This window comes from Callithrix jacchus, chromosome X, assembly GCF_049354715.1.
Source record: "Callithrix jacchus isolate 240 chromosome X, calJac240_pri, whole genome shotgun sequence".
NCBI classification, from domain to species: domain Eukaryota; kingdom Metazoa; phylum Chordata; class Mammalia; order Primates; family Cebidae; genus Callithrix; species Callithrix jacchus.
In genome coordinates this window covers 100,703,506-100,769,202 of record NC_133524.1, presented here as the reverse complement: position 1 = coordinate 100,769,202, position 65,697 = coordinate 100,703,506, and the positions used below count along the sequence as shown (strand labels likewise).

The 65,697-nt window shown below is 42.9% G+C and overlaps 3 protein-coding genes across 13 annotated transcripts; 1 reads left to right on the top strand and 2 right to left on the bottom strand.

Moving 5' to 3' along the window:
- Positions 1-15,078: 15,078 nt before the first annotated feature.
- Positions 15,079-17,647, top strand: LOC144576475 (histone H2B type F-M-like). Of its 4 annotated transcripts, none has more exons than XR_013531521.1 (4): positions 15,079-15,520; positions 15,943-16,001; positions 16,203-16,375; positions 17,228-17,635. XR_013531521.1 is itself a non-coding variant. In XM_078362825.1 (4 exons), exons 1-4 carry the CDS (start codon positions 15,111-15,113, stop codon positions 17,233-17,235), a joined length of 594 nt encoding a protein of 197 aa, XP_078218951.1. In that variant the 5' UTR covers positions 15,079-15,110; the 3' UTR covers positions 17,236-17,647. The 4 variants fall into 4 exon arrangements, 3 of the variants coding, with proteins under 3 accessions (XP_078218951.1, XP_078218952.1, XP_078218953.1); XM_078362825.1 differs by having other exon boundaries at positions 15,845-16,001; positions 16,203-16,221; positions 17,228-17,647; XM_078362826.1 differs by having other exon boundaries at positions 16,203-16,221; positions 17,228-17,603.
- Positions 17,648-38,713: 21,066 nt separating this feature from the next.
- LOC144581095 (histone H2B type W-T-like) lies at positions 38,714-51,401 on the bottom strand. Of its 4 annotated transcripts, none has more exons than XR_013531634.1 (6): positions 50,127-51,401; positions 46,549-48,403; positions 40,703-45,836; positions 40,248-40,306; positions 39,321-39,368; positions 38,714-39,035 (listed from the first exon to the last, which is right to left on the bottom strand). XR_013531634.1 is itself a non-coding variant. In XM_078363338.1 (4 exons), exons 2-3 carry the CDS (start codon positions 41,197-41,199, stop codon positions 40,270-40,272), a joined length of 534 nt encoding a protein of 177 aa, XP_078219464.1. In that variant the 5' UTR covers positions 41,200-48,403; positions 50,127-51,401; the 3' UTR covers positions 38,714-39,035; positions 40,248-40,269. The 4 variants fall into 4 exon arrangements, 1 of the variants encoding a protein (XP_078219464.1); XR_013531633.1 differs by having other exon boundaries at positions 40,703-47,603; positions 48,235-48,403; XR_013531632.1 differs by having other exon boundaries at positions 40,703-48,403.
- On the bottom strand, positions 50,957-54,388 carry LOC100399201 (thymosin beta-15A). 5 transcript variants are annotated; one of them, XM_078363344.1, is made up of 4 exons: positions 54,155-54,388; positions 52,651-52,746; positions 52,307-52,411; positions 50,957-51,401 (listed from the first exon to the last, which is right to left on the bottom strand). In XM_078363344.1, the coding sequence occupies exons 3-4, from the start codon at positions 52,404-52,406 to the stop codon at positions 51,364-51,366; spliced, it is 138 nt and encodes a 45-aa protein (XP_078219470.1). In that variant the 5' UTR covers positions 52,407-52,411; positions 52,651-52,746; positions 54,155-54,388; the 3' UTR covers positions 50,957-51,363. The 5 variants fall into 5 exon arrangements, with proteins under 5 accessions (XP_078219470.1, XP_054106772.1, XP_078219471.1 ...); XM_054250797.2 differs by having other exon boundaries at positions 54,219-54,388; XM_078363345.1 differs by lacking the exon at positions 54,155-54,388 and adding an exon at positions 53,799-53,962.
- Between the last annotated feature and the right edge of the window lie 11,309 nt (positions 54,389-65,697).

The window sequence follows — 65,697 nt, the reverse complement described above, 5'->3', positions numbered from 1 at the left end:
AACGTCCTCACATAGAAAACACATTCATTTCATCACAACCTCCCCGAAGGCTTAACTGAGTCCAAAACCAGTTATCCAACATCTCACCTGAAAATCTTCTCCATCAGGAATGAGTGAGTCTTCAGGTCTGACTCATGCTGAGGTAGGAATTCTCTCCACCGCTGCACCTGTGAAGCTAGACAAGTTCTCTGCTTCTGAAACACAGTTGTGGGACTGGCACCGGAGAGGGCTTATCATACCGAAAGCAGGAACTCAGCAAAAGTCCTTGACCTCGTGGGCCCGAGGCAAGCTTGAAACATAGTGGGGCAAACTCCGTCAGATTCCGTGGAAAGAAAAGATTCTACTAGGGCTCAACGCTCTGTCCTTGAGGCCCAATGGGGTAACAGCTTCACACCCTAAGTCCTGGGCAGCCAAGTGAAGGCTCTCACCCCAGCCTGGGCTGCTGCCGCCCATCCCTCTGAAACCGAGGAGGTGGGACAAATGCCTGGAACTCAGGAGGTGACATCCGCTTCTGGGACCGAGAGGGATGGCCCAGCCCCCAGGTACTGTGCCCCTGGTTCTTGGGGGGAGGTGGCGGCCGTGCCAACCTTTGACCCAACTTTGGAGTCCTTCCTCGTCTTCTCGAATGTGAAGAAATGGCCACAGCTGGGTACCTCAGTCAGCCCCTTTCTTGCCTGTACAATCCAGGAACTCTAACAGCTTCTTTCCATTTCAGCCATCTTTGTCCCATCCAGTTCATTCTCACAACACTTTTTTTCTGGTATAAAATTCTCAAAAACTTTTTGGCTTCTCGGGGAATTCACATGAGTCCATGCCATCAGACAAGATCTTCCTTGAATACCCATATGTCAGTTCCTAACTTCTGCAGAGATGGTTTATTGGATCCATGAGTTACATGCCCCACTTCTCTAGCTAATGGGTTTCCAGGCGCACCCTTGGACCTGTTTCCAGAGTGAACTATCTTCTTTCTTTGTACCTTCTGAATCATCAAACGCTGGCTTCCTTCTCCTCAGTGCTTCCTTGGCTAATTTGCCTTTCTTCTTCTCCATTTACTATATGGATCCAGTAGAAACCTTATTAAACCCTAAATGGTTTTCTCAATTTGCCACTGTAGTGGCTACGGGTCCCCCCGGACCTCTTAAGTTTCACTGAAAAATCAGCTTGCAAAAGGCACATCCATAGGACATAAGGCATACCAACTTATTTAACTTGTATCCCCGGGAGCCTGTAGTGTGAATAGCCAAAGACACATGGGAAATCATCTATTTTTATGCATGGGCTCCAAGAAGTATGGACAGCTGAGTATAAACATATTGGAACAAATGGCTGTAATCTAATGCTAACAGACTGAGTGCGGGAAACCCGGCCAGGCCCGTCCGTCTAGACTCTGCTTGGCTTCTCTGAGCACACAGTCCTTCCTCCTGGTTATGGGTCATGACCCTCTCTGCAATGGGGTTTCTTGCGATTTAGCCTATCGAAAAAGATGGGTTAGATTATTTCTTCATAGTCGGGTTGTACATGAAAAGGTGGAAATATATTACAATATCATTTCTAGGTTCTGTGACTATCTTTAGAGAAAGGGGCTTCCGATTCCTAGGACCCACCTTCGGGAAGAGGGATTCTGATCTCTATGATTAGCCCCTGGGGCAGATTGGGACTGAGAGACAGGAGACCATGGAACGTCAGAGAAAATGTTTTATATCTGAGACTACTTCTGAGGCCTTCATCTTGAGGTATTGCGCTCTGAGCCCCAACACTAGAAGTCAGCTGCATGTGCAATTTCATTACTTACGATTTCTACTGTCCTCGAAAACACTAAGAACACATTAAAGCCCAAATCTTTGCCACTGTAAAACCAGGATCCCCTTTCCTCGTGTGCTTCCCATAACATCTTCCTAGACTCCGTCTGAAAACTCACCACAAACACCTTTGGCACTCACAGTTCTAGCAACATATAGGTGGTCATGATACATGTATTCTTTAAGTCAGATAGCCTTTCTCGACGGCAAAGAATTCTTTCTTAACCTTCGTTTGACTTGCATTTTGCGTTCATATTTCCCCCAGCTGTCTCCTAAAGACACTCTAGGCTTCTTGTGTCATGCGCGTCAGAACGCTTCCAGTCTCTATGCATTACCTAGTTCCAAGGCCTCTTCCAGTCCTTTGGGTGTTCCTTACGGCATCATCCCACTGCTTGGCAGCAGAATCTCTAGTAGTTTGCTAGGGCTATTCTGACAAATACCACAGGCCTGGTGGCTTAAACCGCAGAAATTTATTGTTCACAGTTCTGCAGGCTGGAAGTCCAAATCAAGCCGTCAGCTGGGTTGGTTACTTCTGAGGAGAAAGAGGGAAGGATCTCTTCCAGGGATCTTTCCTTGGCTTGAGGACGACCCACTTCTCCCAATGTCACTTCACATTTCCTCCCTCGTACACATGTCTCTGTGTCTGAAGTTCCTGTGGATAGCCACAATGCACGCTAGACGTTTTGGTTAGAGCCCACCGTAATGAATGTAATTTAACTTGAGTACCCCAGTAAAGAACCCGTCTTCAAGTAGGAGAGAGATGAGGGGTCAGGAGTCTAACAGATGTATTGGTTACAGAGGGATTTAGGGTGCATACCACTCCTTGTAAGAACCTCATGCCTGATCATCTGTCATTGTCTCCCATCACCCCCACACGGGACCGTCTAGTTGCAGGAAAGCAAGCTCAGGGCTCCCACAGATTCTACATTACGGTGAGTTGTAAAATGATTTCATGACATATTACAATAGAATAAAAATAGAAATAAAGTGCACGACAAGTGTAATGCACTTGAGTCATCCCAAAACCATACTCCCAGTGCTGTTCCATGAAAATCTTGTCTTCCATGAAACAGGTCTGTGGTGCCACAAAGGTTGGGGACCGCTGGTCTAACTAGCGTGAGCTGGCAAACTGCAACCCCAGGAAGGAATCATTTGTTATCTTAGCCTATGTCTGGGAACAGGGGGCATCTTTGGGACTACTCCTTCTCTGAAGAGGGTAGTTGCTGTTGAACATCACTACGCTATTGAGAATTCTAATTGCCGATGGCCAAAAGATTGATTGATCCTTGAAATTAGCCTCCCACATTTGATTAAAACGATTTTAGAGTTTTCTTATTCTAAGCGTTCGATATAAAGGTTAAATGTATGAAAAGACACAGGATGGTGCCACGGCTAACCTTAAAACTTTGCTTGACAAAAGTGAAGAGCAAAAAATATGACGAAAACAAAGATAAACTCCTGTGTCTGCTCAAACTGCCCCTGTAGGAATAACAGCAAAGGTCACTCGACCTCGCGGCCTTAGACTTCACATTCTGTGCTTTCACCTCGACGTTATGGGTTGCGTTCCTGGTCAGGAAACCATCCCCTCCCGGTTGGATATTTGTGTGACTTTCGGGGAGTACCTATTTCTTATTGACCCATTTCGCTTCCTTGGATTTTTATTTCCTATCTTCTTGCACCTGTGATGGAGGCGCATGAGGCCCTTTAGCCATTGTGTATACATAGCTGACAATGTAAGACCCTCGAAAATTTCATGGGACAAACATGTGAGTTGTATCTCGTTAATGGCTAGCAAAACTTTCCTTTCTCTTTGAGCTGTGTCTGGGGTTTGCAGCATTTCTGGACCTTGCGAAACATACTTTTCAACTTTTTGCGGACACCTCGTGCAACCTTGGTTGAGTCATATTCTTGGTTAAACTTGACTGAAAAGTACCTCTACTTTACAGAAAACAAGACAAAGAAGAAAAGGACAAAACCAGGAAATATCAGCTGTTTGTCTTGGTTAAAATCTCATACGAAGAAATTTCCAAGGATTTTTCAAGAGCTCGATAGTCAAAAGTCAACTCAGTTTATACGAATACTTAGGATACACACACAGACGCGCGCATGCGCGGGCGCGCACACACACACACACACACACACACACACATACATTTATATATTGATACTTAGAGAGAGAGAAAGAGAGAGACATTTAATGGCTCTGTTCTCTGTAAACAGTCCTCAGACCACTGAATTCCTCTCTTCTTGAACCTCTGGTAAGCATATGTGCTCCCTTAGTCTATCTCTCCATTTACTTCTCTCTGTCCTTCCTTTCCGTGGCAATCCCCAATGCCACGTGAGAGAACCTAAAACCATTTTTTCTTTTGCAACAGCCTGAGATCCCTTAAGGAAAATAGAAAAAGAAATTTTAGAGTGTGCTCTGTCTCTGCACAAGTGACTGCTAGATATAAACCATAACTTTTAAAAATTAACTGGAAAGTCCCAACTCTTTCGAACCTCAGCAATATACATACAGGAAAACAAACACACACCCATTGGGCCAAGAAGACAACTCGATGGAAATTATATTGCATTAACATTCACATTCATATTAACATCGATATCCCAGGAGGAGAAAGGAGGGGTCATCTCAGTTCTCTTATTGTCTCATCATCTTTTTCTTAATTATTGCAAGGGGCAAGAGACATGCCTCACTACCAGCTGAAGATTTATATCTCCAGATCACCACATTTGAAAGCAAGTGTGCAAAAAATCACAGAGCAGGCAAAAATCATTCTCTGCCCCTCTTCCATGTAATAGGGCAACACCAAGGAACGCACACACTGTTTCAGTCCCAGTCATCTTCCACGCTTGTGCCAATGGCTGTGGCTCATGGGCTGCAGGTTCCTCTCTGGTGAAATGAGTTGAAACTGGGGCTTGGCATTTTCCTTGGACGCTCCCATCATCCAATGATGCGTAATTGCCACTGATAAATGTTCATGTTTTAAAACACAGGAGGTTATGCACAAGAAAGGAATACAATTGGATAAATCTGAAGGAACCGGAACAGTAATTACAGAGCTCAAGGACCTGGGTAACGAGATACCTCCTGAAAATTCTACTTGGCCATTTCCTATACCGACTCTGGGTCCAGGTTTGTGTATTGAAAAGAATTCTGTGTATGAGATGTGTTCGAAAAACAGGATTGGGTAGGTAAGATGCTTAGATCAAGAATTTCATTTTATCAGTTGCCAACTCAAACATAATGGACGTGTGGACTATTCCACCAAATCATCTGGTGAAAATATTAAGGGACATTGCTGCAAAAATACCGTTGATCTGATTAATCCTTATAAAGGGAGACCTGGGACTCGAACCGATAGAAGTGACCATGTAGCAAAGTGATTACCTGCAAAATTATTAAATGTGATCATTTATTTCCCTTGGAGCAAACGGCACCCCAGATACAGATTGAATCTGAGTTGACAGTGTTTAGTTCTCGGGGAAAGAATACTTGAAAAACCGTTGGGACACCACAGGTCATGTGTCCCTTAAGTCGAAGGGGATGCATGTTATAAATGAGTATAAATTGCACACGTGATGCATCATTATAATATTCAGTCCTTGCTTGTTGTTTTAATTCTTCAATGCCTTCGTGGTCTTCATGGCATCCGTTTTATAAGTCACTGTGTTTCATTCGCCCCTATTTCCCACTGTATCGTATTAATGTTCCTGCTTGGCACCTCCCATCGTGCTCTTTTGATCACATTACAACTCGTTGAATGATATTCTTTGGAAATGTCCTTAACAAGGTTTCTGTTGGTGTCGACACTAAGAGTTTTCCATTTCTCTGCCATGTATCATTGTTTCCGGGTTAGATTCTGCAGGAAGCTGACACCGTGATGGAGTTTAGTGTGCAGGACACTTATCCAGGATCAACAGCTGAGGAAGGGACAAGAAGGAGCCAGGAGTGGGCAGAGGAAGAAGTTCGTGCTTACTTCAGGCCAAACCAAAGCCTCTTATGATACCCAGAGATGCTCTGAAGGTAAAATGGCCCTTCAGCGTTGTTCAGTATTGGGAATAGCTAGATCTTTATATCCCTTCCTGGATTTGTCCTTGCATGTGGTCCGCCTCGGGAAGGGGGTGACCTAGAGCAGGGCAGTTCCTGCGGTTCAGCTAGTGCCCTCAGGGACAAGTGGCTGTTACCTGGCACCTGCCTGCACTCCCAGCATCACAAACATCAAATCCATCCTCGACAGGAATTCTGGGTGGTTCACCTGCATGTCTATCACAGCCTCCTTATACTTTCGTGATACTATTTAGCTAGGAATTCCACTCTATGTTGACAGTATTTTCTCTCAGACTTTGCTTTTGGCTTCCATTCATTGATATGCAGAGGTCTGCTTACAAACCCTTTCTTTTCCCCCAGTAGGCAATGAATTTTTTTCCTCAGCTATTATGATGTCAAGGTTTTCACTTTTCTGTGGCTTTAGTATGATGTGCACAAGTGTGTTTCCTGAATCGGCAATTCATGTCTTTCCTCTATTGTGGAAAATCACCAGCCATTTCTTCTCTTTAAATGTGATTTTCCCCAAATTCACTCTTATTTCCATTTCTGTAATACCCGTAGGATGTTCATCACGCCTTCTTTGTCCACACCTTAAGCCCCCTTGTGCCGACAACCGGCTCAGTTGGGAGACCCCCCCCACCCAGGTGGGCTGAAGGTATTTGAGAGGCAGAAACCCAGATGGCACAACTAAGTGGATCTATACTGGGGAACAAACAGCCTGAGAGCCTGCGTGGCTGAGAGCTCTCCAGACTGAAGGCCCCGAGCAGAGACTCATCCACGCATTTAGTTGCCCTTTGGCAGGTGATTCGCATTAACACACAGGTGTTCTACATATACACATAACTCAGGAATATACCAGGTAGGCAGCTGTTACCCGCCTACCACTAATTACAAAATGATAGTAACTTCCACAAGGGAGCCATGGAGGCAGCATACACTTAATGTTTCTCAACACCCTTGCCTCTCTCTAATCGTTTGTTTCCTCGTTCTCTATATGCCGTACTGTGTGTCATTACTCTTACCTGTCTTGTCATTCACAAAATCTCTATTCCGCTATCTCTAATCTGCCCTTTAAAATGCTTTTATCTTTTCTTCCGGGGATGGCTATGTTTATTTCTTTTACATGACTTTATTTTATTTTTATTTTACTTTAGGATCTGGGATACATGTGCTGAACATGCTGGTTTGCTTCATAGGTACACATGTGCCACAGTGGCTTGCTGCACCTATCAAACCGTCATCTAGGTTTTAAGCCCCACACGCACTGTTTGTCCTAATGATCTCCCTCCCTTTGCCCCTCGCCCCCCGACAGGCCCTGCTGTGTGATGTTCCCCTCACTGTGTCCATGTGTTCTCATTGTGCAACTCTCACTTATGAGTGATAACATGCAGGCTTTGGGTTTCTGTTCCTGTGTTTGTGGAGAACGATGGCTTCCAGGTTCATACGTGTCCCTGCTGAGGCCACACGAACTCATTCTTTCTCATGACTGCGTAGTATTCCATGGTGTATATGCGCTACATTTTCTGTATCCAGTCTATCACTGATGGGCATTTGGGTTAGTTCCAAGTCTTTGCTATTGTAAATAGTGCTGCAATAAACATACGTGGGCATGTGTCTTTATAATAGAATAATTTATAATCCTTTGGGCATATACCCAGTAACGGGATGGCCGGGTCAAATGGTATTTCTGGTTCTAGATCCTTGAGGAATGGCCACACCCCCTTTTACCTTTGTTGAACTAATTTACACTCCCACCAACAGTGTACAAGCATTCCTATTTCTCCATAGCCTCACCAGCATATGTTGCTTCCCGACTTTTTACTGATCACCATTCTAACTGGCGTGAGATGGTATCTCATTGTGGTTGCGATTTGCAATTCTCTAATGACCAGTGATAGTGAGCTTTTTTTTCATATGTTTATTGGCCACATAAATGTCTTCCTTTGAGAAGTGTCTGCTCATTTTCGTTGCCCACTTTTTGATGGGGTTGTTTGATTTTTTTTCTTGTAAGTTTGTTTCAGTTCCTTGCAGATTCTGGATATCAGAGCTTTGTCAGAAGGATGGATTGCAAAAATTTTCTTTCATTCTGCATGTTGCCTGTTCACTCCGCTGCCATTTTCTTTCTTCTGAGCAGAAGCTTAAACGTGTGGAAGTATGTTTGATTCTTGCCTTGGCAACATTCTACCGGTTCGATCTTGGGCAAGTGACAGTCTTATGTGGTTCAGTTCCTTCGTCCATAAAAATGGAGATAATGACACTACTTCACAGAGATCTTGTGAAAGGTAATTGAAGTGTTCCCTGTAAAGCACTCAGAACAATGCCTGGCACAGTCACCATTCACACAGTGGTGACTCTTTTTATTGCTATAGATACCAATGCCTGGTTTAATTGACACCAACCAGTATGAGTGTCGGCTATGTGGGTGGTAATGAAAGAGACTGAAATACACTGGCAAGGTCAGAAGTGGGGTAAGTTCGCTCAGTCTTCTGCTTAACATGTGGACTCTACCAATGTTCAAGGGATTGTGATTTTCAGTAATATAATTGTAATTAGTCCTTGACTTTGCCATTGAACCGAATATGTTGTTGTCCCCAGTCATATCAAATGGTGAAGAAATATCTCTAAAGAGCCAGGGAAAAATACTGACATAACTGCATAGTCACTAATTAAAGGCCAAGGTATTGATTAATGGAATCAGAAAAAGGTCTGATATATACCTGGGTATTTCACATGCGGAAACAACACTCAGGTCTCTGCAGCAATGTTTTCGTGCAGAAAGCTTGTATTAAAGACTTCCAGAGATATAAAACCAATAGATTATTTATCCATCTATCTATCGAGAGAGATTTATTTTAGGAAACTGATTCGTGTGATTATGGAGGCTGGCAGGTCCCAAATCTGCAGGATGGGCTGGCAGCCTGGAGTCTCAGGTACCAGCTGACGTTACACTTTAAGTCTAAAGTCCATGAGGCAGAAGACCCATGGGAGAGCCAATGCTGCAGTCCCAGTGTGAAGGCTGTCTGCTGCAGAATTTACTCTTGCTTGGGAGAAGCCAGTCTTTTTGTTCTGTTCAGGCTATTATGGAGGGCAGTGTGTTTTGCTCAGTTCCATTGATTTAATGTTAATGTTACCCAAAAACACCTTCACAGAAACGTTCAGAATAAAATGTGACCACATATCTAGGTAGTGTAACCCAACCAAGTCAGGTTACCTAAATCTCTATCCTTGCTTATTTGGGATAGAAAGTATCTCCCCCTGATTGGAAAGACAAGACAAGACATAAAATTGGCCATCACAGAGCTAAATGTGGATCATCAGGTAATGACTGTAAATCCCTAAGCTGAAAATTTTCCCCACTCCCTGCTTCCCACCCTTTCTGTCACCAATTTGCAACAGGATAAACATATGCTCCCCAGCTTCCAGTGGACTTATGTCCAGTTAAGCCTATCATAAAGTCAAATAATTTTAAGTCGCACCATCCTGAGTCGGAGTCCGTCTGTATTGGACACAATTGTGCAACACGGAATGGCTTTGCATATGCTTCAGACAGCTACTGCAACATAGAATTGAGCACAGGAATCGTCGAATTTGCTAACTGCTGCTTGAAAAAGCTCCCGTGTTTGCATGAGAAAATCATGTTCCTTGTATACCTTTGCAGGAAGGCTAACGTGAAGCTTTTGCTTTTGCATCACTGAATTCATCACATTGCCTTCGAGGAAAGATCAAGCTATGAAAAGCCTTGCTGTGAAGGGAGGATCCCCTCAGACTGTCTACCCCTAGGTATCCATGCCTTGAAGGTGCCACCACTACAACATGAGAGAGGATGGCAGAGGACAATGTTCAAGTACTTGGGTTCTGGACTCAGACTGGTGTGGATTTGAATCCTTGCTTTCCCATTTATCAGCTGTGTTATCACGGGGCATGTTACTCAGTTACTCTGTGTGTTCTCTGCACAAAATTGAGGCTGAAATGTCTACACCATAAAGGGTTATTGGGAGGAGTCAATGTGATACACAGACCACGGAGGAATCACAGTTTGACATTCTCATGGGCTTAACACTGGGACTCAGTCAGCTTTGTAGAGAAAGAATTGTTTTAAAAGTGCAGTGCAGGAAAGGGGACTGTACCCAGGAGATCCAGAAGGGCTGGGTGGACTAGCCACACAAATTCAGCAATGGTCTCATAGGTTGCCAGGGGCCAGTGTCTTATCTCATTCAGGTTCATTCATTTATATGCTCATTCAACAAAGATATGAGCGCTACTACACTCACAATTTCCTGCATGATCTAGTTACCCTGGGAAGTGCAGAGTCGTACATTTAGACACGTTTTAGAGTGAAAACAATGCTATTTGGAATTACTCCGGGACAACAGGTGAAATCAGGACATACGGTCACTATGCTGGGGAAAATGTCTAGGATTAGGAGAAAGAGTAGTCAACATTTAAAGCTTTGTCTGTGCCTTCACTGACTTCCACACTCATTCTCTTTTATTCCAGAGTGACAGTCTATGATGAAAGAGGAAGTGCATTCCATTGGGTCAAGATTCAGGACCAATCACATTTTTGAGAAAGCATTGTACTGAAATAAATGTTTTTCTTGTCTCAACTTGCCATAGTTTGTTAATTTTGTCAGACGCATGTGCTTGAAAGTGAAAAAGCCCCACAACAATCACATTGACAGAGAGAGAGAAAGAGAGAAAGGGGGGGGGATCATTCCAGTTTTCTTAATTGGCCACTATCATTTTCTCTAACTTGTGAACAAACGTGAATCTAAAAGAGCCAGTCTTTCAAGAAGGATCCCAGTGGCTGAGCCTAAATTTAAAATACAGCCAAGCTGCCATCTGATGACTGGAGCTCACAGATGTGCTATGGGTTTCCAAAACCCACAGCATTATCTAACTTTGGAACTTTCAGAGCTCACCTGAACCAACCAACCAACCAACCAGAGCTCATCTGCCCCTGCCAATCAGGGCTCAGTTGTACTGACCGATCAGAGCTCAACTGAGTCAACCAATCAGACCTAAGTCTGAATCCTGTATTTGCATCAATGGACTGTACTGGGAACTTGGATGGGAAGTTTCTCTATTAAAGCCATATCGCCTTTCTGTTCTCTGGAATTGCACCTCTGCTTCCCACTGAAGTCTCTACCTCCCTGGTTTTTCAAACTCTTCACAGGAATAGTGTCTTACTTCCAGATTCCTTTTCAGAGAACCTTTCTTCACAGTATGATGCAAGAGGCAGGACACGTCCTTACAGCTTTGGATTCACAATCCTGAAATCACCACAACTACAATAAGGCAAAAAATCAAACAAAGAAATATAAAGTAGACAAAAAGCACAAACTAATTTTCTCCTCAATTTGCGAGCCTGAACAGCTAGGAGGGCACTTAATGGATCAGGTCAGGTCACCTGCTCCCATCTTGAGCCAATGGCTGAGGCCCAGGGCTGAAGATACATTCCTTGAGCCAGCAGAGAGTGGGGTTTGGGTGCTCTCATTGGATGCTTTCACCCTAAGTGATGCATACTCACAGGACATTAAGTTCCGCATTCAAAAAGATTGTAGAATGGGAAATATTAGAATTAGACAAATGTGAACGCGTTAGAGTACTTACTTCAGTTTCTAGGAAGCTTGAAAAAGGTGTGTTCAATGAATTTCTGATTTAGCAATTTCTGCGCTGTGGGTTTCTGTTATGTATTTAAATGAATTCTATAACAGATGCAATGATGAGAAAAGATTGTATGAGGTCTCCTTGTTCCATTAGTAAAGTTTGTCTCTGTTTGATGTTTTTAAATTGTTATTTATAGCAGTAAACATTTTTCCTTATTTCTGTGTGTGTGTAACTTGATTTAAGGCACACACACACACACACACACAAATAATTGTACCTTAATAATATTTAAGGTACAATTTTTGTAACCACATTTATAAATGAGCTTCCCAGATTCTTCTTTTTTAGTATTCATCCTGAAATTGGAATAAACATCATGTTATGTTTTCTTGAAATAAATTTTGTCTGCCGGGCACTTTAGCTCATATGCCCGTAATCCCCAGCACCTTGGGAGGCCTACGCAGGAGGATCGTGTGATTCTAGAGTTAGGAACCATCCTGGAGAAACAAAATGAAACCCGGTCTTTCCAAAAATAAAAAATTAAAAACTTAGCCGGATGTGGTGGCACGTGCCTTTAGTCCAGGCTACTCGGCAGGCTGAGGTGGGAGCATCACTTGAACCCGGGAGACACAGATTGCAAGTGAGCTGAGATCGTGCCACTGCACTCCAGCCTGGGTGACAGAGCAAGATTCTGTTAAAAAAAAATTTTTTTTCTCTGTAAACCGGGAACAATCTTATTAGGAATAAGTGACCTGATCTTAAAAGTCTGAGAGGAAGCAGCATTGGAATTTCGGGTGGTACCTTCCTGGTGATCTCCATGTCTTCAATTCTTCTTAATCATTAAATCCTCGTTTGGTTCACTTTCGGGGATTTATGTTTCACATTCATATATTTAAGATATGTTTCTGAATGTATTGTCATATATTCTTGAAGGGTATTTGTTTAACTTATTTCCGATTTCATAGATTGAATTTTTCTCCATAAGAAGGTTTCTTAGAGAACTGGGCTAGTGTTCTTTTTCACCCAACATCGCTTATTCACCAACAGTAACATTCAGAATCTTTTGGGGATCAAAATACTGTTCAGAAAAGAGATTTAAATTTCGTACACATTTAAGGATTGGAAATGCTTTTACAAGCATCTCCATTGTTGTTTGTGTTGTCTGCTTGGAGACTGTGGTTTGGCCATTGTTCGTTATGCACATTCACTGAAGGTGTTGATCGCAACTGAAGAGAGGAACCAGACCGTCAGGCCCTTTTATGCCCAGGAGCCCTCGGCAGCCATGTTAGGGAGTTCCTGCTCAAACCAGGCTGGCTTAGCCCAGGATAGCAGTACATTCTGAGATGCACCCGTCTCAGAACGGTCCACACGTGGCCACATTCATTCCTTTCACATAATGGACTTGGGCTCAGGAGGTCAAGGTCTTTTCAAGGAGGGTGAGCTGAACTAACCTTTGGGAGTTTTCAGTGACCCCTTTGGAAATGCTCACAGCGCGGCATGGTCAGCTGAGGAGGGCTGATGGGCCCTTTTGGCCATCTATCTGTGTAACTTTGAGGTAGGCCACATTGGCCACTTAGGCCAGCAGATACCCACTGTGATTGGTTGACATGATGCCAAGCAACGGGATCATCCAATCGCCTTCAAGGCAGTGAGGTTTGCTGACAGGCTCCCTGTGTAAGACTTCATTGAACCAGATATCGAGTTGGCCTGTGACATAGAACCACGCGGCCACTCCAAAGTGCCCCACCCCCAACCTTCCCAGGTGCCCAACTGTCATCGTCTGTTCTTGCCATCTAGCGCTGCTGCCTCTGCCATGGCTGAGCCTTCCTCTATGGTAACCTCTGAGGAAGACCAGGGCACCCAGGAACCCACAGAGGCCAGCTCCTCGACGGCCCAGAAGCAGGAGAAGCGAGGGCGCCAAGGGTCCCGCAGGTGCCACGCCAACCAAGGCAGGGACAGCTTTCAGGACAGCTTCGTTTTAAAACAAGAAAATCATGGTGACTTACTGATATGAATCCAGAGATTGTTGTGTACAAGTTTCTTCTGCCTTGTCCCAAACTAAGAGAAGGATTGCCTTGCTAAGAGTTCAAGTAGATATATAAAATTATCATTTGTAGAGGGGACTGTTCAGAAATAGTTTACTAGGCTTCTGTCATGAAGTTTACCACATAGGATGCTATCTAATAGCAAACATGAGGCTTTCTGTCCTTAATCGTGAACCGATTCATCAGGAGTAGAACAAGTAGTCTGTTAAAGATATTGCGGGAAATACACCTGCCAGCCTGACCTTTGAAATGATAGTTTACTCATGACCTTTATTTCTTCAGTTTCTCTTAATAAGCTTTTGTTGTTTAATCCTGCAACTGAATTTTACTTAAATTCTTTTAAGGCATGTCTTTGCATATATTATCAAAGGCTCTTGAAAGCTATCTTCTTTTTCTGAGACAGAGTCTCCCTCTGTCGCCAGGCATCTGGCTGTAGTGAAGTGGCGCGATCTTGGCTGACTGCAACCTCTGCACTCCGGGTTCAAGCGATTCTCCTGCCTCAGCCTCCCGCGTAGCTGGGACTACAGAGGTGTGCCACCAGGCCCAGCTAATTTTTCTTTTGTATTTTAGTAGAGGTGGGGTTTCCCTATGTTGGCCAGGATGGTCTCCATCTCTTGACCTCATGATCTGCCCACCTCTGCCTCCCAAAGTGCTGGGATTACAGGCGTGAGCCATGAAAGCTATCTTCCTAAATTGAACATAGTTTTTATTTTTGGAATCCATTTCTCTTCTTCAGGGAGTTCCGAAAAGATTTAAGGTGAAATTTTAAATCGAATATCTCTTAAACTTATTAGCCATTTCCAACTTCTGAGTTGTGATTTGTGGTTGCTGTTTCGTTTTCCTTTTTTTCTTTTTTCTTTTTTTTTTTTTTTTTTGGTTTAAACCTGGTCAATGTTGAGTGTCGTTATATGTTTTAAATAAAAGCACCTTTCCGTTTCTATTCTCGGCTTGGAGGCTGTGGTATGGCCATTCCTCGTTCTCCTGATTCACTGAAGATGGTGATCAGAACTGAAGACAGCAGCCAGACCGCCAGGTCCTCTTCTGCCCAGGAACCCTTGGCGGCCGTATCGGGGAGTTCCTGCTAAAGCCGGGGTGGCTTAGCCAGGGATAACAGTAGATTCTGAGATGGGTGAGAACCGGTCCACACGTGGATACAGTCGTTCCTCTGGCATCCGCATAATGGCCTTGGGCTCAGGAGGTCTGTCTCTCTTCAAGGAGCATGAGCTGAAATTGCTGAACTTTGGGAGTTTTCAGTGACACCCTTCAAAGTGCACAGGGAGTGTCGTGTATCAGCTGAGGAGGGCTGATGCGCTTTTGCCCTGTGAGGCATCTGTGTAAGTGCCTCTGACGTAGGCCACAGGGGGCGCCTAGGCTGGCAGACGACCACTGTGATTGGTTGACATGATGACAAGCAGTGGGATCATCCAATCACCTTAAAGGCAGTGAGGTTTGCTGACAGGCTCCCTGGGTAACACTTCATCCAACCAGATGTCGAGTTGGCCTGTGACGCAAACCCCCGCCAACTCCAAAGTGCCCCGCCCCCAACTTTCCCGGGTGCTCAACAGTCAACGTCTGTTCTTGTCATCTAACGGCCGCTGCCTCCGCCATGGCTGAGCCTTCCTCTAAGCCAACCTCTGAGGAAGACCAGAGCCCCCAGGAACCCAAAGAGGCCAGCTCCGCGACGGCCCAGAAGCAGGAGAAACGAGGGCGCCGAGGGTCCGGCAGGCACCATGCCGGTTGCGGCGGGGACAGTTTTCAGGACGGCTTCATCACCTATTTCCCCTCGGCGCTGAACCAGGTTCACCAGGGTCTCAGCCTTTCCCCGGAGGCCCTCAGTGTCATGGAGTGTATGATTCGTGACATACTGGACCGCATCGCCACTGAGGCTGGTCAACTGGCTCGCTACGCCAAGCGGGTGACCATCACCCCCTGGGACATCCAGATCGCCGTGCGACTGCTGCTCCCGGGGAAGACGGGCAAGTGTGCGGAGTTACAGGGCACGAATGCCGTCCTCAGGTACACCGGGGCAAGTGAGCTCCCTCAGCAGCACCCGAGCACCACGGAAACCCAAAGGCTCTGCTCAGAGCCACCGCAAGTGGCCCGAAAGACCAGTGGCCCGTTAAGGGGAGAACCCCACTGGAGGCTGGGGTGGGTGACACTGTTCTGACTTAGCAGGCATGTGTCGTGCGCTGTCCCGGGAGTTTTCGAGCACTTTTCCCTCAGTAATAAACAGGGTCAGCTCCAATATATCTGTAGTACAATTTGCTGCAAGGAAAAGCAGTGGGCTTTTCCGTGCCCGTGTTTCATTTCCTCAGTTTCCCAAATGGCCGTTTTTATTAGTTATATTTCTAGGTTATCTTTACGGTGGTATTATCAATGTGCTGATACTCGCCTTTTTCACTCTCATTCTCCTGCGACTGGACGGTGGAATTTTCCAGAACTTCATTATGTGCGTTATGGAAACAGAGAAAGTGAATACGCTGATAGAAGAAGCAAGGTAACCATCCTAAACCTTTTCAACATCTCTCCCATCAGGAATCCATGTAGATAAGCAAATGAGGCCCATTTACAGTGTACATATAGCCAAAGAACATTTTCAAGGGTCCATCCATTTCCCCACTTCCTTGAGTCTGAGATCGCTCATGCGATTCATTCTGCTTTGAGCCTGACAATAATCTTTTCATTTCTTTTTGAACAGAACCCTTCCTTACTTCCAGGTATGCATCAGCAGGATTTGGGAGTGTCCCCGCAAACAGCTCATGGTCTACTGGTACAGCGGCGAAGCAAAAGAGTGACCTGCAGTCTATGAGCAACAGTCATTGTCCCAATGTGGGGAGTGACCCAGGCTGAACCCACAGCAGCCTTCCTGTGGTATTCAGCCTGGTGGTTCAAGGGACAGGGGTGTGATTCTTTACCTGATGTTTTCGTTTTCAGTGTTTGTAATCACGATCATTTTAGGATATGAATCCAAAGCTAAAATTAGTATATGCTCCTTGCCCCTAGCATCAAGTTATGCAGAGCATTGTCAGCCATTAGGAGAAGTAAGATAATGCTTATTTCCTCAAGAGAGTTACATATTAATATTCATATTAATGTTAACATAGGCTGCCTTTAATTGTGCTTTCCTCTGGGTCTCAAGTGTTTACACTTTTAGCATTTTTTTCTATAAGTGTATTGCTGAAATTCAGAACAGCTGGTGACTTTCCCCTTGCTTTCCTTTTAAATCGATTTCTAGCCTCCCGTGTATGTGGACAGGAGAACATTCCCTGGGATTGCAACCCATAGGAATTTATTATGTGGTGCCTTGAAGCTCAATACATTGGCCATTTTTGTTAAGTGTTTCCCGTGCATTTGCAAGCATCTCATAAACAACCCTTCTCCTTCATATGTAGAAACCAGTAAAGGATGGCACTCTCAGTGAAACTGTGACACAAAAGCTGGATAAACGACAAAAATCAAAATTTTATTGAGCCCCTCAGAAGTGGGAAAGTACCACCCCAGAGGGACCTAACACGTAGCCGCGTGGATTATTCCACTTTGACAGACGGCCGCTTGGTCAAGAGGGAAATGGGGGCAGGGCAATATAGTAGCCACAGCTTCCCTGAGTAGTGCAGATGGGAAGCAGGGAAGCTTCACCCTGGGAGCTCCACTCGGGATCCATAGAGAAAGGATGTAGAACCAAGAAGTCCCCTCATCGGGATTTTTTCCTTGCTCTGTTTCCAGAATATTAGAAAAATGTTATGAAAATAGTTGAAGAGAAATACTTACTGCACAAGGAGACCAAGAGAAACCCCCACAAAATCAGCCACAACGAATCCCTCTGGATGGTGCCGTCAAATGGTCCTACATGTCCGGAATAACATTTCAAAAACCAAAGACGCTTTGCAGAAACCTGTTCCCTTTCAGAGACGGAGCTATCTATGTGCCTGCTCCAAAACACCACATCTCACTCCGTGGCTTAATTCTCTTTATGTGAATTGTTTTGCTGTAAATTGCCAATGTTTCTGTGAATTAAGACATACTAATAAATTTCCAAAGTTATCCTTGCGTATCTGTGTAATTAGGCAAGTCTTTCTGAGAAACCAAATCCACTGGGATATTTTACCCTGGACTATGTGTTTTCCACTTGTAAATTCAGACATCAAAGAGGAGCATTAATAAAATAGGGTTAGCAATGAAATCTGATTGGGCTCTGGGGAGTGAAGAGTGAGGGGGCAAGGGGACTGATGCTGGCAAAATATAGGAAGAAAGAGGAAAAGCGTGGTTTCCTGTGAAGCTCAGAAGAGGAAGCTCACACATTTGATATAGATTTCTGTGGCTGATTGAGGAGACAGGGAACTGAGCGAGCAATCGTAATGCAATGCTGTGGGTTACAGAAAGCAGAAACTAAGGGAAACAGCTTCACTGCATAAACCACAAATAAGAAGTATCAATGTAGGGACAATAGTATGAATGGGACAAGCATAGTGCAGTCAAACATTTTATCAGCACTCCCTATAACATAAAGTTCATTTCAAAACATAGGCAAGGACCCAAACACATTACAGAGGAAACTGCCACAAAACGTGCAAGGAACAATACCTCTTCTAGGCTCCCTGGTAATGGAATCTCACTTATTTAGATTTATCTGATTCTGCTTTTCCTCAGGCTAGAACATTTTGTTTTTGAAAATCTTCATGACTGGCCTCTACATATCATGGGGATCATGCCGTGTTGCCTGATGGAGCAGCACAAGCTCCACTCGGATCCCCGTCAGCCAGTGCGGCACCTGCAGCTCCACAGCACACAGTGTGATCAGGTGTCCCAGTCTTATCTAGTAAGGGTTAGTTGTCCAGGGATGCTCAGTTGGAGTTTAAGGGGAAACCTGTGATTAGATGAGTGTGGTTCTTTGGAAGTTCAATTGGTTGTATGCTTTTAATTCTGTTGATGCAGGTTTATTCTATCCGTTTTCTAGGGCCACTGCAAAAGTATTCCACAGACTGGCTTACTGAAACACTAATTTTATCTCAGAGTTCTGGATGCTAATTGCCACCTTTTTGTAAGGAGGACACAATTCTGCTGGGAAGGACCCACTATCGTAATTTCACTTTAACAAAGTGACCTGTGTACAGACGGTCTCCAAATAAGGTCATATTTTAAAGTGTAGGGGGCCAGGACTTCTACATAGGGAGACAAAACTCCATCCATATTAGCACACCTTGTTCGTCCACTTCCCTGCCTGAATTAATTTAATCATAACATTCCCAAAGTCTTAACCGACTCCGAAATCAACCCTTCGTCATGTCATCTGAAAGTCTTTTATATCTGGAATAGGTGACACTCCAGGTATGATTCATGCCGAGGCAGGAATTCTCTCCACCACTGCACCTGTGAAGCTGGACAAGTTATCAGCTTCTGAAATATAGCTGTGGAAATGGTACCAGATATGGCTTATCATACCAAAATCAGGAAATCAGAAACACTACTGGAGTTTGTGGGCCCTAAGCAAGTTTTAAAACTAATGGTGCAAATTCCATTAGATTGTATGGGCGGAAAACGTTCTACTTGGGGCTCAACGCTCTGTCCTTGAGGCCCAATGGGGTAACAGCTTCACACCCTAAGCCCTGGGCAGCGAGGTGGTGGCTGTCGCTGCAGCCTGGGCTCCTGCAGCCCATCCCTCTGAAACCGAGGATGTGAGACATATACCTGGGACCCGGGAAATGACCTCCGTTTCTGGGACCAAGAGCAAGATGGCCCAGTCCCCTAGTAAGGTGCCCCTGGTTCCTGGGGGCACTGATGGCCATGCCAACCTTCGAGCCTACGTTGGAGTCCTTCTTCCCTGTCTTAAGAATGAAGGAGTGGTCACAGCTGAGTAGCTCCATCAGTCCCTCTCTTATCTGTACAGTCCAGGAACTCTAACAGCCTCCTTTCCTTTTGGCCCATCTTTGCTCCATGCAGTGTAGTCTGATGACATTGTTTCTAGTAGAAAATTCTCAAACACTTGTTGGCTTCCCATTGAATTTACCTGGGTCCAGATCATCAGACAAGGAGTTGTCTAGAGATCTTTCTTGAATACCCGTATCTCCCACATCTTAATTCCTAGCTTCTGCAGAGATGGTTGATTGGATCCATGAAATACATGCCTCGCCTCTTTAGCTAATGGTTTTCCAGTCCCTCCCTTGCACCTGTTTCCAGAGCAGCGTATCTGTATACATTGAGCACCTTCTGAATCACCCAGTGCTGGCTTTCTTCTCCTCAGTGCTTCCTTGGCTAATTTGTCTCTTTTCTCTCCCCTTTGCTATAAGGATCTAGGAGACACCAGATTAAATCCTAAATACTTTTCTCAATTTACCCACGTTAGTGGCCAGGGATCCCCCTGGCCTCCTTAATTTCATGGAGAAATCAGCTTGCCAATGGCAGATCATTAGTACATGAAGCATGCCAACTTATTTAACATGTATTCCTGGGAGCCTTTAGTGTTAATATCCAAAGACACAAGGGAAATGATCTATTTTTATGCCTGGGCTCAAAAGAGTAGGGACACCTGTGTATCAATATCGTGGGACAAAAAGGCTATGATCTAATGCTAACAGACTGAGTGGGGGAAACACGGTAAGGCTTCTCCGTCTAGATTTTGCTTGGCTTATCTTAGCACCCAGTCCTTCCTCCTGGGTATGGGGCATGACCCTCTGTGTAATGGGGGTCTCATGTCTGATAGTCAAATGTGGTAGTTCAGACAGTTTCTTTACCACCAGGCTTTTACAGAGAAAGGATTGAGGGTGTGTATTCAGATTAATATTGTCAGCTTTTATGAACTGGCTTTGTGGGAAAGGCACTCTGGTTTCAAATGCTTGCCTTGGGGATGAGGGATTCTGCCTTTTATTGCCAACCTCAGGGGAGAATGGGACTGAGAGACAGGAGGGCAGGGGAAGGTTAGAGATAAAATTCCTGTTTATGAAACTTCCACGAGGAGTAGTTTCACAGTGCTGAAACTGGGTTGTTGAATTGTCTTACACAAGCTATTGAACCAGTCTCCCAGGACTGAGAATAGGCTGGTCCAGTCAAACAATTAACAGTTATGTCTCATTTCAGGCAATGAGTTTGTGGAGTGGCTTCTACCAGAGTTAGTCCTCTGTATGATTCATGCAATCTGATATTTAGTAGGAGACATTTCTATGGGAACAATGACAAACACAAGTTAATGGTTAGAACAGACTATAAACTCAGCTTTCCAGTCTAGAGGTCAGTCAGGGGAGATTTTTAGATGCTCTTCTTGAAACATCTTCAGATGAAGTGAGAGCAAAGAGTAACAATCAGAGAGATTCTTCTTGGGGTGGAGTTTGCATCAGGTGATCTAGTGAACTTTTTGACAAGTCTGTACTTCGACAAGCCTGAAGGCTATTCATATCTAACTTGCTATAGTCATTTTTCTCATAAGGTATATCAAGTTTTCTAGTTTCAGCTTGCTGGGCCTTGGGGAATAGCACTTTTAGTTTAAGGAATGTTACACTCAGTAAAAATGGGGAAAAGTTTGAATAATTAGTTTGGAGACTTGTAGTCAGAAAAGAATTCCGGACATTCCAAATGGTAGGGAAATTATCTTAACTGAAAAACAGTGAACATAGCCATAATCTAGTAACAGGTATATTATAGCTTTTTAAAATTTTTTGAAACATAAATGTATTCTCTCCTGTTTCCTATTTTTATTAAAGGTGAATCACAGTAGGAGCAAATTACTTGCAAAATAAGTTTCACTCTTATTATACTTGGCCTGATTATTTGCACAAAGTGTATCAAGAATAGCGATTGATTGTATAGGTTCTTTTCAGTGAGCTTTGCTGCAACTATGTTATTATAAGTAATTCTAATTTGGATATTTAGAAGCTTCTCAAGGTTAAAAAGTCAATCTGAGGATTTATTTGTATATGTAGATATCTGTATTAATTGTGTGAATTCCTCTCTTCTCAAGGTCCCCACATTACCTGAGGTTCCTGGGCCTATCAGACAGTAACTTTTTTTTTTTTTGAGACAGAGTCTTGCAAGATCACTGTTGCTAAAGTGCAATGGCATGATCTCAGCTCACTGCAACGTCCACCTCCTGGGTTCATGGGATTCTCCCAAGTAGCTGGGATTACCAGCACACGCCACCTCACCTGGCTATTTTTTCTATTTTTAGTAGAGACGAGGTTTCATTGTATTGGCCAGACTGGTCTTGAACTCCTGACCTTGTGATCCACCTGCCTCAGCTTCCCAAAGTGCTGGGATTACAGGCATGAGCCACCACACCCAGCCAACAGTGACATTCCTTACTTACCACAGATTAGAAATTGTGTAAAGCAACTACTAGCCAAAGTACCAGTCCAGTCTTTTTATCAACTCTATAAAGTCAAACTAATTTTTGCAAAGCAGTCTGGTCATATCTGAAAATATGCCTTTCTATCAAAGCCTTGGTAAAATCTGCAATGTTTCCAATTATGCCTGTTATGAAAGAGAACAAATTCTAACCAAACTTATGCAATAACTGTATTACCATGATGTAAGAATACCCTCAAATAGTTTCTCAATTTTGGAGGAATCTGGCAGAGAGAAATAGAAATGTTTCAGATTTGGGTCACAAAAGTATACTTTATCCAATGTTTTGTGAGCTATATGTAGCTAAAAAAAAAAAAGAGTATTTTTGACTCTGGAAAGGAAAACATAAAAGGAACCAGAAGTGTTTCAAAAAAAAAAAAAGGTCAAGGAAAAATCTTTAGTTCACTGTGACTTCAGTACCATGTAATTAACTGTTGTTCTGCTTGATAACTACTCTTTGTTTTTGCTGCTTATAAACTACTTTTTGAGAAAAATCAATGTAAAACAAGAATTTTCAGTTCATGACAAATGTGTTTGAGGATCCCTGGTGAAAGGCACAATTGACAAGGGGATTTGCTTATTTCTGTGGCATACAATTTAACATAATAATCATAATTATTATATATAACATATCCCAAGACAGGTTAGAATTTTAGGAATCTCATACAATTTTGGGACATATATTCATAACACTCTCATACAGATAGAACCCAAAGAAATTTAAGCATGATTTCATATTTGTCGGTGTTTCCTGTATGATGTTAAGAGATCAAATAAGCCTAATATGTCTCTCTCAGACTTTCAGGGCATACAATGTCAAAAAACCTGGTATGAAGTCCAAAGAGTGAATTCCCAATTTGCATGGATTTGGGGAAATTTTTCTAATATCAAAGGTTTGAAATGCTTTCTCACAATAGGAGCCCAGATCACTGTAAAATAACAGTCATTTATTTAGCCAAAGTGATGAATTAAAGATTTTAAAAAGCAAAAACCTTTACTCTTTGAAGGAGATGAGGCTCGGTTTCCCAATCAGCAGCACTGATAAGGAAAGTATGAGATCAACTGATTTCATTTTTCTCTCTCCCCCCTCCTCTGTATGTTTTGTGTTTATGCAAAAGGTAAACAAAAATATTTTACTGCCTATCCCCACATTTTACCTTTGTATGACTGTGTTCTTAACATCAAAGCTAATTTTCCTAAAATCTTTTGAATAAATGCATTCAATTTTAGTTCGTTTGACTACAGGTAAGATTTTTAATAAAGCTTTGTAAGTTTTTATTCTCTTTATTCACTTATTCATAGTTATTTAATTTTATTTTTTAATTTAAACAGTCCTTAAAAACTTTTCAACTGTCAATTCATCAAACCTATTCTCCATCCGTTTTTGTTCCTTGCTGGTGAGTAGTTTTGATCCCTTGGAGGAGGAGAGGTGTTCTGGTGTTTGGTGATTTCATCCATTTTTCACCGGTTTCTTCCCATCTTGGTGGATTTATCTACCTTTTGTCTATGAAGTTGGTGACTTTTGTATGGGATCTCTGAGTGGATGTCCTTTCTGTTGATGTTGAAGCTATTTCTTTCTGTTTTTTTTTAGTTTTCCTTCTAACAGTCAGGACTCTTTGCTGCAGGACTGCTTGAGGTCCACTCCAGACCCTGCTTACCTGGGAATCACCCACGGGGGCTGCAGAACAGTAAGGGTTGCTGCCTGTTTCTTCTTTTGGTGTCTTTGTCCCAGAAGGGTACCCACCAGATGTCAGCCAGAGCTCTCCTTTGAGGATCCTTTTTGGATATACCAGGGTGAGGGGGCCACTTGAGGAGGCAGTCTCTCTGTTATCAGAGCTCAAGTGCTGTGCTGGGAGCTTCCTTGTTCTCTTCAGAGCTGCTGGGCAAAGATGTTTAAGTCTGGTCCAGTGGAACTCACAACCTCCCCTTTTCCCAGATGCTCTGACCTGGGAAGGTGGGGCTTTATTTCTAAGTCCCTGACATGCTGCTGCCTTTTTTCAGAGATGCCCTGCCCAGCAAGGAGGGAGTCTAGTCACAGTCCGCCTACAGAGGCATTGCTGAGCTGCCACAGGCTCTGTCCAGCTGCTGTTTAATCGTCCTTGCCATTTTGTTACACAGGTAAGGTTAGAACTGCCTCGGTAACGGCGGACTTCCTTGGTAATGGTGGACTGCCTCCATAATGATGGACTGCCTCAGTAATGGTGTAAGCTCTTCCCACCACGGAGCTCAATCGTCCTGGGTCAAGCTCAAACTGATGCACTGGCTGTGAAACTCTCAAGCCAGTGGGTTTCAGAGTGCTGGTTTTGTGTAGGTGGGACCTGACAAGCCAGATCACCTGGATCCATGCCTTCAGCCACCTATTTTTCAGGGGAATGTGCGGCTCTGTCTTGCAGGTGTTCCAGGTGCCAATTAAAACAGTTTCCCAGATTTGTGTGGATCTTTGTGCTGGAAATCCTCAGCACTTGTCGGCCAGCAGGAATCTCTTGGTCCGTGGCCATAAAGACCACAGGAGAAGCAAAGTATCTGAACCAGAGTGAAAGAGTGGCTGGAAAGCCCCCAACAGCCTCCATTGGATGGGGGGTCTCTGGTCCGCTGCACTGCTGAGGTGAGACAGTGCCCCACCCTGCCTTGGCTCACCTTCCTTGGGCTACAGCTGCTGTCTGACCAGTCCCATTGAGATACACCTGGTACCTCAGTTGGAAACATGGCAATCACTCACCCTCTGTGTTGCTCTCACTGGGAACTGCACTCCAGACCTGTTCCTATTCGGCCATCTTGGTGGGGCTTAGCCTAAAAAAATATTATTTATATCTAGCAGTGTTTATAAATAATGTCCACTGTGGAGAGAGAACATACTCCAAAATTTCAATCCTTGGAAATGTATGATGAGTTGCTTTAAAGCCCCATATTCTTGTTATTAGTACTTTGGTTTTGTGTAGGTGGGACCTGACATATGGTCATATTCTTGTTATTAGTACTTTCGAAATAAGTGGTAAATTCCCCTTTGAAGTAGGATGCCAACACCTGATTAGGATGTGATTTCAGGAAAATGAACCCTGGATAATCTACAAAAACAAAAACCTGGAGCCGATAATAACGTGATAAGTCCCTCGCAGGAGAGACCAACCACAGAGGATTTCACCTGTAGCAAAACAGCTAGTGCTCAAGAGAAAGAATGTGGGCAGTGCAGGATGCTCAAGAGAGCTTACCTGAATAGTGCAGGTGGAAAGAAGGGGCCAATGGCTGATCAAGGAGGCCATGGAAAAGTCCTTTTTCCTTTTAGGTCCAATGTTGAGTGACACTGCTGGGCCAATGTACCTCCAGCGCTCTCCTTCTAATAGACAGGATTTAGGACAAATGACCTGCCTTTCAGGATTAGTTCTTATTTTTGAATTTTAGAAAAGTCTCTTAAAAGTATTTCAGAAAGAATGAAAAAGTTTGCTTCCAAAAGAGACTAAGAAAATCTATCACAAAAGTAACTGCAATAAATGTCCTTGTGTAGTGCTTTGAGACTGTATCATACATCCCTAACCCAATTGTAGAAGCTGAAGCCTCTGTTCAGAGCTGTGTGCCTTTGCAGAGAGAAAGAACTATGGAGCTGTTTGAAAAGCACTGCATTTCACCTGGACACTTTATTTCTATTATGCTCATGGGTGCTGCATGAACTTTTCAGAAGCTTTCCATCGGATGTAAATCCGTTCCACCTACAAATGTTAATTCTTGCATACTGTTCTTAATCACATAGTATCGTGAGTAGTCATTTTTGTAAACATTGAATGATCAGAACTTTCTTGTTTTGTTTTGAGTTTGTAAATTCAGAAAGTATACGGGAGCATTAGTGAAATAATGTTTAAAATGCACTCTAATCCAGTTGTGGAACGCTGACTGGTTGCATAAGGGTGACTGACATCGACAAATTATAGGCAAGGCAGAGGAGAAATGAGTCTTGATGTCAAAGACTGGAATGGGAAATAAGTACATCTGATTATTCATCTATGTGGCCAAAAGCAGGTAAAGGCCACTGAGTGAGCATCAGTGGTCTAATGGTGCATTTCGCTGAAAGAAAGAAATAAAGCAAATGGCATATGCATCATGTAAATAACAAATTATAAGTGTCATACCAAGAAAAATAGTAATAGGAGATCAGGTATACCCGTATTAAACTTTGTCAACGTGACCCATATCAAGGAATTCCCATTGAAATACATGACTGAGGATTTGAAGATATGATAGAAATACCTAGACTGATTTTTTAAAACATTAAAATTTCCCAGTAACCGAAGGTAGTATTGGAACTTATTTTGATTCATCTGATTCTACCATTTTCCAATTATAATCTTAAAAAAATAAAAATAAAACTTCATGACCTTCAACTGTACATCACTGAGAAGATGGGAGCATCCAATGAGAGTAGCTGAAATCCCACTCCATATTGGAATACTGGAAGGATGCAGCCGCTGAGCCACAGCCATTGTTTTTACATGTGCTAAGGGACCCAGCCAAAAAAAAGTGTCTTTCTGGGTGTCCTTCCTTGAAAACTGAGGAGGATGTTTGTGTGTACATTCTTGTCAGGAGTTGCTTTTTCCTGATTGTTTGGTCACAGTCTTGGTGGTTGAAAAGTATGAATTCTCACAGAACTGGAAAAAAACCACCATGAACTTCATAAGGAACCAAAAGAGAGCCCGCATAGCCAAGTCAAATCTAAGCAAAAAGAGCACAGTGGGGGGGCATCACACTACCGGATTTCAAACTATACTACAAGGCTACAGTAATCAAAACAGCATGGTACTGGTACCAAAACAGAGATATAGACCAATGGAACAAAACAGAGGCACCGGAGGCAACACAACATATCTACAACTATACAATCTTTGATAAACCTGAGAAAAACAAGCAATTTGGAAAGGATTCCCTGTTTAACAAATGGTGTTGGGAAAACTGGCTAGCCATGTGCAGAAAGCAGAAACTGGACCCCTTCCTGACACCTTACACTAAAATTAACTCCAGATGGATTAAAGACTTAAACATAAGACCTGGCACCATAAAAACCCTAGAAGGAAATCTAGGCAAAACTATCCAGGACATAGGAGTAGGCCAGGACTTCATGAACAAAACACCAAAAACATTGGCAACAAAAGCCAAAATAGACAAATGGGACCTAATGAAACTCCACAGCTTCTGCACGGCAAAAGAAACAGTCACTAGAGTGGATCGGCAACCAACAGAATGGGAAAAAATTTTTGCAGTTTACCCATCTGACAAAGGGTTGATATCCAGAATTTACAAAGAACTCAAACAGATTTACAGGAAAAAACAAACAAATAAACCCATTCAAACTTGGGCAAAGGATATGAACAGACACTTTACGAAAGAAGACATATATGAGGCCAACAATCATATGAAAAAATATTCATCGTCACTGGTCATCAGAGAGATGCAAATCAAAACCACATTGAGATACCATCTCACGCCAGTTAGAATGGCGATCATTAAAAAATCTGGAGACAACAGATGCTGGAGAGGATGTGGAGAAAAAGGAACACTTTTTACACTGTTGGTGGGAGTGTAAATTAGTTCAACTATTGTGGAAGACAGTGTGGCGATTCCTCAAGGCCTTAGAAATAGAAATTCCATTTGACCCAGCAATCACATTACTGGGTATATATCCAAAGGACTATAAATCATTCTACTATAAGGACACATGTACACGAATGCTCATTGCAGCACTGTTTACAATAGCAAAGACCTGGAATCAACCCAAATGCCCATTGATAAAAAATAGACTGGATTGGAAAAATGCGGCACATATACACCATGGAATATTATGCAGCAATCAGAAATGATGAGTTCGTGTCATTTGTAGGGACATGGATGAATCTGGAGAACATCATCCTCAGCAAACTGACACAAGAACAGAAAGTGAAGCACCGCGTATTCTCACTCATAGGCGGGTGATGAAAAATGAGAACACATGGACACAGAAAGGGGAGTACTAAACACTGGGGTCTATTGGGGGGAAAAGGGGAGGGCCAGTGGGAGGGGGAGGTGGGGAGGGATAGCCTGGGGAGAAATGCCAAATATGGGTGAAGGGGAGAAAGGAAGCAAAACACACTGCCATGTGTGTACCTATGCAACTGTCTTGCATGTTCTGCTCATGTACCCCAAAACCTAAAATGCAATAAAAAAAAGAAAAGTATGAATTCATACATATGAGTGGAAATGTCTCCAGCCTACTCCAGCAACAAGAGAACAATGGATTCAAATGGAAATCGAGAGATAAAAATGATTCTCCCTTTCCCATCCCCAATTTTGTCTTCAAGTGACTTGAATGTTCAGGAACTAAAATGCTTTTTTCACCTCCAAGCACAGGTGCCTGACACAATATAACCACCACATTGATGTGGCAGGATAAGAATCCCATCCCAGTGTAGTGACCTGTACAGTGAGATTGGTCCCCATTCTCGACCCATCACAGCCTTTCTCCTTAATTGTGGCCCTCTCTTGGATAAGTGGGGAACAAATACATGGCGGGGAGAATGAAGATTGAAAAAGTGGCATTTATTCATTCACCTTATTATGAAGGACTTCAGTGAAACATCTAGGGTCATAGGCCAAATGGGCTGCTACCTGACTAGGGTGTTAGTGGGGCAGAAAAGCCTCTTGAATCCTCTTCACCTGGGTCATCAATCCAGTCCCTGTCATGCAGCAGCTATTTGATGTGTGTGACAGCCCCGTCCTATACCTCCCATGTTTGCTGCTGCTTTCATGATTCTTCAGAAGTCCTGAAATATATCCATCATTTAACTAACTCTGTACCCAAGATCTACACAGAGGTGCTTGCGAGTGACATGTGCTTTGGGGGATTCACATTAGGCAAGGACTATCTGGTGGATCTGATGCTTGCTGAGGTATTTTGTCATGCACCAGAGGGAATTCTGTATTAAGGAGGAATAAGGTACATAATTACTATGGGACAAAAAGGCTATGATCTGATGCTAATAGACTGAGTGGGGGGAACCCGGCAAGGCCTGTCTCTCTAGACTCTGCTTGACCTCTCTGAGCACACAGTCCTTCCTCCTGGGTATGGGGCAGGACCCTCTCTGAAATGGGAGTCTCATGAGGGACAGTCAAATGAGGTGGGTCACATAATTACTTTACCACCAGTTTTTTACACAGAAAGACTTAGGGGGTGGTGAATCAGATTAATGCTTTTAGCTTTTATGAGATGGCTTTGTGGGATAAGGGGCTCTGGTTTCTATGGCTCTGGTTTCTATGACTTCCTTTGGGCAAGAGGGTTTCTGCTTTCTCTGACTATCCTCAGGGAAGAATGAGGCTGAGAGACAGGAGGGCAGGAGAAGGTCAGAGAGAAACTTGTGCTTCTGAGGCTACTTCTTCTGAGGCTTTCATTTTGGGCTATTGTATTCTGAGCTGCAACAAAATTCCTCAGTATAAAACTTCCCCAAGAAGTTTCACAGTGCAGAAATTGGGTTGTTGGATTGTCATATACAAGCCATTGATCCAGTCTCCCAGGACTGAGAATAGGCTGGTCCAGTCAAACAGTTAACAGTCGTTTCTCCTTTCTGATTGTGAGTTTGTGGAGGGGCTTCTGCCAGAGTTAGTCCTCTGTATGATTTGTGCAATCGATATTTAGTAGGAGGCATTTTCATGGGAGCAATGACAACCACGACTTAATGGTTAGAACAGACTAAAAACTTAGCTTTTGAGTTCAGGGACCATCAGTTGAGAAGATTTTAGATGCTGAGTTGGAAGCACGTTCGGATGAAATGAGAGCAGATAGAGACAATCAGATGGACTTTTCTTGGTGTGGACTCTGCATCAGGTGATCCAGTGAACTTTTTGATGAGTCTGTACCTCAACAAGCCTGAAGGCTGTTCATATCTAACTTGCTATAGTCATTTCTCTCAAAGTGTGTATCAGGATTTCTAGTTTCAGCTTGCATGGCCTTGGGGAAGAGCTCTTTTAATTTTAGTGATTTTTAACTTGTTGAAAATTGGAGAAAAGATTGAATCATTAGTTTGGAGACTTGTACCCAGAAAAGAATTCAGCATTCCTTCGACATAGTAGGGAAATAATAGGAACTGAAAAACCGTGAACATGGCCAGAATCTACTAACAGGTATTTTACAGTGTTTTGTGTTTTTTGAAACATAAATTTCTTCTCTCCAGTTTCCCATTTCTATTAAAGACAAATCACAGCAGGACCAATTTATATGCAAAGTTCATTTCACTCTTACTATACTTTGCCTGATTATTTGCATAAAGTTTAGCAAGACTAGTGATTGGTTGGTCAGACCCTTTTCAGTCAGCTTTGCTGGAACTACTTTTTATAAGGAATTTTAGATTGGCCTTTTAGAAGCCACTCAAGTTCAAAAAGGCAGTCTGAGGATTTCTCTGAATGGGTAGACATCTGTATGAATTGTGTGAATTCCTCTCTTCTCAAGGTCCCCAAATTACCTGAGGTTCCTGGGCCTGTCAGAAAGTGACATTCTTACCTTACCACAGGTTAGGAATCTTGTAAAGGAACTGCTAGCCAAAGCATCAGTCCAGCATTTTAAGGGACTTTTTATCAGCTCTATAAAGTCAACCTCAATTTTGCAAAGCAGTCTAGTCACATCTGAAAATATGCCTTTCTAGCAAAGCCTTGGTAAAATCAGCAGTGTTTCCAGTGTTACAAAAGAGAACAGATTCTTACTGAACTTACACAAATAACTGTATTGCCATGAGTTAACAATACCCGCAAATAGTTTCTCAATTTTGGAGAAATCAGGCAGGGAGATATAGACATGCTTCAGATTTGGCTCACAGAATTATACTTTACAAAATGTGTTGATTGTTATATATGGCCGAGAAACAAAACCAAACAAACAAAAAAGTTTTCCTAACCCTGGAAAGGAAAACAGAAAAGGAATTAGTGACATTTAAAACTACAGAAAAAAAAAAGTTCACAAAAATCTCTTTAGATCTCTCTTTGTTCAGTCCCATGTAATTAACTGTTGTTCTGCTGGATGTTGGATAGGCAATCCTCATACCCACATTGGTTTTCTAATTGTAGCCTCTGAAATTCTTTTTCCTAGTCTAATAGTATGATCTCTAAAGTTATCAGAAACCTCTATTTAAGAGTGCTTGCCAGAGTCCTTACCTTGAATTGTTTTAAGAAGAAAATATTGGACAGTCGCTGCTTGTAAACTAGTTTTTGAGAAAAGTCAAAGTAAAAGAAGAATTGTCAGTTTGTGACAAAAGTCTTAGAGTACCCATGGTGAAAGAGAATTGGTAGAGAGATTTTGTTATTTCTGTGGCATACAAATATTTAGCATAATAATCATAATTATTGTGGATAACATATCCCAAGAAGGATTAGAATCTTAGGAATATCATACAATTTCAGGATATAGATTCATAACATATTTATGCAGATATAACCCAAAGAAGTTTAAGCATGATGTCATATTTGTCAGTGTTTCCTGTATAAGGTTAACAGACTGAATAATGTTCATATGTCTCTCTTGGTCTTCCAAGGCCCATAATATCCAAATTGCTGGTATGAGGTCAAAAGAGTGAATTCTGAATTTGAATGCATTGGGGGACATTTTTCAGATATCAAGGTGTGAAACACTTGCTCACAATAGGAGCCCAGGTCACTGTAAAATGACAGTCATTTATTTAGCCAAAGTGATGAATTAAAGATTTTTAGAAGCAAAAAACCTTTAATCTTAGATGGAGGTGAGATTCAGATTCCCCAACAATCATCAGAATTGATAAGGACACCAGGAAGCCAACTCAATCTGACTTGTTCTCTCCCTCATTGCTCTCTTCTTCTGTAGTTTATGCAAAAGGTAAAATAAAATGTTTTACTAGCTATTATTAATATTATTTAGAAATCTTGTTAAAAAGAGAAAACCAAATTTTACCTTTACCTTTTGTGTATTCTTAACGTCAAAGCTAATTTTCCTAAGGTTCTGTAAATAAATCCATTTAATTTTAGTTTGTTTGCCCACAAGGTAAGATTTTTAATAAACCTTTTATAATCTTTTATAAATTTGTATTCTTTTTTCATTTTTTATACTTATTTTATTTTTTAATTTAAAATAATTCTTAAAACTAGGCAACATTACATTTCCTCATAAAATCTACGTTCCATGCCTTTTTATGACCGTTTATAAACTGCAAAACTCATCTTGCTTTTTAAATATACCTTATACATAACATTCTCTCTCTTATATCCAGAAATTTTAATTGTACATGTTAACTATAATGGTAACTTGCAGTAACCCTTATTATTTGTTGAATAACATAGAAGGTATGTTATTTTAAATGTGTATCGGATAAAGTGCCCAGGACAAAGGGCAATGCCTGGAGTCAGGTCTCCTCACGGACCTGTAGCAGTTTAAGTTTAAAGACATAAGTTCCAAGACAAGCCAGTATCAAAAGTATTACAGAAGTAATGGTTTTATGACCTGAAAACATCTAGTGGAGACAGTATCTGACCAGTAGACTCAGACGAACTGTCTAAATTAAGTTTCAAAGACATTTTTCTTTTGTTTTACCAATACTTTTACAAGTATTTGTATTTACCAAAGATTACTGAGGTCCTGTGAACTTGAAAAGTTTTTGGGCTAGTTATTTAATGTATGAGTACTCACTGATGTTTAACTTAATTTGATACCATGGGTAGCCAACATATAAACATCTCTACAGACATATACATATAATGAAGCATACCATATAACATTTACGTCTACATATGTATCTAGAAGCCAATATTAGCTCATTTTCAAACTGCTGATAAAGACATACCCAAGACTGGGCAATTTACCAAATAAAGAGGTTTAGTAAATTTACAGTCCCACGTAGTGGACGAGGCCTCACAATCACGTCAGAAGATGAAAGGCACATCTTACATGTTGGCAGAAAAGAGAAGAGAGCTTGTGCATGGAAACTGTCATTTTTAAAACCATCAGATCTCATAAGACTTACTCACTACCACAAGAAAAGCATGGGACAGAGCAGACACCATGATTCAATTACCTCCCACCAGGTCCTTCCCACGACATGTGGGAATTGTGGGAGTTACAAAGCAATCAGAGATTATGGTGGAGACACAGCCAAACCATATCAAAGCTAAACAGGTCGAGGGGTATAATGTAGGAGAGAGTACAGATTATGACTTGTGAAAAATCTGTCGACTTGCTGCTTTTGGGGTTCTGTAAACAAAACTTGATGTTTTTACCCAAAAAAAGACTGTGTGGAGCTTTTTCTGTTTTCCTTAAGCGTTCTCAGCCTGATGCAAAAGAAAAAATGGTTTTAGGATCTCTCACATGGCATTGGGGATTGCCACGGAAAGGAGGGACAGAGAAGTAAATGGAGAGATAGACTAAGGGAGCACATATGCTTACCAGAGGTTCAAGAAGAGAGGAATTCAGTGGTCTGAGAACTGTTTACAGAGAACAGAGCCATTAAATGTCTCTCTCTTTCTCTCTCTCTAAGTATCAATATATAAATGTATGTGTGTGTGTGTGTGTGTGCGCACGCACGCGCGCGTGTCTGTGTGTGTATCCTAAGTATTCGCATAAACTGAGTTGACTTTTGACTATCGAGCTCTTGAAAAATCCTTGGAAATTTCTTCGTATGAGATTTTAACCAAGACAAACAGCTGATATTTCCTGGTTTTGTCCTTTTCTTCTTTGTCTTGTTTTCTGTAAAGTAGAGGTACTTTTCAGTCAAGTTTAACCAAGAATATGACTCAACCAAGGTTGCACGAGGTGTCCGCAAAAAGTTGAAAAGTATGTTTCGCAAGGTCCAGAAATGCTGCAAACCCCAGACACAGCTCAAAGAGAAAGGAAAGTTTTGCTAGCCATTAACGAGATACAACTCACATGTTTGTCCCATGAAATTTTCGAGGGTCTTACATTGTCAGCTATGTATACACAATGGCTAAAGGGCCTCATGCGCCTCCATCACAGGTGCAAGAAGACAGGAAATAAAAATCCAAGGAAGCGAAATGGGTCAATAAGAAATAGGTACTCCCCGAAAGTCACACAAATATCCAACCGGGAGGGGATGGTTTCCTGACCAGGAACGCAACCCATAACGTCGAGGTGAAAGCACAGAATGTGAAGTCTAAGGCCGCGAGGTCGAGTGACCTTTGCTGTTATTCCTACAGGGGCAGTTTGAGCAGACACAGGAGTTTATCTTTGTTTTCGTCATATTTTTTGCTCTTCACTTTTGTCAAGCAAAGTTTTAAGGTTAGCCGTGGCACCATCCTGTGTCTTTTCATACATTTAACCTTTATATCGAACGCTTAGAATAAGAAAACTCTAAAATCGTTTTAATAAAATGTGGGAGGCTAATTTCAAGGATCAATCAATCTTTTGGCCATCGGCAATTAGAATTCTCAATAGCGTAGTGATGTTCAACAGCAACTACCCTCTTCAGAGAAGGAGTAGTCCCAAAGATGCCCCCTGTTCCCAGACATAGGCTAAGATAACAAATGATTCCTTCCTGGGGTTGCAGTTTGCCAGCTCACGCTAGTTAGACCAGCGGTCCCCAACCTTTGTGGCACCACAGACCTGTTTCATGGAAGACAAGATTTTCATGGAACAGCACTGGGAGTATGGTTTTGGGATGACTCAAGTGCATTACACTTGTCGTGCACTTTATTTCTATTTTTATTCTATTGTAATATGTCATGAAATCATTTTACAACTCACCGTAATGTAGAATCTGTGGGAGCCCTGAGCTTGCTTTCCTGCAACTAGACGGTCCCGTGTGGGGGTGATGGGAGACAATGACAGATGATCAGGCATGAGGTTCTTACAAGGAGTGGTATGCACCCTAAATCCCTCTGTAACCAATACATCTGTTAGACTCCTGACCCCTCATCTCTCTCCTACTTGAAGACGGGTTCTTTACTGGGGTACTCAAGTTAAATTACATTCATTACGGTGGGCTCTAACCAAAACGTCTAGCGTGCATTGTGGCTATCCACAGGAACTTCAGACACAGAGACATGTGTACGAGGGAGGAAATGTGAAGTGACATTGGGAGAAGTGGGTCGTCCTCAAGCCAAGGAAAGATCCCTGGAAGAGATCCTTCCCTCTTTCTCCTCAGAAGTAACCAACCCAGCTGACGGCTTGATTTGGACTTCCAGCCTGCAGAACTGTGAACAATAAATTTCTGCGGTTTAAGCCACCAGGCCTGTGGTATTTGTCAGAATAGCCCTAGCAAACTACTAGAGATTCTGCTGCCAAGCAGTGGGATGATGCCGTAAGGAACACCCAAAGGACTGGAAGAGGCCTTGGAACTAGGTAATGCATAGAGACTGGAAGCGTTCTGACGCGCATGACACAAGAAGCCTAGAGTGTCTTTAGGAGACAGCTGGGGGAAATATGAACGCAAAATGCAAGTCAAACGAAGGTTAAGAAAGAATTCTTTGCCGTCGAGAAAGGCTATCTGACTTAAAGAATACATGTATCATGACCACCTATATGTTGCTAGAACTGTGAGTGCCAAAGGTGTTTGTGGTGAGTTTTCAGACGGAGTCTAGGAAGATGTTATGGGAAGCACACGAGGAAAGGGGATCCTGGTTTTACAGTGGCAAAGATTTGGGCTTTAATGTGTTCTTAGTGTTTTCGAGGACAGTAGAAATCGTAAGTAATGAAATTGCACATGCAGCTGACTTCTAGTGTTGGGGCTCAGAGCGCAATACCTCAAGATGAAGGCCTCAGAAGTAGTCTCAGATATAAAACATTTTCTCTGACGTTCCATGGTCTCCTGTCTCTCAGTCCCAATCTGCCCCAGGGGCTAATCATAGAGATCAGAATCCCTCTTCCCGAAGGTGGGTCCTAGGAATCGGAAGCCCCTTTCTCTAAAGATAGTCACAGAACCTAGAAATGATATTGTAATATATTTCCACCTTTTCATGTACAACCCGACTATGAAGAAATAATCTAACCCATCTTTTTCGATAGGCTAAATCGCAAGAAACCCCATTGCAGAGAGGGTCATGACCCATAACCAGGAGGAAGGACTGTGTGCTCAGAGAAGCCAAGCAGAGTCTAGACGGACGGGCCTGGCCGGGTTTCCCGCACTCAGTCTGTTAGCATTAGATTACAGCCATTTGTTCCAATATGTTTATACTCAGCTGTCCATACTTCTTGGAGCCCATGCATAAAAATAGATGATTTCCCATGTGTCTTTGGCTATTCACACTACAGGCTCCCGGGGATACAAGTTAAATAAGTTGGTATGCCTTATGTCCTATGGATGTGCCTTTTGCAAGCTGATTTTTCAGTGAAACTTAAGAGGTCCGGGGGGACCCGTAGCCACTACAGTGGCAAATTGAGAAAACCATTTAGGGTTTAATAAGGTTTCTACTGGATCCATATAGTAAATGGAGAAGAAGAAAGGCAAATTAGCCAAGGAAGCACTGAGGAGAAGGAAGCCAGCGTTTGATGATTCAGAAGGTACAAAGAAAGAAGATAGTTCACTCTGGAAACAGGTCCAAGGGTGCGCCTGGAAACCCATTAGCTAGAGAAGTGGGGCATGTAACTCATGGATCCAATAAACCATCTCTGCAGAAGTTAGGAACTGACATATGGGTATTCAAGGAAGATCTTGTCTGATGGCATGGACTCATGTGAATTCCCCGAGAAGCCAAAAAGTTTTTGAGAATTTTATACCAGAAAAAAAGTGTTGTGAGAATGAACTGGATGGGACAAAGATGGCTGAAATGGAAAGAAGCTGTTAGAGTTCCTGGATTGTACAGGCAAGAAAGGGGCTGACTGAGGTACCCAGCTGTGGCCATTTCTTCACATTCGAGAAGACGAGGAAGGACTCCAAAGTTGGGTCAAAGGTTGGCACGGCCGCCACCTCCCCCCAAGAACCAGGGGCACAGTACCTGGGGGCTGGGCCATCCCTCTCGGTCCCAGAAGCGGATGTCACCTCCTGAGTTCCAGGCATTTGTCCCACCTCCTCGGTTTCAGAGGGATGGGCGGCAGCAGCCCAGGCTGGGGTGAGAGCCTTCACTTGGCTGCCCAGGACTTAGGGTGTGAAGCTGTTACCCCATTGGGCCTCAAGGACAGAGCGTTGAGCCCTAGTAGAATCTTTTCTTTCCACGGAATCTGACGGAGTTTGCCCCACTATGTTTCAAGCTTGCCTCGGGCCCACGAGGTCAAGGACTTTTGCTGAGTTCCTGCTTTCGGTATGATAAGCCCTCTCCGGTGCCAGTCCCACAACTGTGTTTCAGAAGCAGAGAACTTGTCTAGCTTCACAGGTGCAGCGGTGGAGAGAATTCCTACCTCAGCATGAGTCAGACCTGAAGACTCACTCATTCCTGATGGAGAAGATTTTCAGGTGAGATGTTGGATAACTGGTTTTGGACTCAGTTAAGCCTTCGGGGAGGTTGTGATGAAATGAATGTGTTTTCTATGTGAGGACGTTAATTTGTGCTGTGGAGGAGTGGACGCAGAAGAAGCACCATTACGGATGGAGTTTTGTCCCCGCAAACTTCACATGTAGACGTCCTGGCTCCCAGCGTTTTAGAATGTGACCTTATTTAAAGAGAGTCTCTACACAGGTCATCTGGCTAAAGTGAAGTTATGAGAGTAGACCTAACCAATGGGATTCGTCTCCTTACAAAAATGTGACAATTGGTATCCAGAACTGTGAGATAAAAAATAAATAGTGTTCCTCGGACACAGGGAGAGGAATATCACACACCGGTGCCTGTCGGGGGCTGGGGGGCTGGGGGGCTAGGGAAGGGAGAGCCTTAGGAGAAAGACCTAATGTAGAGGACGGGGTGATGGATGCAGCCACCACCATGGCACATGTATAACTATGTAAGAAATCTGCACATTCTGCACACGCACCCCAGAACTACAAGTATAACTTTAAGAAACAAGAAAATAAATAGCGTTTAAGTCAGCCAGTCTCTGGAATGTTTTTGCATCGGCCCTAGAAAACTAATAGAACATCTCCATCAACGGCATTAAAAGCATACATCCAATCGAAGAACCAACGACGCACAACCATCCAACCACAGGTTTCCCCTTCAACTCCAACTGAACATCCCTGGACAACTCACTCTTACTAGTTCAGACCAGGACACCTGATCACACCTTGGGCTGTGGCTCCTGGGCTGCAGGTGCCTCACTGGCTGAAAGGGATCCGAGTGGAGCTTCTGCTGCTCCATCAGACAACATTCCATCATCCCATGATGCGCAGAGGCCAGTCATGAAGGTTTTCAAAAACAAAAGATTCTAGCCTGAAGAAGAGCAGAATCAGAGAAATCTAAACAAGTGAGATTCCAATTCTAGGGAGCCTAGAATAGGAATTGATCCTTACACTTTTGTAGTTTTTTCTGTGCAGTGTTTGGGTCGCTGCTTCTCTTTTGAAATGAACTCCATGGTACAGGGAATGCTGACAGAAAGACTGATTGGACTCTATTGCTCTTATTCCTACTATTTTTCCTACATCGGTATTTCTCATTGGTTATTGAAGCAGTAAAGACATTTTCCTTACTTTGTGTTTTCAGTAAGCCACAGCAAGACATCAGGATTGCCCACTAGGTTCCCCTGCTTCTCAATCACCCACCGAAATGCTGTACCAAAGGCGTGAACCTCCTCTTCCCATCATCCCATCAAACTACCCTTTTGCTCTTTCTTCCTATAATTCGTCGGCATCAGTCCCCTTGAACTCCCACTCTCCACTCTCCACAGCCCGACCAGAGTTCATCGTGGGCCCTGTGTTACTAATGCTCCTCTTTGATTTCTGAATTTGCAGATACAAAACACACACTCCACGGTGAAATATCCCAGTGGATTGGTTTCTGAAAAAGACGTATCAAATTACTCAGTAGATATGCAAGGATAACTTTCGAAATTTATTTCTATGTCCTACTTGACAGAAAAGTTGGCACTTTAAAGCAAAACAAGGAGCATAATGAGAATTCATTGACTGAGTGGGGTGTGGTGTTTTGGATCAGGTACACAGCTCTGTCTCTGGAAAACAACAGGGATCTGCAAAGCATCTTTGGTTTTCAGATTGTTGTGTGGACAGGTAGGAACACTTGTCGGCCTCCTGCAGAGGGATTTCATTGCAGCAGATTTCGTGGTGGTGTTTCTTGGTCTCCTGGCGAGGTGAGCATTTTTCTTCAACTATTTTCATAACATGTTTCCAACAGTCTGGAAAAACAGAAAACAACCAATCCCGGTGAGAGGACTTCTTGATTCTACATCCTTTCTCTTTGGATCCCAAGTGGAGCTCTGGAGGTGACCTTCTACCCGTACCCGTCTGCACTTACTCAGGGAAGCTCTGGCTTCTATCCTGCTCTGCGCTCATTTCCATCTTGACCAAGCGGTCCTCCCCTCAAAGGTAGAATAATCTATGTGGCTGTGTGTTGGGTCCCCCTGGGGTGGTTATTTCCCACTTCTGAGGGGCCCAAGAAAATTTTGATTCTTGTGATTTACCAGCTTTTCTTTCATGGTTTGGCTGAGTGTACCATCCTTGACAGGTTTCTGCATATAAACGAGAAGGGTTGTTTATGAGATGTTTCAAACTTTGTGGGAATCATTTAACAGAAATGACCACAGACTGAGCTTCAAGGCACAAAATAATAAATTCCTATGGGTGGCAATCCCAGCGTAGGTTTTCTTGTCCACATGCTCGGACTGCTGGAAATCTATTTAAATGAAAAGCAAAGAGAAAGCCACCAGCTGCTCTGAAATTCTGCAATACACTTATAGAAGAAAATGCTAAATATACAAAGACCTGGGACCCAGAAGAAAGCACAATGAAAAGCAGCCTATACTAACATTAACATGAATAAGCAAATCTCTGGAGGAAATAAGTGTCATCTTACTCCTCCTAAAGGCTGACCAAGCTCTGCATAACTTGATGCCAGGGGCAAGGAACATAGAATACCCCTAGCTTTGGATTCATATCCTTAAATCACCGTGGTTACAAACACTGAAAACTAAAACGTCAGGTAAAGAATCACAGCACTGTCCCTTGAAACACCAGAGTGAATATCACAGGAAAGCGGTTGTGGATACAGCCTCAGTCACGCCCCACACATTGGGACACTGACTGTTGCTCACTGCCTGCACCACTGGATACTAGGGCATCAGCTGTTTGCGTGGACTCTCCCTAAGCCCACTGACACAAACCTGGAACTAACGGAGGTTTCTGTTTAAAAAGAAATGAAAAGATTATTGTCAGGGAAAAAAAAAAAAAAAAGAATGAACTGCAATAGCGATGTCAGAGTCAAGGCAGCGGGAAAATGAGTGGATTCTTGAAAGTTTTATTTAGCTATATGTACGGTGTAACTGGGCCTCATTTGCTTATTTACTTGGATTCGTGTTGGGAGAAATGTTGAAAACGTTTAGGAGGGTTACCTTGGTTCTTCTGTCAGCGTATTCACTTTTTCTGTTGCTGTAGGGCATATACTGAAGTTCTGAAATATTCCGCCATCCAGTCGCAGGAGAACGAGAGTGAAAAGGGTAAAGATCAGTACATTGATAACATCACCATAAAGATAACCTAGAAAGAAAACTAATAAAAACGACCATTTAGGAAACTGAGGAAATGAAGCAGGATCGAGGAAAAACCCACTACTTTTCCTTAGAGCGAATGGCACTACAGATATATTGGAGTTGACAGTGTCTAGTACCGAGGGAGAAATGCTTGAAAAATCGCAGGACGCCACATGGCACATGCTCTCCCCCGCGACCCGAAATCGAAAGAACGCCACCCACCCCAACCTCCGCTGGGGTCCCCCCCCCTTGGGGAGCCACTGGTCTTTCGGTGGTGCTCACGGGCTCCTGAGGTAGCTCACTTGCTCCTGGTGTACCTGAGAACAGCCTTCGTGCCCTCGGACTCGGCCAGCCTGCCCATGTCCCCCGGCAGCAGCAGGCGCACGGCGATCTGGATCTCCCAGGCGGTGATGGTCACGTGCTTGACGGAGTGGGCCAGGCAACCAGCCTCGGAGCCGATGCGGTCAAGTATGTCGTGAACCATAGAATCCATGACACTCACGGCCTCCCGGGAAAGGCTGAGGCCCTGGTGAACCTGCTTCAGCACCAGGCGGAAATAGGTGGCGAAGCTGTCCCCGCGGCAGTTGGCGTGGCACCTGCGGGGCCCTCGGCGCCCTCGCTTCCTCTGCTTGCTCTTCTTCTGGGCCGTTGTGGAGTTGGCCTCTTTGGGCTCCTGGGTGATCACTTGTTCCCCAGAGGAAGTTCTAGCCATGGCGGAGGCAGCGGCCATTAGATGGCAAGAAGAGGCAATGGCGGTTGTCGCCGGGGACAGACAATGGCGATTGTGAAGCGGGGACGCTTGGGTACGCAGCATGGCTCCACGTCACGGGCCAACTTGACATCTGATTGGATCAAGTGGATGAAGTCACACAGGGACCCTGTCAGCAAACCTCCCTGCATCGAAGGTGACTGGATGGTTCCGTTGCTTGGCATCTTGTCAACCAATCACAGCGTGCGTCTGCCGGCCTAGGCGCCCCCTGTGGCCTACGTCGGAGGCACTTACACAGATGCCTCACCGGGAAAAAGCGCATCAGCCCTCCTCAGCTGATACATGACACACCCTGCGCACTTTGAAGGGTGTCACTGAAAACTCCCAAAGCTCAGCAATTTCAGCTCATGCTCCATGAAGAGAGACAGACCTCCTGAGCCCAAGGCCATTATGCGGATGCCAGAGGAACGACCGTGTCCACGTGTGGACCGGTTCTCACCCATCTCAGAATCTACTGTTATCCCTGGCTAAGCCACCCCGGCTTTAGCAGGAACTCCCCGATACGGCTGCCAAGGGCTCCTGGGCAGAAAAGGACCTGGCGGTCTGGCTGCTGTCTTCAGTTCTGATCACCATCTTCAGTGAATCAGGAGAACGAGGAATGGCCATACCACAGCCTCCAAGCCGAGAATAGAAACGGAAAGGTGCTTTCATTTAAAACATATAACCACACTCAACATTGACCAGGTTTAAACCCCACCCCCCAAAAAAAAGAAGAAAATAAAAACAGGAAAACGAAACAGCAACCACAAATCACAACTCAGAAGCTGGAAATGGCTAATGAGTTTAAGAGATATTCGATATGAAATATCACCTTAAATCTCCTCGGAACTCCCTGAGGAAGAGAAATAGATTCCAAAAATGAAAACCACGTTCAATTTAGAAAGATAGCTTTCATGGCTCACGCCTGTAATCCCAGCACTTTGGGAGGCCGAGGCAGGCAGCTCACGAGGTCAAGAGATGGAGACCATCCTGGCCAACATAGGGAAACCCCACCTCTACTAAAATACAAAAGAAAAATTAGCTGGGCCTGGTGGCGCACCTCTGTAGTCCCAGCCACGCGGGAGGCTGAGGCAGGAGAATCGCTTGAACCCGGGGGGCAGAGGTTGTACTCAGCCAAGATCACGCCACTATACTCCAGCCTAGTGCCTGGCGATAGAGCGAGACTCTGTCTCAGAAAAGGAAGATAGCCTGTGATAATATATGCGAAGACATGCCTTAAATGAATTTAAGTAAAAGTCAGTTGCAGGAAAAAACAACAAAAGCTTATTAAGAAAAACTGAAGAAATAAAGGTCATGAATGAACTGTCATTTCAAAGGTCAGGCTGGCAGGTGTATCTTTAACAGACTACTTGTTCTACTCCTGATAAATCGGTTCACGATTTAGAAGGACAGAAAGCCTCATGTTTGCTATTAGATAACATCCTATGTGGTAAGCTCCAAGACAGAAGCCTAGTAAAGGATTTCTGAACAGTCCCCTCTACAAACGATAATTTTATAAATCTGCTTGAACTCTTAGCAAGCCAATCCTTCTCTTAGTTTGGTACAAGGCAGAAGAAACTTGTACACAACAATCTCTGAATTCATATCAGTAAATCACCGTGAGTTTTTTGTTTTAAAATGACGCTGTCCCGGAAGCTGTCCCCGCCGCGGTTGGCATGGCGCCTCCGGGACCCTCGGTGCCCTCACTTCTCCTGCCTCTGGGCCGTCGAGAGGCTGGCCTCTGTGGGTTCCTGGGTGCTCTGGTCTTCCTCAGAGGTTGGCTTAGAGGAAGGCTCAGCCATGGCGGAGGCAACGACAGCTAGATGGCAAGAACAGACGATGACAATTGGGCACCTGGGAAGGTTGGGGGCGGGGCATTTTGGAGTGGCCGCGTGGTTCTATGTCACAGGCCAACTCGACATCTGGTTCGAAGAAGTGTTTCCCAAAGAGCCTGTCAGCAAACCTCACTGCCTTGAGGGTGATTGGATGATCCCGTTGCTTGGCATCATGTCAACCAATCACAGTGGGTGTCTGCCGGCCTAAGTGGCCCCTGTGGCCTACCTCAAAGTTACACAGATAGATGGCCCACAGGGCACATCAGCCATCCTCAGCTGATCTATGCCGCGCTGTGAGCATTTCCAAAGGGGTCACTGAAAACTCCCAAAGGTTAGCAATTTCAGCTCACGCTCCTTGGAAAGAGCTTGACCTCCTGAGCCCAAGTCCATTATGCGGGAGGAATGACTGTGGCCACGTGTGGACCATTCTGAGACGGGTGCATCTCAGAATGTACTGCTATCCTGGGCTAAGCCAGCCTGGTTTGAGCAGGAACTCCCTAACATGGCTGCCGAGGGCTCCTGGGCATAAAAGGGCCTGACGGTCTGGCTCCTGTGTTCAGTTGCGATCAACACCTTCAGTGAATGTGGATAAGGAACAATGGCCAAAGCACAGTCTCCAAGCAGACAACACAAACAACAGTGGAGATGCTTGTAAAAGCATTTCCAATCCTTAAATGTGTATGAAATTTAAATCTCTTTTCTGAACAGTATTTTGATCCCCAAAAGACTCTGAATGTTACTGTTGGTGAATAAGCGATGTTGGGTGAAAAAAAAACACTAGCCCAGTTCTCTAAGAAACCTTCTTATGGAGAAAAATTCAATCTATGAAATCGGAAATAAGTTAAATACCCTTCAAGAATATATGATAATACATTCAGAAACATTTCTTAAATACATGAATGCAAAACATAAATCCCAGAAAGTGAACCAAACGAGGATTTAACGATTAAGAAGAATTGAAGACATGGAGATCACCAGGAAGGTACCATCCGAAATTCCAATGCTGCTTCCTCTCAGACTTTTAAGATCAGGTCACTTATTCCTAATAAGATTGTTCCCGGTTTACAGAGAAAAAAAAAATTTTTTTAACAGAATCTTGCTCTGTCACCCAGACTGGAGTGCAGTGGCATGATCTCAGCTCACTTGCAATCTGTGTCTCCCGGGTTCAAGTGATGCTCCCACCTCAGCCTGCCGAGTAGCCTGGAGTAGAGGCACGTGCCACCACGTCCGGCTAACGTTTTAATTTTTTATTTTTTGAAAGACCGGGTTTTCTTTAGTTTCTCCAGCAGGGTTCCAAACTCTAGAATCACACGATCCTCCTGCCTAGGCCTCCCAAGGTGCTGGGATTACGGGCATATGAGCTAAAGTGCCCGGCAGACAAAATTTATTTCAAGAAAATATAAAGTAACATGCTGTTGATTCCCATTTCAGGATGCATACTAAAAAAAGAAAAATCTGAGCAGCTCATTTATAAACGTGGTTACAAAAATTGTACCTTAAATACTGTTAATTAAATCACGATACACACACACACACATAAGGGAAAATGTTTACTGCAATAAATAACCATTTAAAAACACCAAACAGAGACAAACTTTACTAATGGAACAAGGAGACCTCATACACTCTTTTCTCATCATGGCGTCTGTTATAGAATTCATTTAAATACATAACAGAAACCCACAGCGCAGAAATTGCTAAATCAGAAATTCATTGAACACATCTTTTTCAAGCTTCCTAGAAACTGAAGTAAGTACTCTAACGCGTTCACATTTGTCTAATTCTAATATTTCCCATTCTACAATCTTTTTCAACGCAGAGCCTAATGTCCTGTGAGTATGCATCACTTAGGGTGAAAGCATCCAATGAGAGCACCCAAACCCCACTCTCTGCTGGCTCAAGGAATGTATCTTCAGCCCTGGGCCTCAGCCATTGGCTCAAGATGGGAGCAGGTGACCTGACCTGATCCATTAAGTGCCCTCCTAGCTGTTCAGGCTTGCAAATTGAGGAGAAAATTAGTTTGTGCTTTTTGTCTACTTTATATTTCTTTGTTTGATTTTTTGCCTTATTGTAATTGTGGTGATTTCAGGATGTGAATCCAAAGCTGTGAGTAAGCACGTGTCCTGCCTCTTGCATCATACTGTGAAGAAAGGTTCTCTGAAAAGGAATCTGGAGGTAAGACACTATTCCTGCGAAGGGTGTGAAAAACCAGGGAGGTAGAGGCTTCAGTGTGAAGCAAAGGTGCAATTCCAGAGAACAAAAAGACGATATGGCTTTCATAGAGAAACTTCCCATCCAAGTTCCCAGTACAGTCCATTTATGCAAATACAGGATTCAGACTTAGGTCTGATTGGTTGACTCAGTTGAGCTCTGATTGGCCAGTACAACTGAGCCCTCATTGGCAGGGGCAGATGAGCTCTGGTTGGTTGGTTGGTTGGTTGGTTGATTCAGGTGAGCTCTGAGAGTTCCAAAGTTAGATAGTGCTGTGGATTTTTGGGAGATTCATAGTACATCTGTGAGCTCCAGTCAGCACATGGCAGCTTGGCTGTATTTTAAATTTAGGCTCAGCCACTGGGATCCTTCTTGAAAGACTGGCTCTTTTAGATTCACGTTTGTTCACAAGTTAAGGAAAATGATAGTGACCAATTAAGAAAGCTAGGATGAATCTCTCCCTTTTTCTTTTTTCAATTTGATTGTTGTGGGGTTTTTTTTTCACTTTCAAGCACATGTATCTGACAAAATTAACCCACTATGGTAATTTGGGTCAATGAAAACACTTACTTCAGTACAAGGCTTTCTCCACACTGTGATTGGTCCTGATTCTTGACCCAATATAATGCTCTTCCTCTTTCATCATAGACTGTCACTCTGGAGTAAGGGGGAAGTGAGTGGGGGCACAAAGAAAAAGCTTTAAAAAGTGACTGTTTACTATTTCTCCTAATCCCAGCCATTTTCCCCAGCATAGTGACCATTTGTCCTGATTTCACCTGTTGTCCCTGAGTAATTCTTAATAGCATTGCTTTCATTCTGAAACATGTCCAAATTTAAGACTCTGTACCTCCCAGGGTAACTAGATCATGCAGGAAGTTGTGAGTGTCGTAGCGCTCAGGTATTTGTTGAATGAACATATAAATGAATAAACCTCTGTTAGATAAGACACTGGCCCCTGACAAACTATGAGATAATTGCTGAATTTGTGTGGCTAGTCCACACAGTCCTTCTGGATCTCTTGGGTACAGTCCCCTTTCCTGTACTGCACTTTAAAAAAAATTCTTTCTCTACAAAGCTGTCTGAGTCTCAGTGGAAAACCCACGAGAATGTTTGATTGTGTTTCCTCCATGGTCTGCTTGTCACATTGACTCCCCCCAGTAACCCTCTATAGTGTAGACATCTCAGCCTCAATTTTTTGCAGACAACACACAGGGTAACTAAGTAATGTGTCCAGTGATAACACAGCTGATAAATGGAAAAGCAAGGATTCAAATCCACACCAGTCTGAGTCCAGAACCCAAGTACTTGAACATTGTCCTCTGCCATCCTCTCTCATGTTGTAGTGGTGGCACCTTCAAGGCGTGGATACCTAGGGTAGACAGTCTGAGGGGATCCTCCCCTTCACAGCAAGGCTTTTCATAGCTTGATCTTTCCCCGAAGGCAATGTGATCAATTCAGAGGTATAAAGGCAAAAGCATCAAGTTAGCCTTCCTGCAAAGGTATACAAGGAACATGATTTTCTCATGCAAACACGGGAGCTTTTTCAAGCAGCAGTTAGCAAATTCGACGATTCCTGTGCTCAATTCTATGTTGCAATAGCTGTCTGAAGCATATGCAAAGCCATTCCGTGTTGTACAACTGTGTCCAATACAGACGGACTCCAACTCGGGATGGTTCGACTTAAAATTATTTGACTTTATGATAGGCTTAACTGGACTTAACTCCATTGTAAGTTGGGGAGCATATGTTTACCTTGTTGCAAACTGGTGAGAGAAACAGTGGGAAGCAGGAAGTGGCAAAACTTTTCAGGTTAGGGTTCTACAGTCATTACCTGATGATCCACATTTAGCTCTGTGGTGGCCAATTTTATGTCTTGTCTAGTCTTCCCAACCAGGGGGAGATTTTTTACCCAAATAAGCAAGGACAGAGATTTAGGTAACCTGACTTCATAGATTGATATAACCCGACTTGGTTGGGTTTGTGGTCAAATTTTATTCTGAATGTTTCTGTGAAGGTGTTTTTGGGTAACATTAACATTTAAATCAAGGGATCTGAGTAAGAGAGACTGCCCTCCATAACAGCCTGAACGGAACAAAAAGACCGACTTCCCCCAAGCAAGAGTAAATTCTGCAGCAGACAGCCTTCACACTTGAACTGCAACATCGTTTGTCCCACGGGTCTTCGACCTCATGGACTTTAGACTTAAAGTGTAACGTCAGCTTGTACCTGAGACTCCAGGCTGCCGGCCCATCCTGCAGACTTAGGACTTGCCGGCCTCCATAATCACATGAATCAGTTTCTTAAAATAAATCTCTCTCGACAGATAGATGGATGAACGTTCTCTTGGTTTTATTTCTCTGGAAATCCCTAATACAAGCTTTCTGCACCAAAACGCTGCTGCAGAGACCGGAGTGGTGTTTACATCTGTAAAATATCCAGTTATATCTCAGACATGTTCATGATACCATTAATCTATACCTTTGCCTTTAATTAGTGGCTACCCAGTAATGTCAGTATTTTTTCCTGGCTCTTTAGTGATGTCTCTTCACCATTTGATATGACTGTGGACAAAAACATATTCAGTTCAATGGCAAAGTCAAGGACTTAAGTACAATTTTGATTACTGAAAATCACAATCCCTTAAACATTGGTAGAGTCCACGTGGCACATATTAAGCGGAAGATTGAATGAACTTACCCCACTTCTGACCTTGCCAGTTTATTTCACTCCCTTTCATTACCACCTATATAGCTGACACTCATATTGGTTAATGTCAATTAAACCAGGGGTTGCTGTAGTAATAAAGAGTCACACGAGTGAACGGTGATTGTGCCAGGCATTGTTCTAAGTGCTTTACAGGGAACACTTCAACTACCTTTCAGAACATCTCTTGAGCAAGTGACACTTGCTCAAGTTCAAATAGGTAGAATATTATCAAGGTAATAATCAAACATATTTCTACACATTTAAGATGCCAAAGCCAAGATATTCTTATTAGGTATGAACATGCATTGATTAAACTCTAAGAATGTTTTTAAAACTCACTGGCCCGTACCGTTTCATGGGAATTTTAAGCCATGATACTGAATGAGACATTTTTATCCTTTGTAAAGATGAATCAGGCATGAAATTTTATTTGGCTGCTTTTCCTCTTTTCACTTTCAGCATGTTTTCTTTCCGACATTTCATCCTTTTCTGTTCTTAGTAATTAAGGTCGTATCTGCCTGTGTACACGGACAGAATAAAGGTGTAAAGCCGTTGACAAGTGATTTTCAAAGGATGTAGATGCATAAAGGAAGACAATCATTTAACTTTAGACTTTTACTTCCCCTATAAATGCAACTGCTACAACAAAGCCCTAGTACTGCCAGTTTTGTAGATAATAGATGAATTCAGGGACCTAAATCTCAATCTTTGCTCATTTGGAAAAAAAAGTCTAACCCTGATTGAAAAGACAAGGAAACTCAGTGACTAGAAGAGCACCCCAACATTAAGTAATTGAGAAGCATGGGGCAAAACTACTGCGGATGAGCAACTGCCGTTTTTCCCATCTCGTTTCTGTAGGAATATCAGTTAGTAATTACATGTCTTTCACCTCCTACCATGCACTTCTCATCTGCTCCAACTCAGTTTAACACTGACAGGGTGCATACCAAGTCTTTAATGAAACGGACAACTACCAGATGCAACCGACTATGAGTTATTGTTCAACCCCAGGTCACCCGACAACCTTCATGCTTTCCTTTGAGCTGCACTAGTTTGCAAATGAAGAAGTTGCTGAATCTATCATAGATGGATACCATCTTTATCAAATGTGCAAATGACAACACAGAAAGGGGAGCAAATGTGTTGGATGACAGGATCATTATCAGGATTCAGAGATCTGATAATGAGCAAATCTGAGCATATCTGCAACCAGGATGGTTTCCCATCTATGAAATTTGGGTCTGAAGGATCTTAGAAGAGTCAGCTGCAGAAGACTTGGAAGTATAGGGGCAGCACACAACAGCTGACTTCAAATTCTAGAGGATGGATTAACTACCCTCTCTAGGTCTCCAGCACACAATCCCAGGACTATTGGATAGAAATTACAGGGAGGCAGGTTTGGGCACAATGTAAGCAGCGTATCACTGCAAGGGGCTGAGCCACTCTGCTGGACAATAGCCTCAGGCAGGAGCTAAGGTATTGGTGACTAACATGGTTACCCTCAAGGCTCAAATCCTCTGGCTACACTAAGCCCTGTGACTGTGTCACCTCATTGGCAGTTGATCCAAGTTGACCCACCTACTGTTTTGCTTTTGAAAACTTTAAGCTATAGCAGAGAAAACAGCTCCCACTTCATGTAACCCAAGTGATTATTTAAGAATGTGAGCCCTTAGAAAGGGGGAGGTAAGATAATACTTGAGGTTGCAAATAGGTATAATCTATCTTTGTAGGAAGATATGTACATTAATAGATCACAATTCTGGATGCCTAATACTTCTATTTGGTGGGATTATAGGTGATTCATTTTTATACACGTGATTAAAGTAGGTTGGGCATGGTGGCTCATGCCTATCATCCCAGCACTTTGGGAGGCTGAGGCAGGCAGATTGCTTCAGCCCAGGAGTTCAAGACCAGCCTGGGCATAGCGAGACCTCACCTCTACTAATAATCAAAAAGATTAGCTGGGTGTGGTGGAAGGTGCCTGTTGTCCCAGGTACTAGGGAGGCTGAGGTGGGAGGATTGCTTGAGCCCAGGAGGTCAAGGCTGCAGTGAGCTGTGATTGCACCACTGCACTCCAACCTGGGCGACAGAGCAAAACCCTGTCCCATAAAAATAAAATAATAATTTTTAAAAAGGGATAAAAGTATTGTTTAAAGGGAGGAATTGAAATGCATGCATTTATACATATTCCTTATTGTATTAGCATAGACTAAGTGACTTAACAGAAATGTACTTGCTCACAATTCTAGATTCTAGAAATCTCAAGTTGACGTCCAGCAAGGTCAGGTTCTGGTGAGGGCTCCCTTCTTGGCACATAGACAGCCACCTTTCTGTGTCCTCACATGTTGGAGACTGGTCTGTCTCTTCTTATAAAGCCACAGTCCTGTTGGATTGAGACCTAACTGTTATCACTTCATAACCTAAATTACTTCTGAAACAACCTATCTCCAGATACAATCACACTAGGGATTAGGGCTTCAAAACATGAATCAGGTGGTCACAGGTGACAAAGTTCAGTTCATAGCATTTTTGCTCACCGTGAATAGCAGAAACGTTTACTTCATAAAACAGCAAATTCTGTTCAGTAGAAAAACTGTATCAGAAGTTCAGTGTTACAGGTCACTAGAAAATGTGATGTGCTTAATATGGTGCTTGTTAGCAAGTGCCTCCTGTCCCTTTCTCCATCCAACTTCAGTCTTGGATATTAACTCCCATTAAGCTGAAAAAGGTTCCAGAAGGCAAGAGAGCCCCCAGCTTGAACTCCAGCCCTTATTCAGCTTGAACAGATCACATGAGACCCTGTGTCTTCATTTCTTTGTTCTGAGATACGGAGGTTAGTCCACATGACCTTCTCTCCCAAGGTTCTGTAACTCTGTGGTTCCAACTCTAAAGAAAGAGCACCTAGCATCCCCAGGTCAGGACTCACTGGGCCTGGACAGAATTGATTATTTCCCCCCATGAATAATCTGCTAACAATTTTCCTTCAACCATTTTGTTTGGCTGAAAAGGTAGCCTTATGTACTTTTCATTCCTTAGAATACTACCGGGAATGAACTACAAGAGTCACAGGATAATGATCATATTTATTATTTTATTGCTACATCGGAGGTGAAAATAAACTGTAAGATGCTGCCAAAGGATGCAACTTCATGAAGACTATGAAACAACTGAGGCACCCATTGTAGAAGGTTAAAATTGGCTTATCCTGTATGAGGTGGAAGGACTACACATACAACTGTCATCAATGGCAAGATTATTGACGGCATCTGCCATTTGGAATTTACATACCAATGGGAAGTTTAGAAAGGAACTTAAGGAAACATTCACTACCCCAGACCTCTTAGCCAGGAAATATAGGTGAGAAGAAATCAGAAGATGCCTGGAATCTCTACAAACACATAGGTTTACCAAAAAAACAAGCCTAAAACCAAGACCGTCAGGAAATGTTGAAATCTGCTCTTGAGAGGAGATCCCCATTTTATGATGTTCGGACACAGTCTTTCTCCTGCTGGATAGCTAGGGGGGAAAAGAAACAAAAAATTACAAAAGTCTTTTCCTAAGTTCAGCTTCTTCCAAAAGAACTCTTTGTAAGTCACTGAAGGCTGCCATACATGCTTTAAATTTGGAATGCCAAGGCATTAACCACGAAACTCACAGTGTGGTGTGTGCATGCATGTATGTGCACACTAACCACCTGAACTACCAATTAGAAACTACATCAACTGTAAGATTTGTTTTTCCAAATGCTGTTGCCATTTTTTTTTTCAGATTATTCAAGACCGAGGAGTAATCGGAGAACTTTCTTCAGATTTATTTATCGCTATATAGTCGGGAAAGTGTACACTTTCAGATAATTTTAACTAATGTTGCAACTTTCAAACAAAACTGATATAACAAAAGGGGCCTCTCAGCTTTTGTGAATATGCTTAGAGTTTCTCCATCAGGCTGTAACTCCAAAGGGCAGAACCGATCTCTCGAATCTGAGAGATTTGAGTATACCCAGAAGTACATTTGTTATCTCACCTTATCTTGTCATCATATATAGAAGGCCAAAACTACAGATTCTACAGGGTTCTTTAAGGATGATATTATGGACTAAAATTTCTAAATGTAGAAAAATACCAAATACCCCAAAGTGGACAAAATCTAAATGTCTTTTAGTGCTACATCCAATATTGCAAGATTGGTTTTAATGTGGTTTTTAATCATTTTCAAACAAGAAACTAGTTTTTTATTGCCCCATCACTACTAGGCCCATCATGTGCAAACCAGAAGAAAACTATTTGATAGTTTTACCCATTGCATTAAATACCATGGTGCTCTAATTATTGCTTACTTTGTGGCAAAAATTTACTAGAAGATTTACCGAACCTGTTAACTTTCTCCAATGTTTATTTCTACTAGAAACCCCCATGACTTACTTTCCTTTGAGGGAAGAGTATTTTTTTCTTCAGTATTAGTTTTCTTCAGTTTGGACCTGTCAAACTTCTCCACTTCCGACAAGTCTGGTTTATCACTCATCTTGACTAGAAGATAGACCGAAAAGAAAAAAAAAAAAAATTGTTACTTTTATCTTTTTGAGACAGGGTCTCACTCTCTCGCCCCGACTGGCCTGTAGTGGCACAATACCGGCTCGCTGCAACCTCCGCCTCCTGGGTTCAAGCAATTCCTCTGCCTCAGCCTCCCAAGTAGCTGGGATTACAAACAAGCGTGCACCACCATGCCCAGCTAATTTTTGTATTTTTAGTAGAGACAGGGGTCTCACCATGTTGGCCAGGCTGGTCTCAAACTCCTGGCCTGACGTGATCAGCCCGTCTCGGCCTCCCAAAGTGCTGGGATTACAGGAGTGAGCCACTGCGCCCTGCCAGAAAAAAAGATTTTTAAGAAAACTCACCTGGCAGAACTATCTTTGGACTAAGGGGTCACAAGCAAAAATTTTCACGTTTCCTATCAATGTGTATTCTACCTGCTCATTTTCAACAGAACAAACAACAACAGATCTTAGAAAAGACATATTTTTGTTAGTATAATTTAAACTCCACAGCATTAGCCATTTCTGATAGGCAGTAAATGCCATTGGATCAGAACGCCCCAGAAACCAAGATGCTCTAGAAACGCAGAGCCAATAGGTCTTACTCTTAAAATCACAGCAAGGGTAAAATGGAGGTAATAGAAGCATAAGACCAGACAGGAATAGAAGGGAAAAAAAAGTCTGGCTTTAACCAGGTAATGATTTTGTAACAGGAGATAGCACTATTTGAGCATCTTCGCTTTCTATTACTTTGGGGTTTTGGCATTTTTCTTGGGACATGGAGAGCAGCACACAACAAAGTGGCATAAGTTGTACTAATTTATTTCTATTTTAAATCCCCAAAGAAGACAGTACATTAAGACACTACAACACACGTGTCATAGCTCCTTGTGGCACCGGTTTGTAAACGCTATCAAAAGGGACAGTTAACTAGGATCAGACCCAGGACTACAGCAAAATGGAATAAACCAAACATAAGTGGGTCTTCTTTCACCATCTTTTCTCTGCAGAGAGAGATGCAAGGAGATGAGGCTCAGAGGTGCGTGACTGTGGACCTGACCGAATGCCTGGTGCCCTGTGAGCGTCCGGAGTCTGTCCAGAAGAGACAATAGGATATCCCGGAAATCGCAAGGCAGAGCTCGGGTGCGCGAGCCCGGCCCCACCCTGGGGGAGTAAGACACTTCGTCTAGTGCCCGGGGTAGAATGGAGAGGCCCCCAAGCAGCCAGAAGTGCCGAACCTGCCTCCATTCCGTCGAGGTTACCCTAAGGCCCTACTCTGCCGAGCGATCAGACTCCAAGCTCGGCGCTGGGAAATGGAACTAACAAATAAATAACAGCGGGGCCGGGCTCAGAGGCCAGTCTGTCAGGAGCAGTTGGCATACTTTTTCAAGTAACTATTAGCGTTGTCGGGCGCCCAGCCCAACGGCCATGGGAGGAGAGGGAACGAGGGCCCAGCCCCAGAGGGCCCATTCCTGGCGGCCCCCAAACTCCGCATCCTCTAAGCCTCCGAGCCGCAGCTACCGCGGACCGGCCGCTTTAAGGGTTCGTCCCCCCTCCCCTTCCCGGGGCCTTATTTTCAGGGGCCGGCCCCCCGGGAGGGCTCGGCGTCGCGCGCAGAGGGCGGCGCCGGGGGGAAGACAAAGGCGCGGGCGGACTCGCCGGGCCGGGCTGCGGTGCAGACGCGAAGCGCCAGCCCCAACCCCGGCCGCTCTGGCTCCCGAAGGCGCGGCATCCCCACCTCGCGACCCCCACGCCTTCCGGTCCCCATGGTCCTCTGGCTCCGCGAAGCCGCACGTCCTCACCTGAAGGGTTGAAGACTCGGGAAAGGTAGTCCGCGGGGCTGAGACCGAGGCTGGCTCCGGACCAGGTTAGCGTTCCCGCGCAGAGCCCCGGTAGCAGCCCCGCCTCAGCCCTCTCTCATTGGCCGAGGGTTTCCGGGCTCACCTCCTTCCGCTCTTCCGCTGTGGCCTCCAGAGCCTGCGCCCACGGTCTCCTCGACCATCAGGGGCTTCGTGACGTCAGAGCAGACCCCGCCCACCCAGGCCCCACCTCCCAGGCCTCTTCCACTGCTTTTAGTCCTGAGGGTCCACATTCCCTTCATCCCAAGTACACTCACTCCTTCACAATAACAGAGGCCTCTTCAATAAGCTGACACATCTTGCCCAGGGAGCTTAGAACACCTGACCGAGGTCCAAGCGGAATGACCGGTATTTAGGCTCTCTCGGCTTTTTATAGCCATAGGGGCCTAAGGATGCTATGACAACCTAACAGTAGGTTGGGTATGGGGCTCGGTGTTTTCTGCTCTAATCCTTGGCCAGGTCGTGGAGTAGGGGTTCTCATGGTGAGAGTGGGTGTTTCAGAACCATTCGCCCCTATAACTGGACATTTCTGTGACAGCAGTGCTCGCCTATGAAATGTAAAATTCACATTTGCAACTTTCTCAGCCACTGAACACAATAGCAGTTTATAATTACCACAGAACAACTGAGGCTATTCACCTTTACATCCCCAATCCCTAGCACTTTGGCCCACAGGACACACTAGTTGTGGAGATGTCTATAGATTGAAGTTATAAATCCGTGATAGAGAGGAATTTTTTGACAACAGCACCGCTCAGTGTCTGTTGGAAGACAAAATTGAGGACCCGGTATTTGAAAGGACTAAACGTTCAAGATCATTTTCTAGATACTCACCCAGAACCTTAGGGCATTAAGATGGAGGTACAACTATGTCTTTAGCTTGCACCTCATGTATGTTGGTATACATCTATATAGATCAAATGTCACTCTTTCCACAAGGATTTCTCAAGCTTTCCCACCTCACTTCATTATCTTTTCTTTGCTTTTGTAGCACTTTCTGTTAATTTGAGAATTGTGTATGTTTGTTGGAGAAACTTTTAAAACAAAAAGGCATAATCATTCAACAAATAATATTCATTGAGTACCTGCAATGTCCCTGGCATTAAATATAACAAACACCAGTGTTTCCGCTACTCAGATTTCAATGTTGTTAACATTTAGTTATATTGACTTTGTCTTTCTTTTAAGGAATGAAACCTTTACAGAAAAAAATGGAGGTTTTCTTGACCTTCACTCCATTTACATTCACCTTTCCACTTCCCCAGGGGCAGTCCTATCCTGAATGTGATGTGTAGCTTCCAGTGTATTTTTTTAACTTTTAAGTTCGGGGGTACATGTGCAGGTTTGTTACATAGGTAAACTGTATCATGGCCATTTGTTGTACAGATTATTTCATCACCCAGATATTGAGCCTAGCACCCATTAGATATTTTTCCTGATCCTCTTCATCCTTCCACCCTCCACCCCCTGACGGGTCCCAGTGTGTGTTGTTCTCCTCTGTATCCATGCGTTCTCATCATTTAGCTCCCACTTACAAGTGAGAACATGTGGTATTTTGTTTTCTCTTCCTGCATCTGTTTGCTAAGGATAATGGCTTCCATCTCCATCCATGTCCCTGCAGAGGATATGATCTCTTTGTTTTTTATGGCTACATAGTATTCCATGCTGTATGTATACCACATTTTCCTTTATCCAGTCTATTATTGATAGGCATTTAGATTGATTCCATGTCTTTACTATTGTGAATAGTGTTGCAATGAACATACCTGTGCATGTGTCTTTACAATAGAACAATTTCTATTCCTTCAGATATATACCCAGTAATGGAATTGCTGGGTCAAATGGTATTTCTGTCTTTAGAGCTTTGAGGAATTGCCACACTGTCTTCCACAATGACTGAACTAATTTATACTCCCACCAACAGTGTACAAGCATACCTTTTTCTCCACAAATTTCTTAACAGCATCTGTTATTTTTTGACATTTTAATAATAGCCATTCTGTCTGGTGTTAGATGATATCTCCTTGTAGTTTTGACTTGCATTTCTCTAATGATCAGTGATGTTAAGCTTTTTTTATATGATTGTTGGCTACATGCATGTCTTCTATTGAAAAGTGTCTGTTGGCTGGGTGCGGTGGCTCACGCCTGTAATCCCATCACTTTGGGAGGCCGAGGCGGGTGGACCCCGAGGTCAAGAGATTGAGACTATCCTGGTCAACATGATGAAACCCCGTCTCTACTAAAAATACAAAAAAATCAGCTGGGCATGGTGGCGCATGCCTGTAATCCCAGCTACTCAGGAGACTGAAGCAGGAGAATTGCCTGAACTCAGGAGGCGGAGGTTGCGGTGAGCTGAGATTGCACCATTGCACTCCAGCCTGGGTAACAAGAGCGAAACTCCATCTCAAAAAAAAAAAAAGGAAAAGAAAAGTGTCTGTTAACATTCTTTGGCCACTTTTTAATGGGCTTTTTTTCTCATGAAATCTTTGCCCGTAACTCTGTCCTGAATTGTATTACCTCGGTTGTCTTCCAGGGTTTTTATAGATTTGGGTCTTACATTTAAGTCTTCAATCCATCTTGAGTTAATTTTTCTATATGATGTAAACAAAGAGTCCAGTTTTAATCTTCTGCATATGGCTAGCCAGTTATGCCAGCACAATTTGTTGAATAGGGAACCTTTCCCCATTGCTTGTTTTTCTCAAGTTTGTCAAATATCATATAACTGTAGGTGTGTGATCTTATTTCTGGCTTCTCTAGTCTGTCCCATTGGTCTATATGCCTCTTTTTATACCAGTATCATATGGTTTTGGTTATTGTAGCCATGTAGCATGGTTTGCCTCCAACTTTGTTCATTTTACTTAGGATTGCCTTAGTTATTTTTTGGTTCCATGTGAATTCTAAAATATTTTTCTAGTTCTGTGAAGAATGTCAATGATGGTTTAATAGGCATATCATTGAATCTATTAATATAAATTACTTTGGGCAGTATGGCCATTTTAATGATATTGCTCCTTCCTAGCCTTGAGTGTGAAGTGTTTTTTCATTTGTTTATGTTATTTCTGATTTATTTGAGCAGTTCTCCTTTTGTTATTTGTAGTTCTTTTATTTTTTTGAAATCTTTCACTTCCCTAATTAGCTGTATTTCTAGGTATTTTATTCTTTTTGTGGCAATTGTGAATGGGACAATGGGAGTTCATTCGTCATTTGGCTCTTGGCTTGACTGCTGTTAGTGTACAGGAATGGGAGTGATTTTTGCACATTGATTTTATATCCTGAGACTTTGCAAAAGTTGCCTATCAGCTTAAGAAGCTTTTGGGCTAAGATGATGGCATTTTCTGGATATAGGAGCAAGTCATCTACAAATAGGGATAGTTTGACTTCCTCTCTTCCTATGCGAGTGTGCTTTATTTCTTTACCTTGCCTGATTGCCCTGGCCAGAAGTTCCAATACTATGCTGAATAGGAGCAGTGAGAGATGGCATCCTTGTCTTGTTGCCTGTTTTCAAGGACAGTTCTTCCATCTTTTGCCCATTAAGTATGTTATTGGTTGTGGGTTTGTCATATATTATTATTGTCATGTCTTATTATTTTGAGGTATGTTCCTTCAATACCTAGTTTTTTTGAGAGTTTTTAACATGAAGAGATGTTGAATTTTATCAAAAGCCTTTTCTGCATCTATTAAGATAATCACGTGGTTTTTATCTTTAGTTTTGCTTATGTGATTAATCACATTTATTGATCTGCATATGTTGAACCAGCCTTGCATCCCAGAGATAAACTCTACTTTATTGTAGTGGATAAGCCTTTTGATGTGGTGTTGTATTCAGTTTGCCAGTATTTTGTTGAGAATTTTTGCATCGATGTTCATCAAGGATATTGGCCTGAAGTTTTTGTTGTTGTTGTATCTCTGCCAGGTTTTGGTGTCAGGATGATGCTGGCCTCATAGAATGAGTTAGGGCAGAGTCCCTCCCCCTCATTGTTTCGGAATAGTTTCAGTACAAATGGTACCAGCTCTTCTTTGTACGTTTGGTAGAATTCAGCTGTGAATCCCCTGGTCATGGGATTTTTTCAGTTGCTAGGCTACTTATTGCTGCCTGCATTTCAGAGCTCATTATTGATCTGTTCAGGAATTCAATTTCTTCCTGGTTCATTCTTGGGAGTGTGTAGGTATCAAGAATTTATCCATTTCTTCTAGAGTTTTTAATTTATGTGCATGCAGTTGTTCATAATATTCTCTGATAGTTGTTTGTATTTCTGTGGGGGTCAGTGGTAATATCCCCCTTGCCATTTCTGATTGTGTTTATTTGACTCTTCTCTCTTTTCTTCTTCATTAATCTAGCTGGTGGCCTATTAATTTTATTCATTTAAAAAAAAATCAGCTCCTGGATTCACTGATCTTTTGACCGGCTTTATGTGTCTCTCTCTCTCTCCTTTAGTTCGGCTCTGATTTTGGTTATTTCTTGTCTTCTTCTAGCTTCAGGATTTGTTTACTCTTGATTCTCTAGTTCTGTTGGTTGTGATATTAGGTTGTTAACTCAAGATATTTCTAACTTTTTGATGTAGGCATCTGGTGCTATAAATTTCCTCTTAATACAACTTTAGACATGTCCCAGAGATCCCGGTATGTTATATCTTTGTTTTTCATTAGTTTCAAAAAAACTTCTTGATTTCTGCCTTAGTTTCATTATTTATCCTAAAATCTTTCAGGAGAAGTCTTTCATGGAATTGTAATACAATTACCATTTCCATGTAATTGTATGCTTTTGAGTGAATTTCTTACTCTTGATTTCTAAGTTGATTGCACTGTGGTCCAAGAGATTCTCCGTTATTATTTCAGCTGTTTTGCATTTGCTGAGGGGTGTTTTACTTCCAATTGTGTGATCAGTTTTAGAGCATGTGCCATGTGATGATGAGAAGAATGTATTTCTGTTGTTTTGGAGTAGAGAGTTCTGTAGATGCGTATCAGGTCCATTTGATCCAATGCAGAGTTCAGGTCCTGAATATCTTTGTTAATTTTCTGTTACAATGATCTGTCTGATATTGTCAATGAATCTCCTACTATTATTGTGTGGGAATCTAAATATCTTTGAAGTTCTCTAAGAGTTTGCTTTGTGAATCTAGGTGCTCCTGTGTTGGGTGCATATTAAGATAGTTAGATCTTCTTTTGAATTGAACTATTTACCATCATATAATGCCCTTCTTTGTCTTTTATGATCTCTGTTGGCTTAAAGTCTGTTTTATCAGAAACTAGGATCGCAACCCTTGCTTTTTTTCTGACTTCCTTTTTCTTGGTAGATTTTTCTCTATCCCTTATGTTGAATCTACGTGTGTCATTGCATGTGAGATGGGTTTCTGGAAGATAGCATACCAATGGGTCTTGGTTCTTTATCTAGCTTGCCACTCTGTCTTTTAATTAGGGCATTTAGCCCATTTACATTTAAGGTTAATATTGATATGTGTGGATTTGATCCTGTCATCATAATGCTAGCTGGTTATTTTGCAGACTTGGTTATGTGATTGCTTTGTAGTGTCACTGGTCTGTATACTTCAGTGTGCTGTTGTAGTGGCTAGTAATAGTCTTTCCCTTGTATATTTAGTACTTCCTTCGGGAGCTCTTATAAGGCAGGTCTGGTGGTAACAAATCCCCTCAGCATTTGCTTGTCTGAAAGGGATCTTATTTCTCCTTTGCTTAGAAAGCCTAGTTTGGCTGGATATGAAATTCTGTGTTGGAATTTCTTTTCTTTAAGAATGTTGAATATTGAGAGATCGATCCAAGATGGCTGACCACTAACAGCTCAGGATTGTAGCTCCCAGTGAAAGCCCAGAGAACGAGACAACGCCACACTTTTAGACAAAATTTCGTCACTCACCGATCAGCTGATTCCCAGTGGAGGAGCCCCACGGGTCGCCAGTGCGACTCTTGTGGCCGCCGCAGCGGTTTTGCCGGCATCTCAGCGCAGCAGCTCTTCATGCAGAGCCAACGGGACTGCTTCCCCTACTGACCAGAGTTTGGAGCTCAGGGAAGTCAGAGCCGATTGTTGCGGACTCAAGAGGGAAGCCAGACCAGAGATTCCCGGGCAGAAGAGCACCATCAGTCTTATCGCTGCTGTTTAGGCTGCCACAGTGGGTTGCTCGGATCCCAACACTGGGAATCAATAAGTTGGACGTTGACTCAGAAACCTAATTAGAAAGGCGGTTCATCTACAATGAAGGGAAAAAAACAGCCTAAGAAGGCCGAGTATACTCAAAATCAGAACCCATCAGCAACGGAACAAGCCCTGATGGAAAAGGACTCATCAGCAACCAAACAAGCCCTGGTGGAAAAGGACTCATCAGTAACGGAACAAGCCCTGATGGAAAAGGACTGTGTTCCATTATCTGAAGTAGGCTTTAAAAGGTGGATGATAAGAAACTTCTGGGAGTTAAAGGAACTTGTTCTAACCCAATGTAAAGAAACTAAGAACTTGGAAAAAAGGTTCGATGAAATGTTGAAAAGAATAGACAATATAGAGAGGAATACAAATGAATTTATGGAGTTGAAAAATACAACACGAGAACTTAGTGAAATTCTTTTCTCTGGGGAGCAAAGCCTGATTTACATGATACTGACACATGGTAGGACTGTTCAGCATCCCCTGAGGAAGCACTTTCTAATGAAATTGGTGAGCTTGCCTTTCATTATTGATAGCTGTTAATGTAAACACAAATTTTTCTCTGTCTCATTCTGCAAGGCAAATATCATAAAATCAGTCTTTTAAGTCAATAATGACTATAGGCCAATCTTGAGGAATCACCTTGGGGGAAGGGAGCCCCTATTGAAGAGGCCCCATAGGTTGCAGATTAGGATTAATAGTCCGTAAGTCATGCAGAAGTCTCCATTTGCCAGACCTTTTAGGAATGATGAAAATGGGTGAATTCTAAGGGCTGGTAGATGGTTCTACATGGTTGGCTTTTAATTGCTCCTCAATTAATTCATCGGCTTGTTGTAATTTATCTCCCTTTAAAGGCCATAGCTCTACCCAAACTGGATCTTGAGAGACCTAGGTTAGGGGTAGGGGAGGATTAACAACAGTGGCCATTATTTAAAAAGGGACTGCAAAGTGACCCCCCCATTGTGTTAATACGTCCTTCCCCCCAAAGTTAATGGGGTTGGGCATGATTAGAGGTGGTAAACTCTTTTCTTCCCTCTGAATCACAACATGTTAGGGGGCACGTGCTCTGCTTGACGGTGTGTGCTTCCCCAATGCTGACAATTTTGTTTCTAAGTGACCCAAGGCCAAGTTTCTGGCCAGTTTTAATCACTAATGATTAAAACATCCACCCCTGTGTCCAATAAGCCAGGAAAATTTTTATTTATAATTTTTAAGGTAATCATGGGTCTCTTCTCAGTGATTAATTAGTTCCAACATACTCCTATGGCTCCCGTGCTTCCAAAACTTCCCTTTCCCCTTTCCTTTCCCTGGATGTTGGGGAGCCAGTATGGTAAGAGTAGTAACTGAGCTATTCTTTGATCCAGGGGGAAGAATATGCAGACCTTTACATTCCATCATAACTAATATCTCACCTTGATAATCACTATCAGTTACCCCAGTGAGAACATTAATTCCTTTACTGGATAGGCTTGATTGCCCTAGGACTGATCCTACTGTTTCCAGAGGAAGTGGGCCCCAGATCTTGGTTGCAACCCTTTTAGGGTCTTCTCCTTCTTTTAGCACTAATTCATTGGAGCAGATTAAGTCCAGTCCTGTGCTCCCAGTGGTGACTTCTCTGAGAGAGAGGACTGTGGGCTTTCTATCTGGCATTGCCCCAGTTTGGAGAAGGGCTGGGGGCCAGTCCCTCATGAAGTTTCTTTTCTGATTACTTAGAGGGTTGCCATTTTCATCAAATTTGGACTTGCATTGATTTTCCCAATGTTTTCTCTTTTTACATCGGGGGCATATAGAAGGGAGTTCTTTTCCTGAGTTACCTCAGTCTCTACTATCGAGGCTGTCCTGCTTCATATGATCTGGCTTTCTGCAAAGAAAACAATTTGGTGATCAATCCAAGATGGCCGACCACTAACAGTTCGGGATTGTAGCTCCCAGTGAAAGCTCAGAGAATGAGACGACGCCACATCTTTAGACAAATTTTCGTCACTCACCGATCAGCTGATTCCCAGTGGAGGAGCCCCACGGGTCGCCAGCGCGACTCTTGTGGCCGCCGCAGCAGTTTTGCCGGCTTCTCAGCACAACAGCTCTTCATGCAGAGCCAACGGGACTGCTTCCCCTACTGACCGGAGTTTGGGGCTCCGGGAAATCAGAGCCGCTTGTTGCGGACTCAAGAGGGAAGCCAGACCAGAGATTCCCGGGCAGAAGAGCACCATCAGTCTTATCGCTGCTATTTAGGCCGCCACAGTGGGTTGCTCGGATCCCAGCACTGGGAATCAATAAGTCGGACGTCGACTCAGAAACCTAATTAGAAAGGCGGTTCATCTACAATGAAGGGAAAAAAACAGCCGAGTATACTCAAAATCAGAACCCATCAGCAACGGAACAAGCCCTGATGGAAAAGGACTCATCAGCAACCGAACAAGCCCTGATGGGAAAGGACTCATCAGTAACGGAACAAGCCCTGATGGAAAAGGACTGTGTTCTATTATCTGAAGTAGGCTTTAAAAGGTGGATGATAAGAAACTTCTGGGAGTTAAAGGAACTTGTTATAACCCAATGTAAAGAAACTAAGAACTTGGAAAAAAGGTTCGATGAAATGTTGAAAAGAATAGACAATATAGAGAGGAATACAAATGAACTTATGGAGTTGAAAAATACAACACAAGAACTTAGTGAAATATGTACAAGCTTAAACAGCCGAATGGATCAAGCAGAAGAAAGGGTATCAGAGGTCGAAGACCAACTTAATGAAACAAAACGACAAGACAAGAATAGAGAAAAAAAGGATAAAAAGGAATGAGCAAAGTCTCCAAGCAATATGGGACTATGTGAAAAGACCTAATATACGCTTGATTGGTGTACCTGAATGTGACGGAGAGAATGAATTCAAGCTGGAAAATACTCTCCAGGACATTATCCAGGAAAATTTTCCTAATTTAGCAAAGCAGGACACTGTTCAACCCCAGGCAATACAGAGAACACCACAAAGATATCCCTCAAGAAGACCAACCCCAAGGCACATAATCGTTAGATTCACCAAGCTCGAAATGAAGGAGAAAATATTAAGGGCAGCCAGAGAGAAAGATCAAGTTACCCATAAAGGCAAGCCTATTAGCCTTACAGCAGATCTCTCAATGGAAACCCTACAAGCTAGAAGAGAGTGGGGGCCAATATTCAATATACTTAATCAACAGAACTTTCAGCCCAGAATTTCATATCCTGCCAATTTAAGCTTTACATTTGAAGGAAAAATAAAATCTTTTAGGAACAAGCAACAAGCAAGTACTCAGAGATTTTATTACCACCAGGCCTGCTTTACAAGAACTTCTAAAAGAAGCATTATACACAGAAAGGAACAACCAGTATGACCCTTTCTAAAAATACACCAAAAAGTAAAGAGCATTAACATAAAGAAGAATTTTCATCAACGAAAGGACAAAATAGCCAGTTAATATCAAACGGCAGCAACCCTAAAGTTAAATCGACCAAATCTCCCAATCAAAAGATACAGACAAAATCTAACGGTATATCCAAAGATATACATAGACTCAAAATAAAGGGTTGGAAAAAAAAAACGTACCAACCAAATGGAGAGCAAAAATAAATAAATAAAAAGCAGGAGTTGCAATTTTCATATTTGACAAAATAGATTTCAAAGCTACAAGGATACAAGGGTAAAAGGATTAATGTAATAATAAGAGATCTTAACACCCAGAAAGACCCATAATGAGATTTAGATTCAAAGAGACAGAAAGTTGATAACGATATCCGGGACTGGAACTAAGATCCAGAACAAATAAACTCAATAGAGCTCTCCATTTTAAACACACAAAATATACATTATCCACAAAATCTAACGATATATCTAAAGATATACAAAGACTCAAAACAAGGGGATGGAAAAAAACTCACCAACCAAATGGAGAGCAAAAATAAATAAATAAAAAGCAGGAGTTGCAATTCTCACACTTAATAAAATAGATTTCAAAGCTATAAGGATGCAAGGGTAAAAGGATTAATGTAACAATAAGAGATCTTAACACCCAGATACATAAGACACATAATGAGATTTAGATTCAATGAGACAAAAAATTGATAACGATATCCAGGACTTGAACTCAGAGCCAGAACAAATAAACACAATAGAGGTCTCCATTTTAAACACATAAAATATGCATTAACCACTTTAAACACTCAAAATATTGATCGGCCATTATTGAAACCCATTTTAGGAATGAAGTAATATTCCTTTTCCCCTCTTTTTCTTTTTTTCCCCTTCTTTTTCTCTTTTTCCCTCAAAACAAACAAACAAACAAACAAAAACACAAAACAAACAAACAAAAAAAAGGAAATAAAAATATATATATATAAAAATTAGCTGGGCGTGGTGGCGCATACCTGTAATCCCAGCTACTTGGGAGGCTGAGGCAGCAGAATCACTTGAACCTGGGAGGCAGAGGCTGCAGTGAGCCAAGATTGCACCACTGCACTCCAGCCTGAGTGATAGAGCAAGACTCCATCTCAAAAAATAAGAATAATAAAAAGTAAATAAAAATAAAAAACTAAAATGTCTATTATGAGAAACTAAAAATAAAAGGTCATACTTGTAAAATATTTATTGCTGGAGCTAGGTGCAAAAAAAGAAAAAAGAAAACAATTTGTTTTTTTCCCCCCTTTTCGCTTTAGGAGGATTTAATGCCATAGCCAATATTTTGGCTTTGTGTGTTTCAGTCCCCACCAGTTTACATGCTTGTATAAATTCTCCAACTGTAGCTGCCTTTCCTCTGCCTACATTGTTTGCTGGCAGTTGACATTAGCATTTTCATAAGCCAACTGCAACCATATCAGCAGTCTGGGCATGACTAATTTGTCTCTTAATTGCCTGGGTTAACTGATTGATAAATTCAATAAATGGCTCTTGAGGCCCCTGTCGAACATTTATAAAAGATCCCTGTTGAACTCCACTTTTGGGAATTCAGCCCCAAGCCCTGAGAGTGCACAAAGCTACTTGTACATAGGCTTGGGGAACAAAACTAAGTTGTTGTTGTTTATTGGCATAGGGACCCCTCCCCTGGAACATAACAGCTGTTATGTCTTGCCCAGCCACTTGATTCTGGTTGGCTTGTTGTTCACACAAGTCATCATATTCTGCCTTCCAGAGGAGACATTGACTGGGCTTTAAAGTTGTTTTAGCTTGCACTGACCAGTCCCATGGAGTCACACAGTTGTCTGCTATGGCTTCAATTAATCCTTTCATAAATGGGCTAGCAGCTC

Excerpts from the sequence above, each read along its gene's own strand:
- LOC144576475 (XM_078362825.1), top strand. The coding sequence starts at position 15,111 with ATGGCTGAGCCTTCCTCTAAGCCAACCTCTGAGGAAGACCAGAGCCCC. Across the intron at positions 15,521-15,844 it reads GGCACGAATGCCGTCCTCAG|TTATATTTCTAGGTTATCTT; the intron begins GTACACCGGGGC and ends CGTTTTTATTAG.
- LOC144581095 (XM_078363338.1), bottom strand. The coding sequence starts at position 41,199 with ATGCTGCGTACCCAAGCGTCCCCGCTTCACAATCGCCATTGTCTGTCC. Across the intron at positions 40,307-40,702 it reads GGCACGAAGGCTGTTCTCAG|AACTTCAGTATATGCCCTAC; the intron begins GTACACCAGGAG and ends GGAATATTTCAG.
- LOC100399201 (XM_078363344.1), bottom strand. The coding sequence starts at position 52,406 with ATGAGTGATAAACCAGACTTGTCGGAAGTGGAGAAGTTTGACAGGTCC. Across the intron at positions 51,402-52,306 it reads TACTCTTCCCTCAAAGGAAA|CTATCCAGCAGGAGAAAGAC; the intron begins GTAAGTCATGGG and ends TTTCCCCCCTAG.